Source organism: Phyllostomus discolor, chromosome 4 (assembly GCF_004126475.2).
Source record: "Phyllostomus discolor isolate MPI-MPIP mPhyDis1 chromosome 4, mPhyDis1.pri.v3, whole genome shotgun sequence".
Lineage (NCBI taxonomy): Eukaryota > Metazoa > Chordata > Mammalia > Chiroptera > Phyllostomidae > Phyllostomus > Phyllostomus discolor.
Window position 1 is genome coordinate 156,001,233 of NC_040906.2, and position 72,089 is coordinate 156,073,321.

The following is a 72,089-nucleotide window of genomic DNA, read 5'->3' on the forward strand; positions in this document are numbered from 1 at the left end:
TGGACAATTGTGGAAGGAGTCAGAAATGGTGCAAAAATACAGGAATTCTGGCAGCTGTGGACAATTGGGGAAGGAGCTGAAAATTGGCGCTGGGATTTAAACCCAGGCACCGCAGTGGTGCAGGGTCTTTTGGGGACCACGAGGCTTGGGCAGAGAAGAACCATGGATTTCTATTTCTTTTTCTGAGATATGGTACCCCAGACTGGGCAGAGGGGGAAGGAAGAACTGTGTGTGTGTGGGTGTTCTAAAGGACTTCGGGATCTCAATGTCTTAAGACATTAAGTCATTACTCTTAAGTTTGTATAACTCTTTAAATAAATAGTCCCTTTCCTTTTCACCAATCTCTGGCACTGAGAGACATCTTTTCCTGGTGATAGGCAAGGCAAACGTAGTAGGGGGTGGGGGGATCCCCAGAGCACAAGGGTGGGTCCATTCAGTAATAGTATATCGTTCCCCTCCACCAGGGTCTGTTCTGTAACAATTATTCATCCTACTACAAACACTACTATAGTACATCCTACTATGTGCTAGATGTAGGAGACAGGGAATCAGACATTCCCATACCTATACTTACAGAGCCTGACGTTATAGGGAATAAAAAAGATGTACAAGGCATAGACCTGCTTTTAATTTGATTCTCTAACAAATGCTTTAGCAGAGAATAAAACATTGTTTTCTTTCTTTTTTCTTTTAACAAGAAAAATTGCTAGCTACTTCTTAGAATAAGCAGGCACAGAAAATCACCTCATAGCAGATACTGTTGAGAAGAATTAACTTTTGTCTTTCTTGTATAAATACAGAATGTGTGGCTCATCTATCTTAGGAAAAAAACAAGCCTTTCTTTTTTTCTTTTAGTAACTTTGAAAGCTGTTCTTTTGTTTTATGTCAGAAGTGGGTGGTGTTATGACGGAAGGGTTAGGTCAATTTGGTTAAGGAATCTAAGGTATCCTGCAAAGGAAGAAACCCAAACCATAATGCTTTAGGAAATGACCTTGCAACATCTGAACTTTAGGTGGTATAATTGGGGATTGGCTGGTTAGGTTATGAAACTAGTGCTTGATCACAACACACAAAACTTCCTTCCTCCAAAGGAAGGCTCTGTATCACCCTGCGTAGAAGTTTCCCCACTCAGGAAGCATATCTCCCTGCTTGCCGAGCCATGCATCTGTCTCAGCTGCCACCATGCCTGAGTGGGGCGGTTTCCCTTTGGAGAAAATGCCCACACCCAGCTATTGATGCACTCATGTCTAGTAGCACCAGTCCATGAGAGGTGAACATTCTGCCATTTCTCTATGGAAAGGTAATGACACTGGAGCTCTTCCCATTTCCATCATGCAGGAGTGCCTTGAATCAGAGAATGAGTGCCTTGTCAAAAACCAAAAAACTGGCCTGTTTAGCTAGTGTCTCAGTCCATTCATGGCTGCTATAGCAAAGTACCCTAGACCACATGGCTGATAAATTACAAATCTTTATTTCTCACAGTTCTGGAATCTGGAGGTCCACGGTTAAGGGTGCCAACATAGTCAAGTGAGGGCACTCTCTGGATCTTGAATTTCTCATACAGAAGAAAGGAGTGAGGGATCTCTCTAGAGCCTCTTTTATATGGGCACTAATCCCATTTGTGACATTATCACCTCCCAAATCTTTTCACTTCAGGGGTTTGGTTTCAACATACAGACTTTGGAGGGACACAAACAGTGGACCTTAACAGTTGGGAATCATCTACACTGAATTTAATCCTGGGTGTGAGTAAATCCTGGAAGAGCCTCTGCCCATGGGTAAAGAAGGCACCCCAGGCCCTGTGGCCACTACAAAACCAGGGAATTTACACAGTTCTGAGTTTGAGACATTACCTGCCATAGCCAGCTTCTTCTTTGAATTGACTCACACTTCATGACTTTATTTAGGGTGAAATTAGATTGGATTCTTCCCTGTCAAGATGCTAATAGATACTCAGGAACTCTGGGTACATATAGTAGAATGATTAGAGTATAAGGGGGATGGGTAAGAGTTTAGATCTCTGAATTTTTTGCTGCTCTCAGCTAGTAGAAACTTTGGTGTCCTAATTAAGGGACTTCTTGGAATTATAGTCTTTGTATCCCAAACTGTGTCAAAAGATCCTAGATACACCTTCATAAAGTAATATATGATATAAGAATGGAATGACAATTTTTAAAAATATTTTATTTTTAGAGAGAGGAAGGGAGGGAGAAAGAGAGAGAGACATTAATGTGTGGTTGCCTCTCAAGCATCTCCTACCAGGGACCTGACCCACAACCCAGGCATGTGCCCTGACTGGGAATGGAACCAGAAACCATTTGGTTTGCAGTCTAGCCCTCAATCCACTGAGCCACACCAGCCAGAGTTGGAATGACACTTAAAGAAGAAATCCTGGCTGCATTTTAGATTGTTGCCTATGACTGTAATTGGGCTTAAAGGAATGGAACAATCAGTATGTAATGCAATAGCCATGGAGAAGGTAGACTTGACATGGGCATGGAAGCACGCACTGGATAAATGAACTTTGTGGGGAGGTTATTCATTTGTTCTTTAATTATTTACCATCCCAAAATTCTTCTTTTAAAGGTGTATCTGGTCCCCACTTTCCAATAAGGAAGCAAAAGAGGCTGACTTCCGCCTCAAGAAAGCTAAGGAGATACAGACATATATAATCGAGACTTAGCTAATCAGATTATTCTACACAAAAATTTGAATCCTGAGGAAATGAAGTAAATAATGCAGGCAGAATTGAAAAAAGATTATTCGCAATGGTGTCAGAAACACTGAGAGTATAATGCAGCACTGAAAGTGGGCCCCAGTCTGTACTGTTGCGTGATGCTGTGCTCCCAATTGCCCAGCCCTTCTAATTTCCTGTCCACTGCCATTGTCTAAAGAACCAGCCTTCAATGCCATGCTGTACTCTACTCTGTAACCTTTCACATAAAGTCTATTTGTGTTTTAGTTTCCAGATGCAGTTTCTGTTGCTTGCAAAAATGAGCTCTGACTACTGTAAGTAGGAAGGAGATGGACAGGAACTGAGAAGACATCTCAAGTGAGTGGAGTGATAAATAGTTATAAAATGACTTGATATGTCTAGGAGATGCTAGGATTAGAGAGGGGAAAGACATAAAATGTTCAGAGGACATATAGGATAGTTCTAAGGCTAGAGCAAACAACACATATCAGGAAGTGGGGTTAAATAATAATGACTAAGTCACCTCATAGTCTTTTATTCTTTTATCCCCCCAAATAAATTATCTGTTGAATTCTTCTTATATGTCCATAACTTCTGTCAGCTCTGGAAATATAAAAAGAGCAAAGCCCTTGCTGTCGATAAGATGCTAGTCTTTTGCATTGCGGTAATGCATTTCAGGGTACAAATTCCCTTCATCTTTCAGTCTGAACATTTAGATCACTCTCTGTCTCTCCCTCCTTCTCCCTCCTCTTCCTCCCCCCTCTCCTCTCTCAAGCTAATCATTGTCACCAATTTATTATTTTAAAAACTAACAGACATAGAAATTCCAAGTAATATTTCCAATATCATATAATCCTAGAAGAATGAAAGTAAGAGAGTGTGTATGTCTTGAGGGCAGTATTCCCCATTTTAAGACCACATAACTATTTGTTAGTTATGGTTAATTATGATTTATGAGTTTATCATAAAATAATATAGCATAGAAGAGAGGGAATGGAAAATCTACATATGAAAGCAGAAAGGCTGGTTCCACGAAAGTCCACCCTGGTAGTTATCACTTGACCTAGTTGTCCCTATGCAATTATCAACTTGGACTCTTACAAAGTCCTTCTTCCTGGACCACACAGGCCTGCATTAAAAGTCTGTTGCTACAATTTTGATAAATCTCTTGAGACCATAATCAAATAGAAGAGGGTGCTGAAAGCACAGAGTGGTGTAAACTTTACTAATCACAAAAGGAACATGACAAAATTTATCTCTCACATCCAAACAGACACTCATATCTTACTTTCCCCAAATTCCCCATTATTGTGAGAGAATAAAAGAATCATAAAAGTATGCAGTAGGCTATAAGATACAATTACAAAATACAGAGCTGGGTAATAACACTACTTACATAGCACTGATAAGGAGATTGTCCAAACCTAGCCTTCACTCATAGTTGGATGACAGAGCTTCCTAAGCCACCTACAAACCACAACAGCATATATCTATCATTCTACCAGCAGTATTGCTGTAGCCCTAGTTTCCTAAAGGGTCTTTATATGGTGGTGTGCTGTGCTAAAGTGAAATTAATTAGCTAGGAAGAGCTTCTCCTGTGGGGTGCCACTGTGTTACACGTATGCCAAGTTCCTGATCTCCTTAACCCTAGGATTTATTATATAGGGTCTGCAATAGTCAGAGCTAGCTATGAGATCCATCATGGCCATTGCAAGCAGACCTCAATGTTTGACAACATTATTTTCTCTGTTTGAGACAATGTGAACAAGGATGGGAAGCACTATATAGAATCAACACTCACTAGCCTCTCTAAACTAAGAACTCTGAGAGAGACTTGTGGCACAATCCAGTCAGTTGCTACATAGATGTAAGTAGAACTCTGCCAGGAAGAGCTAACTGGGTCATGGGCTCCCTGATGGCAGCTATAAAACATGGGTGTTCTTGGGCAGACAATCAATACATGTACTATGACCAGGATAGCAAATGACAGCACTTGGAGTACTGCCACTGCAGCCAGAGAAATGTCTCAAACATTGGTCTAAGTTTCAGGCTCCAGACATAGTGGAGGGGCAGATGTTCAATGGCACCTGGTGTCAGACTAGGGGAGTCAGTTGTATGCTACATTTGGAGGAAGCAATTTAAAGCCCTTCATTCTGTCTCCATATTAATCTTAAAGATGAGCAGGCACATGGACTATATTAATGGGGCATTATAGGAGTACCTTGAATGATATGCTTTTTATTGAAATTACACTGGTCTTTGTACCTATCAATGTCAAATACAATTTAACCAAAAGAATACTTAATATCTCTAGGGCTAGGACCAGGAGTATACTTTGATGTCCGCTCCCCCACAAATGATGTTGGGAACTTCCCTGCCTGGTTTCAGAAGCTGTAATACCCATGGCTAAGGCCAACTAAGTAAAAAGACCTTGGGACCATAAGCCACTAAGGAGACAAAGCTTATCTCCTTGGCAGGGTCACAGCCTCCGCCCCCTTTACTTCACCCTGCTTGGCCCCAGGTGGATGATTGGTTAGCCAATGACAGATAAGATTCCTCAAGGGAGGGATGAACTAAGACAGGCATGGTCATGAAGGGACCCCCAGGGAAGCACTTGGGGGGGCTATAGAAAAAGGGAGTGATGGATACTCACCCCTTGGCTTTGACATAGCCTGAGTCTTCATTCTGTGCAAGAAGTCTCCTAATCTCTTGACTGCCTTACTTCCCCTGCCTGACTTAAGCTTGAAACAATGTCAGAGGGCAGTGCAGCCCTGGGCAGGAACAGGCAGTTCCACAGGGCAATCAGGCCTAAGAAAAAATGCATAACATCCTATAAAACCTGCTTTGCTAAGAATGTCCTCAATTTTCTGATAAGGGTCCAAGCGTGAAATGAGTTTGTTTCTCAAAGTTTTATGGCCCTTTAGCTAACTGACCCTGACTCAGAATAAGCCCTCATAGTTCTTTGGATGTTATCTATTTTTTGATCATTACTGCCTGACAATGATGAATGAAGACCTTCCTTGAGGTAATGCTCCCAGAAAAGCAATAAAAGCCTGTCCAGGCAAGGGTCAGGGTGCTTTCTCTCTCAGAGAGTGGCCATACCATCCCTTTTCTCCACAAGACTTCTACAGTCCATTGGATTTTGCTCATCTCATTCACAACATATGGACCCCACTGGATAGAGTCCGCATCAAATGGTATTAAGGAACTTGATAGTATATAACTGGCACTGGGAGAAGACATCCACTGAGCATTTGTTTTACCCTTCTGAACACCTGAAGTCCTATGTTAGACATATGTTAACCACCATTTATATTAGAAACTGGAAGACTGATGTGTGGCAATATTCTTAAGATGCTCTCATTTCCATGGCAAAGCCTTTATGCTCTTTTGTTACCTTTCTAAAAACAGGGACACTCCATAGGAAAGCTAAACTGCAATGAGATAAGCTACACTATTTCAAGACCTTGGATTAGACTCAAGTATCTTGGTAAGGTCTATGTATCTCCTTCTCTTTCTCTACCCTATTCACTGCTGAGGTAAGTCCTGTTTGTTGCCTATCCAATATCCATTCTTCCCTTCATTCTTAGTAACAGAGCTCTGATTTAATTGGGGTCACGGGAATCATGAGCTAAGGTGAAAGGCCACATTTCTAAGAGTCCCTTGCAGCTGGATATGGTTAAATGACTCAATTGCATTCAATTACATGAAATAATAAATTGTTGAATGGCACTTCCCAGAAAATTCCCCAACAAGTAGCTGGATGAGCCATCCTGGCCTTTTCCAACATTTCCTGTCATCACCTTCCTTTTACTTGCCAACTGGGATTCAGACAAGATGTCTAGATCATAGCAGACATCCTTAACTACAAGGCAGATGTGAGGATGAAAGCCAGCATATTTTGTCAGGATGGAAGCCAGAGACAAGGATGGTAGAGCAAAAAATTTAAAAAAAATACAAACATACATACATAATACATAAATAAATAAAATGAAAAATAAAGTAAAATGAGGGATGTTGATCTATTATAACTGTGGAGTTACCATATGATCCCCAGAATCCTTTTACATAAGAGAGGAGCTGAGCTTTGTCTTATTTGCACAACTATTGAGTATTCTGTTTTATATAATTAAAGCTAATCCTAATTGGCATATTTCCTTGCACACTATATATTTTGTGTGTGTCTGAGGCTCATTAAAATGGATACAGGGAAAAGAATGGCTATAGGTATAAAAGTCTGCATAAGCCTGGGAAATAAGGAGAAGGATCTTTATCGCTAATGCCAAAAGAGAAATGGATTCTGTTGTTCCAATAGTAAGACAAGATAATCTGCAAGGATTTTATGGAGTGTAGACTGTTATAAAAATAAGTGGTAATTAGGAGAAACCAAAGGCTACTACTAGGTTAATGCATTAGAATTTGATAAGAGAGAAGAATTTAAACTTTTAAAATACATAATTATATATAAATTAATTTTCAAAAGCAAACAAGCCAACTAAAAATGAGACAAAATTGAGAACAGGCATTTCACAGAAACACAAATGGCCACCAAGCATATGTAAAGATGTACAACCCCATTAGCAAGAAGAGAAATGAAAATTCAAAGAGGTTATTTACAGTCAAAAGTTTTGAATCTAACCATTGCAGGTATTATAATATGGGCCAGCTTAATGATATGTAATGGATTTTTGTATAGGTAAATCTCAAAAACCTCAATGTGTAGTGAAAAATGAAGATTATGATGCATTATATAAAATACAACACCAGAATGTAACTATATTTTAATGAAATCGTACATATATAACTATTTTGCAAGAAAAAAATAAGGAAATGACTCAAAATTCAGATAATGTTATTTCTGAGTGGGAGAGATATACTTTAGGAAAGGCCTTCTTATAAAGCTTCAAAAATATTGGTGTTTTTCTGCATCTTCAGCTCTGTAGTGTACCTGGATATTCTTTTTATTACTGTTATTTAAGTATGCAAATATGGGATGTGTTTATATATACATATTTCACAATTAAAATTTTTTAAAAATTCAGTCAGGTTTTAAAAAGAGCAAATTGAGTAATCATAAAGTTCTAGACTGTGAATCAAGATTTCCTTGTTACTATGTAACCAAACAAAATAGAGAATTCTCTTGGCTTCTGAGGCTGATGTAAGATGGAACCTTCAGCTGTAACCTCTATTTTAAACGTTCTTGTTCTTCACACCTGCCTCCCTGTTTTCAATTATTTCTGTAAGTATTTCAGTACGAAGGTGATTTTATATAATACTTTGCAAATTAAATGTCATCTTCATCCGTCTACTTTGGTTTTGCAAGTCAAGTTTCCATTTAAAAAAAAGGCAATGCTGTTCTTTAAAAAGTTTGAAAACAACCAGTGTGCTCGAATTAAATCCAAATTTTGAACACCTGTTAAATCATCTGTCTGTTACTTAGTAAGAGCTTCCCAGTGCAACCTTAGTGGACCCGTTTCTAAGAGAGCGGAGAGTCATCACCTATCAAGGAAAAAGAAGATGGGACGCCAGCCCAACTGTACTCCGCCCCTTTTCCCCACTAGTTCAGGAAGCTTGGAAAAGCTCTACAGTCTTTCAACCACTCCCCAGGTCCCCACAGTCTCCGAAGTCCTCGGCTTCTGGCCAGGGAACCAGAGCCCCGCCCACTAGTAAGCCCCGCCCCCAGGCCTGAGAGCTCTGCGAGCGTCTTTTAGGAGGAGGGATTAGCTGTGCTCGCAGCTGGCAGCAGTGGGTCCTCTGTCTTTATCCCCACTCTGTACCTGAGTCTTAGCAGAAGACTCTTTGCTGGTGGCCTGATTCCCACACACCGGTGAGTAACCCCCTGGGAGGGGGGGAGTCGGGCCTCCAGACACGGCTGCGGCGGGCGAAGGGCCCAGTGCCGGCGCCTGCGCGCTGGTCCGCCAGCCAATCTGCTCTCCGCTCCTGCCCACGGCCTTTGACCCTGCTCCCTCTGTGCCAGCCCACAGAGGTGGCGAGCTGCGGTCCTCCGCGCAGTGGGCCATCCGGTTCCCACATTGTTAGCCCGTATTTTTTGTCTGGGCTAGTTTTATTGCCTTCTACCTAACTTTATTCCAACCGCCACTTTGGAATGGAACCTCCTCCCCGCACCTCGGTTTTCCTCTCCTCGCCCCAGCAAATTCTGGCAGTGACTGAAGCCTTTCCACACCTTGTTCCTTTATCCTCACACCTGCAGCCTGGTCTTGAGCCTGTGGGGAGAGTGGAAGGACCTAGGCCTACTGGCTCGGGTGCAGCGGGAAGGTGGCGGTTGCCTTTATCCCGGTGCCTTTAGGCGTCAGCAGAGGAGAGCAAGGATGGCGAGGCCCCATCGAGATGGTTTTTCCATTCCCCGGCTAAAATGTTCGGTATTGTCATCATAGACTTATCTTTTGCTAAGTCTCAAAATGCAACTATGCTGGACTAGTTTTTTTTTCCATTTTCCAAAGGAGCAAATTGAAGTTCAGGCAGTTACGATTGTTTTGGTTTCATTATTGCAAAACCCTAGAGATAGCTGTTAAGGGAAAATGTAGAAGTGCTTTAAAAAAAGGGAGGACAATGTTATATGAACTTAAAAAAAGGAAAATGGGCCTGGAATGGGTTGTGTTAACGTATTTAGACAATAGTCTGAAAGAAAAATAATAAAATTTAAAGATTGGTAATAGTAAGTCGCATTGCCAATCATTTTCATGATTATATATTACTCCATTCATATTAAGCTATATGTAAACCCTGAAAAAATGGTGGAGTGCAGTGAATCTTGAGACTTTTAGGCTCCCGCATAAAACATTAGTCACGTGATGAATATTAAGTGTATGATCAGAAAATAAGCTGTTTTGAGATTAAATTTGGGCTACGGTTTATGAGTAGGTAACATATAATCACTGTTTACTAGTCCATAATGTTTAAATGAAAATAGGACCACGTGTTACCAGTTTTCATCTGTGTCACAAAAATTACAGTGTTATATTCTATTTAACTTGATTTGTGTGATGTATTGTGGAAAGGTGGAATGGAATAAGAGCAAAAGCTTTTAGTTCTAGAGCCAGAATTGCCCTGCCTCTTGCTAGTAGGTTAACCTCAGACAGATTACTTAACGATTGCCAGCTAATATATTTGGATAAAGTTATCAGTTGCTCTGTACCTTAGTTCCATCATCTGTAAAATGGCATTAAAAATAATTTCTGCTTCATAGGTTGTTGTGAAGATTAAAATGGAAGGATGAGAACTTTTGTTAACCAAAAAGTACAAGTGTTTACTTAAAACTGACCTGGGCAGGAAGCCTTGCTACAGAAACTGATCTTGAAAGTTCCAGATGTGTCTTCTAGTATTAGTTCTCCAATGGCTTCTTAGAAAATAAAATTAGAAAACAATACTAAAAAAAAGCACTAGATATCTGTATGATTTAATAATGGGTAATTAAAAAGTGAAGTCTTTTTGGCTTTTCTCAGTAACAGAATAACAGCAAATACTTTTTAAATTTATTTACTAATTTCTGTATTGTATTTTTTAAATTACCATTTAGTCCCTTTATACCGCCCCCCTTGCAATCACTACACTGTTGTCCATGAGCCCTTTTTTCTTTTTGCTCATTTGCAGATACTTTTTGAAATAATTGTTGATATCATATTGTTTTTGGATCTCTTGGAACTCATTGCATCTCCATGTCAAAAACAGTATTTCAAAGATTAAAAGCACAGAACACAACTAGAAACCACAGAACTTCAAAAGAACCTATTATACGATGTAAACTGCCTTTTGAAAATAACAATTTTCAATAGCTGATACCAGAGCAAGTTCCTGCTATGAGATATACATCTACAATTAACTTGCTTTTTTTTCCTCTCAAGTCATTTCTGAAACTTATTTCTTTTGTTGAGGCACATAGGTACTGGATTGGCCAAAAAGTTTGTGTAGTTTTTTTCTGTAAGATGGCTGTAGTAGTGCTTAGTTGTCTTTAACATCATTTGAAACAATTTTATTAGGTTGTATCATGACAGTTTTCATAAAAGCATGCATTTAAAAAAATCAAAATGGCTAAATTTTTGTGCAGCCATTTTAATATTGAAGAGGGAAGGAAATATATATTTTTGGTATATTATGCTTTATTATTTCAAGAAAGGTAAAATGCAATGCAACTGAAACACAAAAAAAGATTTGTGCAGTGCATGGAGAAGGTGCTGTGACTGATAGGACATGTCAGAAGTGGTTTGTGAAGTTTCTTGGTACTATTGACATTTTGGTCAAATAATTCTTTGCTGTGGGGCTGTCTTACCCATTGGAAGATGTTTAGCAGCTCCCCCTGGCCTCTACCCTCTAGAAGCCAATAGTGGGATATAGCCAACAGAGTCAAAATATCCAAATCAATAAAGTTATTGGTGAAAATAAAAAATATGTCTTTTATTTTATGGAAAAAACTAAACAGACTTCTTGGCTAACCCAGTAGTTCCTCTACTCCTTTCATGTGAAATCATTATACCTATTAGACATTTAGGGTCATTGTGGTTTTGCTATGGTGGACATGATAATTTTTATTAAAATAGAGTTTTTTAAATTGGATCTATATGTCTATAATTCTTCTTATATAATAAGTTCATTATACACTATAAACATGTTAAGTATATGTATAGTCGTAGAATCTGTCTGTACAGATACTGCCCAAATATGGGGTCTGGCAGAAGTAACACCTATTTGAGCATGGTTGCTAGGGTAATAATATGGGTATAATAATTTATAGTTTTAATTTGAACATTTTACCTAAAATGTCATATGGTATGCTTGAGTGGGATATTGTTATGTTACAGAAATTACATGTTTATGATTTTGTAATAAAAGATATTTGTGCCTGACACTGTATCTACCAATGTCAAAACCAAAGGGCCAAAAATTAAATTGTTTAAGCTGAACACTTAATGGTCACTGACTATGTATAAGAAATATTGGGCTCTTTTAGACTGTAAAAATAAGAGCTCCATTTCTGGACCTTAAGGGACAATGTAGTGGGAGATATAATACATGTAAATAGCATGATGCCATACAAAAGAAAGGGATGCCAATTGAAAAAGCAGATACTGCTATATAGAGTATATGGGAAAGTGAGTGATTTTCACTCTGGAACCATTAGAGGTACTAAGGAGAAGAGGCAACTTTTCAGCTTTGTCTTGAAGGATCAGTAGTAGTATTCTAAAAGTCATATAGAGAATAGGCATTTAGAGAGAATAAACCATGTTTTGGATGTCAGTTGTTTGCCAGACACCCACCTTTGATAGTACTCATTATCATTATAAATGTTTGCTCATATTTATTCAGTGTTTATACTAAGCCAGAATGACTCTTAAGAGTTTTATAATATTAACTTATTTTATCCTCACAAAAATCCTGTGAGTGAGGTAATAACTCATTGGCAGATGAGTATAAAAAGCAGGGGAAGATCAGGACGCTTGTACAGGTGAAACAGCTAAAAAAGGACACAGCTGGAATTTGAACTCAGGCATTTGAGCTGCAGAGCCTGTACTTTTAATCACAATGATCTGCTTGCTACCTTATGATTGAGAGGACTTACTGTTATTTGAGACATGAAGGTTGGGATAGAACCAGTGGATCAGCTATAACAATGTGATTTTTTTTTTTAGGTAAGTGAATTCAGTAATGTTAAAAAAAAAAAAAGGGCTGGGGGGCCAGTTTTAGAAATTACATTGACAGGTAAGAAGGAAAAAGGAGTCAACTTCCATAAATGGATTTTTTTTGCATGTGTTTTATGTTTTTTATATTCACCTGTAGATCTGAGAAGTGTATATAACAAGTATAAAAAATTTCAGAAGGTTTCCTATATTTCTTTACTTTTTATTTTTAAATCCAGTCAGTACTTACCAGTTGATTATAGCCAATACCTTTTACATCTTCATTCACATACACTGCAAGTCCTCACTTATGTTAAGCAAAACAACTTAGAACAAAACACATTTTACACACATAGACTAATTTATATAAACAAGACTTAAATTCCTACATCTCATCAACATAACAAAACAACATTTAGCAAAAACAAAGTTATTGGAGGATCTGCTATCTTGGGCAACAAAAAACCGTCACAGTCAAATCCCATGCAAAGTAATTATAGGAAAAACAGTTAACATATATGTAAACACTGAAAGCATGGCAGAGATGCGATCACAGAATATTTGACAACTAAAACCTAATATTTAAGTTGAAGTAAAAAAATAATGAGGTATGAATAAATAAGCAAATTACAAATATGAAAACTCAGAATGAGGTAATAGTAATCAGAAAATAATTGTAATTGACAAAAATTGCTTCATAATTTTTTAATACATGAAAACAAGAAAAACTCAAGAGTTAATTTCTTATGAAAAATAAAGGGTAAAGAGAAACTTCAAAATTCAAATAAAATGCAGAGGTGAAAAAGAAAGTATAGTTATTAAAGTTCAGCAAAAATTTAATAAAAGTAGTAGGACTTTCTGTAGAAGAAAGGCAAAGCAGTGAAACAACAAATTTAAATTGCAAATTTGCTGACAATAACGAAGTAGATGTCAACATGTTAGCTAGTTAATGGGAACACAAGGGAGTTCCTTTATGATTGTTTCTATTTTGGCTGTGAATTGTAAGACATGGCTATTTGAAGACAATAAAAAGTTGGTGTAGTAGCAAGTTTGATGAAAAGAATGAGAAGAATGAAATCTTTTTAGAAAAGTGAGGATACTGGCGTATAGTAATAGGATTGTTAAGTAGTCTGGTATGCTGATTTAAAACTTAGTTATGAATTAAAAATAAAAAGTCAACATGGTTGTGTGTTTTTCTCCAGTATCTTTCGGTGATTCTAGATCAATGAAGATAGACATTTTCTTGAGGTGTTCCCATGTAAGTATTAGGAAAGGAGAAAAGTATAGGGAGTCAAGGGTATTTGCAAGTGAGTAATTACAGTGCTGGGCCATGGAATATAAATTGTGTCACCAGAGATAAAACATGAAGAAAAGGAGCAATAGCAAAATTGTGGTAGTCAGTGCGTTGGACATCTCAGTTAGGTTGAGGAATTGCCAGAATGAGAATACTAGTTAGAGGGGATCAAAGCACAGAAGGTTATGTGTAGATAAGAAAAAAATGAAACTAGAGATTTTGTCAATGACTGTAAATGAAAATGACTGTGACACTTGAGTGTGTGAAATGGGGTGGAAGAACGGATCATTAGGAGTGAGGCAACCCGGACTGGGAGGCTGAACTATTGGGTGGGTCGTCCATGTTGGGAGTCACTAAAGAGAGTAATAGACATTGGGTAGGAAAGCAGACAGATGGTTGTTACAACCATCATTAAATGGGAAATTGTTAGATTCAGAAAATGATAAAGTTTGGTGACTTGAATGTCTTTTTTTTAATAGGGGCTTCATCCTTCTAATGTAAAGCAATTGTGCCAATATTTTGTTTACCCGAATAAGCACTGTCCTCTCACTTAGGTCCAGTGTGGTTCTAACATGCCGCTACAGCTTTGCTCTTGCCTCACCATCTTGTTCTCTGTGCTGCAGCCAAAGTATGCTTTATCATTTCATGTCCAGTATTTTTGGAACATTCTCTGACTCCATTCTCTTCTTCCTAGGTTTTCCACTAGCCTACGCATATTATATTCATTTTTTCATGATTTCACTGTTTTTCTTGAAGAGTTTTCTTCAACTCCTTAGTTTATGTGACATTTCATTTCTTTGTGTGCCTTCCACTTCTCTCTTGGCACTTTTCTTTTGAGTTATAGTCATCTGCATGTCTTGCCTTTCTTCATGGACTCCAAGTACCTTAAACATAAAAACTGTGTTTTATTAATCAGCCTCGTGTACTACTTTTTTACATAATGTATTTGCTCAATTGAAAATGAGTTATACATCTTTTTGTTTTCTGGAGGATTTTTTTTTTTGATATTTCAACCAAATAAAATAAATTTTTATTTGTTCCCGGAAGAACAATAAGGATTCAAATCTTAAAGTCAACTATCTCTACTTTTATAATGCTTGTTTTAGCTTAAATCTTATATTTTTTATTTATTTCATGACATACTTGAATGAGTTTAGCTTGGTGTGGTCACAGTGTATTCATGTAATAACAGTATTAAAATATAATAAAAACTTGATGGGGGGGTCCCTAAATTAGACTACTAGGAATAATAGAAAGTATTACTTTGATACCTTATTTTCAAAGTTTAGGTAGGAGATTATTTGACACAAAAGCGTTTTTATCCAACTAGTGAATTAATATAATTATGAAACAAAATCTCAGACTCGCCTACCTATTCCTTTGGTAAAAGTCCTTTTTCATGCCTTTTTACAAGAGAGAAGGAACTGATGTGATGGAGGGCATGGAAGGGGGAGAAGTGGGACACCCGGTATGGTGTCAGAGAAGATGTAGTAATCAGTGTTGTTTTCTATGTGTCATATACTTTGAGTTATATATAACTATACGTATTTATAATATATGCAAATAAATGTAAGGTATACATACATGTATAAGATTAACATGCATATTATATTCATATGTATGTATACATATATGGCATATATATGGTATGTGGATATACCGTATTAAGTAAAATTTTGAAACTGGGCAAAACAATATTACTGGTTAGGATGCTTATGTTTTGGAAGAACTATTTAAAAAGGTGAGGGAATGGTTAATAGAAAAGTCAGGTGGTTTCCCTTAAGTAAGGAGAAGGAGTAGGGCTAGTGACAATTAGCCACTTTTATTTGCCAGATAAAAGCTGGCAATTTTATTTTTGAATGTTTCTGTTGAATTTTAGCCTGTAAAGAAATAATTCTTTCTCATCTTAGTATTTCTTGCATATACACATAATAGAGGCATCGGTCTGTAGAAAGTTGTGTGTGACAGAAAATTTGCTCTACAGATTAAATTTTACTTGTCTGTCTTTTCTATCATGGTTAATTCATTTTAACTTAATACTTTAGAATAACAACAGCATGATGTATAGTAGAAAATCATATTTTATAAATACAATCAGTGTGAACTTTTTACCAAGACCTTTTTAATAAAAATTTGTACATGAAAACTTAAATATTTTATCTATGTGTACACCTACCTACATGCCAATGTATGTACGAGGGGTGACCCAAAAAAACCCATTGGGGTACACCTATTAAGACGTTTTTTTCCATTGCTCAAAACACTTTTTGAACTTGTGGATTTGATTTTTGATGCCTTTTAGTGCTTCTGCTGTTTTTTGTTTCACCTCTTCCCCATCAGCAAAACATCCTCTTTGAGGACTCCTTTTTGTACGGGAAACACAAAAAAGTCATTTGGGGTGAGATCATGTGGGTAAGGAGGCGGGGAATGAGGTTGTGCTGTTTTTGGTCAGAAACTGGTGACCACAGTGCAGTGCGGCCAGTGTGCTCTTAAATCACCCAGCATGAAATGGTTAAACACAGAGTCTCCAAAAAAAACTCACTGAAGCTGAACGAAGCCTCTCACAACAACACCAACAATGATACAGATGGGTTCCTAGAACACTCGTCTAGTGGGGGAATCCTGTTACTACAGGGGGCCCGCCCTCCAGAAGATAATTTGGGTTTTTTGGGGGTCTCCCTTGCACACACCTACCTATATATACATATATATACACATACTTAATAAAACAAAAATACATGTGAAATCCTTAGAAGTTGTAAGTTAATTTTATAGCCTCCATTCAATATAATTTTCAAACTTCCAAAAGGAAATTTTTAAAATTAGGAATCTCTACATTGTGATCATTCAAAATTTTTTGTCTCATTTTATTCCATCTAAAATGTCATTTAAAATGTGTGATTAATTTCTTTCTGTGAAATAATTACTTTAGTTAAAAAATGAGTTTTTGAAAATGTCATAAGTATTTTCTTTTTAAAACTCTGAACCTTTATATTTATATTTAAAAAATTTTAGTACCTATACATAGAATGTTTTCTTTATATTCAGGGTATACAAAATCTTTCCAAGTAATGAAAAATATATTTGTTTTGTTAAATAAAGTTTTCAAAATGTTTATCTGGCAAAAAGTAATTGTGATATTTCCAAATAAATATTTCTATTTTGTCTAGCCATATATAGATGTCAATATTAGATACAATCAATATACTAGTACACTGTAAAATTTTTTTCAGTGTAATGAATTTTATGAACTTGAGTTTTCATTTTTGAATACATTGGAAAATATCATTAATACCACTTACTAATTACTGTTTTTCAATAAATTGCAGCTAAACATTTATCATTTTGGCGTTTAAAGTATGTCATCATGGCAAAGTTTCGAAGAAGGACTTGCATCATTTTGTCACTTTTTATTCTATTTATTTTTTCTGTGATGATGGGTTTAAAAATGCTGAGACCAAATAAAGCTGCTTTTGGAGTTCCCTTTGGACTTGACCTTCTTCCAGAAGTTCATCAGCGACCTCCTCACTTGGGGAAAATTTTTGATTCCCAAATGAGTGACAAAATCAACAGTGAAACAAATATCAAGAATTTAAAAAGAGTTGAAATCACTGTGAAACCTTCCAAAGCCTCTGAACCTTACGTGGAAGATCTGCCACCTCTGAATTATTATTTACATGTATTTTATTACAGTTGGTATGGAAATCCACAATTTGATGGTAAATACATACACTGGAACCATTCAGTTCTGAAGCATTGGGACCCTAGAATAAACAAGAATAATCCACAAGGGAAACACAATCCCCCAGATGACATTGGCTCCAGCTTTTACCCTGAGTTAGGGACTTACAGCTCTCGGGATCCTGCTGTCATCGAGACTCACATGAAGCAAATATACTCAGCTTCAATTGGTAATTATTTTATTTTGTATGTATGTGTTTGGGGGAGGACTGTGCATGTAAGATATATAATTTTAATATCCACGTTATTAATTATTAATGTAAATTTATAAACTCCAAATTAAACTGTATATATGTTCTTAAACATACAGGAAATCACCTTTTAACACTACCTTAAAGCATGTTTAATTTTAAAATTTTGTAGGACTTCTGAATATATTGTTTTTATTGATTTCTAATTTATTACTTTTTCGAATCTTACTAGATTTTGATTTACATAAGAGACAATGAATCGTCTCACTCTCAGTGTACAGCTCAGTGATGTTTTTCAAGAATATATACCTGATTAAATACCACCCAGTTGTGAAGTAAAATACTCTATAGCCCACCAGGTTTTGTCATGCTTCGCTTATTCAGCCCCACTCTTCACTCCAGGAGACTGAATCTGATTTCTGTCACTGTAGAGAAGTTGTAAATATTCTGTTACTACATAAAAATTGAATTATTCATCATTTCTATGTATGTGTGTATGTGGTCTTTTGCCAAACCTGCTATTTTGAAATTTACACAGGTTGATTATATCATTAATTCATTCTTTATTACTGCTGAATAGTATTCTATTGTAATAATTATAATAATTTTTTTCTACATTCATCTTGGTGGACATTTGAGCTGTTTAAAATTTTAGGCATATAGTAATAATTTGCTCCTGTTTTTCTGATTTTTTTAAACAATGCTCATTTATATTTAGGTCTGGTTAATTTCAAATGTGTTTTCATTTTGCTCTTTGTTTTCTGTTTATCCCATCTGTTCTGTTCCCTTCCCCCCTCTCTCGGCCTTCTCTTATATTGAATATATTTATTCCATTTTATATTCTCTTCTGGCTTATTACATATATTTCTTCATTTTATTTATTTTATGATTGCTCTAAAGTTCACAATATGCACATTTAATTTAATGGATGAGAAATTACTGGTATTTTTTTTTATTCATATCCCCCCTTTTCTTCAACTTTTCTTCCCCTCAACTTCTGGCTCTAAAGTTATACCTACTCAGATAGTCATATTACCCCACTAGTAAATACATGAAAAAAATTGTATTGGGTGCCTGAAAATTCTTCAGGTCATTAAAATATCTTTTATAAAAACCTCCCTGTTTTGGTTCCATTTGCCTTTTAAGTGTCCCTACCATGAGGGCCATTCAGAAGCAATTGGGTGTTGTCACATTTTTCTAGTTCCACAAAAGGCACAAACTATCAAGCTGGTAAGTTTATAGAGATATGTAAGACTTTTCCATGAACAAAACAATACAGAATTTTGTGAATCTACATTATAACTGTGCAAGATGGCTTGTTTTTCTTGAGGAATATTTTTTTTCCCAGCTATTTAAAACAAATCTAAGTTTCTAGTGTATACTTACAGCTCTAGTTTCTATTTTCTATGACATAAAATATGACAAAATCGGATTGGTAAACTCAGGTAACAGCTGCTTCATGCATATGTTATCTGTATCTATTTACAATTTGCTTTTGGGAGTAAGACCTTTCAAATGATTTTTTTCTATTTTCTACAAAGAGTTTGCATTACATTCAATTCTTTATTTCAAGGTTGACTTGTTTGTGGCTATGAAAGCTATTCTTGATTGACAGAAAAAAATGGATATTCATGCTAGTTTTAGTTTTCTTAATGCTAACTGAACTGTGTACAATGAGGGGTTTTTCCCCTTAGATCAGAGGTATAACTGTGTGTGTATATACATGTGTGTGCGCACTCACACACACATATACAGTATTATATATACATATAACTATATATAATATGCAAGCAATATATAAATGGCATACCGCATGTTATGATTCAGAAGAAAGTTTCAATTCATATTTAGTTTTATGCCTATATAATATTTATAAAAATCTTTCCCTTTATAAATTATTTACTACTACATACTATGTGTGGAGATGAATTATTTCAAAACATTGTCACCCAATACAATTATTTTAATATTAAATGCTGACCACTTTGTTATTGATGGAAATATTTCTTTGGTAGATTTTCTGCTATAGAAATATTTTAAAAACTTGATAATAAAGAAAAGTAACATTACAATACATCAGTAAATAAATAATTTCCTTATTAAATATTAAATTATACTCATTGTTTTATTGAGATATAATTGTATTTAACATTATATAAGTTAAAGTGTGTAGCAGATTGACTTGATATATTTATATTTCAATATGACTGGCCTTGTTTGCATTAGTTAAACCCTCTATCACATTACATAATTATTGTTTATTCTACTGGTGGGAACAATTAAGATCTAGTCTGTTGGCAAGTTTAATGTTTACAATAGTTTATTGGCACTATGTGTTAGATCTCTAGGTTGTGTTACATACTAGTTGCAAGTATGTATCTTAAACAACATATCTCCCATTTCCCTACCTACCAACTGCTAGTAACCACCATTCCACTCTCTTTGGAGTTGTTTTTTTTCCCCCTCTCCTGGCTCAATAATATCCCATTGTGTATGTTTATATACCAACATCTTTATCCATTCACTCACTGATGGGCACTTAGATTGTTTTCATGTCTTGGCTGTTGTAAGTAATGCTAAAGTAAACATGGGAGTCATATATCTTTTTGATAACCTGTTTTCATTTACTTTGTATATATACCCAGAATTAAGAATGCTGTGTCATATGATAGTTCTATTTTTATTTACATTTTTAAAGATATTTATTTATTTATAGAGAGAGGGGAAGGGAAGAAGAAAGCGAGGGAGAGAAACATCAGTGTGTGGTTGCCTCTTGCACATCCCCAACTGGGGATGTGGCCTGCAACCCTGGCATGTGCCCTGACAGGGAATTGAACTGGTACCCCTTTGGTTCACAGGCTGGGCCACACCAAAAAAGGCTAATAGTTCTGTTTTTAATTTTTTGAGAAATCTCTATACTGTTCTCATAGTGGTTAAACCAGTTTACATTCCCCCAAAGAGTGCACAAAGGTTCCTTTTTCTCCATATTTTTGCCAATAATTGTTGTCACCTGTGATCTTGACTATAGCTATTGTTAATGGGTATGAAATGGTATTAATTGTGGTTTGGATTTTTGTATTTTCAGTGATGATTAGTTACTTTGAGCACCTTTTCAAGTACTTGTTGGCTGTTTGCATGTCTTTGGAAAGATGTCTCCTTAGTTCCTCTACCCTCTCCCCTTTAAAGAAAATTTTCATATTAACCCCTTATTCATTACATGGTTTGCAAATGATTTCTCCTAGTCTATAGGTACTTTGTTATTTTGTTAATTTTTGCTTTTTTAGTGTAGAAGCTTTTAACTTTGATATAGTCCCAGTTGTTGAATTTTTCTTTCATTATTTGTGGTTTGGGTGTTATATCAAAAAAATCATCACCGAGACCAATGTCAGGGATTTTTATGTCTATGTTTTCTTTAGGAGTTTTATGGTTTCAGGTTTTATATTTAAGTCTTTGATTCATTTTGAGGTGATTTTTGTGAGTGATCTAAGATAGGGGTACTTTTTTTTTTGGCATGTGTTTATCCAGCTGAAGAGACTATTCTTTCCCCATTGGATGTTTATCCGCATTGGATGTTAGTCTAGTGTGTATGTGGGGGTTTAATTCTGGGTGCTCTATTCTGTTGCATTGGTCTGTGCTTATTTTATGCCAGTACCATACTGTTTTAATTACTACAGCTTTAAAGTATTATTTGAATGTGGGAAGTATGATGCTTCCAGTTTTATTTTTATTTTTTCGTCACTGTACCTTTAAATATTGGGGGTCTCTTGTGGTTTCATACAATTTTGAAGATCATTTTTTTTAATGCTGTTGGATTTTCATAAGGATTGTACTAACTTCATAGATGAATTTGATGTGGACATTTTAACAATATTAACGCTTTCAATCCAATGATGGAAAATATTCATCAGATATCATTCCACTTGTTCGTGTCGTCTTTTCTTTCAGCATCCTTACAGTTTTTATTTTACAGATCTTTTGCTTTCTCGATTAAATTTATTCCTAGGTATTTTATTGTTTTTGATCCTGTTGTGAGTGGGATAGTCTTTCATGTTTTATTTTCTATTTAAAAATGCAACTGCTTTCCATGTATTGGCATTATATCCCACAGCTTGACTGTATTCATTGATTAGATCCAACTGGTTTTTGAGTCTTTGGGATTTTCAATACATAGGATCATATCACCTGCCAATAGTGATAGTTTACTTCTTCTTCTCGTGTTTGGATGTTTTTTCTTTGATTTGCTTCATTGTCCTAGGTGGGACTCCCATACCAGGCACACTCGTGTTATTCCTAATTTTAGAGGAAAAGCTTCCAGTTATTCTTCATTGAGTGCACTGTTAGCTGTGGGTTTGTCATATATTGCCTTTTGAATGTTCAGGTTATATTCTTTCTGTACCCAGCCTATTGAGGGTTTATTTTTTTAAAAGATTTTATTTATTTATTTTTAGAGAGGGAAGGGAGGGAGAAAGAGAGAGAGAGAGAGAGAGAGAGAGAAACATCAATGTGTGGTTGCTGGGGGTCATGGCCTGCAACCCAGGCATGTACCCTGACTGGGAATCAAACCTGCGATGCTTCGGTTCTCAACCCGCGCTCAATCCACTGAGCTATGCCAGCCAGGGCTGAGGGTTTTTTTTTTTATTCTGAAAGAATGTTGTATTTTTTCAAATGTTTTTTCTGCATCTTTTGAAGATGGTGTGATTTTTATCTTTCACTTTATTAATGTGGTTTATTACATTTATTGAATTGCATGTGTTGAACTATCCTTGCATACCAGGGATAAATCCCTCTTGGTTATGATGCATAATCCTTTTAGTAAGTTCTGAAATCAATTTGCTAATATTTTGTTGAGAATTTTCACAATTATGTTCATCAGAGATATTGGTCTATAGTTTTCTATGGTTCTTATTCCGCCCTGATCAAGGTAATGCCAGCTTCATGCAATGAATTTAAAAGTGCTTCCGCCTGTGGAATCACCTGGTCATGAGGATTTCTGTTATCAGAGGATTTGGTTATGATTCAGTCTTCTTACATGTTAAATTGGTGTGTTCAGACTTTCTGTGTCCTTTCCTGGTTCAGTATTGGGAGGTTATATTATCCTAGGAAATTGTCTATTTTTTTCTAGGTTATGATCCTATTTATTTCTGTAGTGTTAGTTTTAATTTCTTCTCTTTCATTTCTGATTTTATTTGAGTCTTCTCTCATTAGTAGTCTGGCTAAAGGTTCATGAGTTTTGTTTGTCTTTCTGAAAATCCAGCTCTTAGTTTCATCAGTACTTTCTGTTGTTTTCCTGGGCTTTATTTCATTTACATTTTTCCTGATCTTTATTATTCCTTCTTTGGGTAACTTTGGGCTGTTTGTTATTCTTCTCTAATTCCTGCTGGTGTAAAAGTAGGTTGTTGTTGTGTCATCTTTCTTATTTTTTAATATATGCATTTTATCACTATACACTTGTCTCTCAGAAATGATTTTGTCCATCCTGTGGGTTTTGGTGTATTCTGTTTCCATTTTTATTCATTTTGATATATTTTTTGATTCTTGTTTTGATTTCCCCATTGTTCAATGGGTTGCTCAGGGATTTGTTTAGTTCCCATATATTTATATATTCTTCATCTACTTTGATTGATACAAGTGTAGCTACCCTGCATGGGTTATCTTTATATCCTGTCATTTTGAATGTTTGTGTGTCCTTAAACCTGAGGTGGATCTATTGTTGACAGAATATAGTTCGGTCTTGTTTTATACATCTAGCCACTTTGTGCTTTTTGATTGGTGAATCCAGTCCTTTTACATTTAGAGTAATAATGATATGTAAAGACTTGGTCCTATTATCTTATTAATTACGTTCTGGTTTTATTGTTTCCCCTCTCTTTCTGCCTGTCTTGTAAATTGTTTTTTTCCATGGTGGTATGTCCTATTCCCTCTTCGACTTTTTTGGATATGCTATAGACTTTTGCTTTGTGGTTAGCACGGAACTTACATAAAATAAAATGTCTTACATAATATGGATAAAGCAGTCCATTTTTGGCTTATAGCAACCTGCCTTTGATCTCATATAAAGGCTCTGCCTTTTTTGCTCCTCTCTTTTATATTATCCATATCCAGTCTACCTCTTTTTTGTTGTATGTTTATTAACAACTTATAGTAGTCACAGCTAATTTTCTTACTGTTTTCTCTTGACTGTTATGTTCTAAGCTGAGCAGTTAATGCAACATCCTAATGCAGAGTTACAGTTTTCTAAGTCTGACTGTATATTTTTCATCTTTACCAATGTGTTATATACACATTGTAGTGTTTTCATGTGCCTGATTAGCCTGTTTTCATTTTAGCTCAATGAACACCTTTTAGCATTTTGTGCAAGGCAGGTCTAGTGGTGAACTCCTTCAGATTTTGTTTGTCTGGAAAACCTCTACTTCCTCTTCATACCTGAAGGATAAGTTTGCTGGGTAAAGTGTTATTGGCTGGCCCTTTCCATTTTTTAGCTCTTTTAATGTGTTATTCGCTCTCTCCTGGCCTGTAGTGTTTCTGCTGAGAAATTTGTTAATAGCCTAATGGGGGTTCCTGTGTAGGTTATATTCTTTTTTCTCCTGTGGCAGTTTTAAAATTCATTATCATCAATTTGTGACAGTTTAATATGTCTTGGAGAAAATCTTTTTGCCTAGGATGATCAGTTAGTTTTGTAGACTCATATGTTCAAGTCTTTTCTTAGCTTTTGGAAGTTTTCAGCTATTGTTTTTAAAATAAACTCTCTGCCCCCTTTACTTCTCCTTTTGGAATTCTGATTTTTCTGATTGTATCTTTTTGATAGATATACATAGCTCACATAGGGCTTTGTTCACTCTTTTTAAATCTAAATTTCTTTTTTTGCTATTTAAAAATTTTTATGTTCTGTTCTCTATTGCATACTTTATTAAATTTATTGAATTTTCAGCTCCAGAATTTTTGTTTGATTCTTTTTATAATTTTCTTCTCTTTGGTCAAGACCTCATTTTGTTTATATATTTTATTCCTGATTTCATTGAATTGTCTTTCTGCGTTTTCTTGTTAGTTTTGAGTTTCTTTGTAACAACTATTTGAATTCTCAATCAGATTGCAGTATTCCATGCCTTTGATCTCAGTTGTTGGAGAATACAGTGTTCTTTTTGTGATGCAATATTTGCTTGATTTTTTTCATACTCCTTGTAGTTATGTGTTGGTACCTTCACATTTTAAGTAGTATACATATCCTTAACTTTTTGCTTACTGCCTTCAGCAGATGATGTATTATTGTCTTAAGTTTTTTTGAGAAAGCTCGACTTCCACAGATTTGTTTTCATGTGTGAGTACCTGCCTTAATCAGCACTTACTCGATTTTTTGCCAGACAGCCGTGTGAGGGGTCTAGGCAGTTTTGCTGGTGTTGCTGGTTCTGCAGGGAGTTTTGTGTTTCTTACCTATTGGGTCCCTTGGAGTAGGGTGCTAGGTCCCATAATACCCCAAAGAGTGATTTGTTAGTATATAGATGGATCAATTAATTCATTGATTAAACAGGGGGATATAAAGAAGGGATGTCTTATGCCTCCATGTTACTAATATCACTTCCTATTATACTTACTAGGTAAAGAATACTTTGATGGGAAAATACTGAATATAAAACACTACTTTTGTTCATGGAGTTGGTTGAATGCACATTGACTTGTTTAGCATTCATGTTTTTTCTTTGATATGAATGGTCTTTTAATTCTTAAGTTGAATCACTGCATGAAATAATTATGCTTTTACATTACAGAGTACAAGTTGGTTAGTATTTTGCTTTTAAAATTAGAGGTATTATGTGTATAAATCCTAATGATCCAACCTTTTTCCTAGAAAGGAATGATGAAATTAAAATGGAGTATTAACTCCAACTATTATAATAATGTATCAGATAGGAAATAAAAACCACTGATAGAATTGTGTCCATTTTAAGTATTTTGAGGATCACATGTATGTCCTATCCCTAATATTGATATCTTACAGTTTTAAAGATAACAAATCTTTAAAAAGTAAAGATAGGTACCTTTACTTTTTAAATAAAACTTTCTAAAAGCATAGTAGAATATTTAGAATAACAGTCCCCCAAACATACACATTCTAATCCCCAGAATCTCTGAACATGTTTTCTTACATTGTCAAAGAAATTCAGGGTGCAGATGCAATTAAGATTGCTAACTGGACCTTGAGATGGGATTATCCTGGGTTATTTGGGTGGGACAAACCTAAGCAAATGAGTTTTTAAAAGCAGAAGAAGGAAAAGAAGAGTCAGTGATATGGTATCTGAAAAGGTCTGGGCTTGTTGTTCCTGCATTTGAAAATGGGGTTAGAGGGTCATAAACCACAGATTGTGGGGTCCTCAACCTGCTCTGATCAGAATCTTCCTCAGAACCTCAAGAAAGAAATGTAGAGAAGTTCAACACCTTGATTTTTAGCCTAGTGAGACCCCTCTTACAGCAACCCTACCAAACTATTGATGTAAGATAACAAATTCACATTATTTTAAGCCACAAAATTTATGATAATTTCTTATGACAGCAATAGAAAACTAATACACATAGCAAAACAATTCTCTCTGTTTTTAAAATTATCTTACTTTATCTTGAGTTTAGCCATGAGTTTAACCATCTTGAGTAAGATAAAGTTATCTTACTTCGTCTTGAGTTTAGACATGAGTTAAATAATGAGTTTTACCATGTTCCAACCTTGTGCTAGATTCTGTGAACATAAAGATAAATAAGTCACATCTCCTAGTCTTTGTTTTTATTTTTGTTGTTTCAAAAGCACTAGATGGAAATCAGTGTACAGTATTTTCTGAAGGCAGAAAATATGTTTTCATAAGGCCACAATTCTTATTTCTGTAACTTTTGCCTTTAAAATTTGTACATACAAATATGGGAGATAGAACTTACGACGAATTAGATTTTTGATGTTAAAATGCACCTATTAAATCTCATAAAATTTCATAAATTTTTCTTTTGCTATGTTTGTATTAAATTAAGTTTATATCTATAATTATAGATTGGTGACCGTTTCATATTGCTGGTGATACCTGAGTCTAGTTCTAGTGATTGTTTTGTCTCTTGGGAGTGTGTTGGGATTTTTCACGTTTGTTTGTATGCTTCAGATTTTTTTTTTCATGAAAGCATCTCTTCTTTTGTAGGACTGTAGATACTGAGCTAAGTAGTTTCTATCCCTGGAAAATGGGCATGCCTCTCTTTGCTAAGCCTGTAGTGTGGGCATATACAGTTTTTCTAGCTTCATTTATTGACAAGACAGTCCACTCTCCATTGAGTTGTTTTCCACTTTTCAAAAATTGGATGGCTGTATTTTTACTTGGGTTTATTTCAGAAACCTGTTCTAACCTGTTGATTTATGTCACCAGTAGCACTCTGCCTTGATTATTATAGCTTTGTAACAGGTCTTGAAGTCAGGGAGTATGATTTCTTTTTGTTCTCTTTCAAAGTTGTTTAGCTATAATAATTCCTTTGCTTGTACATCAATTAATCCAAATCTTCAAAATATCCTGGTGGGATTTTGAATAGGATTGTCTTAAATATATAGATCAGTATGGAAGAAGCTGAAATTTTATTTATTTATTTATTTATTTATTTATTTTAAAGATTTTATTTATTTTTAGAGAGGGAGAGGGAGAGTCTAGTTCTAGTGATTGTTTTGTCTCTTGGGAGAGGGAGAGGGGAGAGGGAGAGAAACATCAATGTGCAGTTGCTGGGAGCCATGTCCTGCAACCCAGGCATGTGTACTGACTGGGAATCGAACCTGCGATGCTTTGGTTCGCAGCCCACGCTCAATCCACTGAGCTACACCAGCCAGGGCTAGAAGTTGAAATTTTAAAAATAATGAGTTGAATTAGCAGTGTTGAACAATAACAAATTAGCATTTCATTTATGAATATGATGTATCATCATTTATATAGGGTTTTGATTTTTTTAACTTTTTAAAAGAGTTTTGTAATTTTAGTATACAAATCCTGCACATATTTTGTTATATTTATTTCTGAATATTTCTTTTTTGGTGGGGTGCTATTATAAATGATACTGTTTCTTAAATTTTGATTTGTTTTTCACAGTAGTACATAGAAATACAAATTTTGTATCTTGTGATTTTGATAAGCTCCCTTATTAACTCTTGGGCCATTTTTGTGGGTTATTTGTTTATATAGAGATCGAATGCAAATAGAGACATTGCTTTCTTTTCAATCTCTATACCTTGAATGTTCAGTGTTTTTTGGATAAGATTATAAGAAGAAATCCTCAATTTATTTCTGAATTCATGGAAAAGAAGTCTTTTATAATACAAGTATTACCTTAGCTGTAGAGTTTTTGTAAATGTCACTTTTCAAGTCAAAAAGTTTACCTCTGCTACTATTGCTGAGAGTTCTGTGATGTTGAATCTTATCCAATGCTTTTTCCTGTATCTGTTGACATGATCTTTTCTTCTTTTTTTTCCTTAAAAATTTTTTTTGCATTTGGCTAAAATACACATAAAATTTACCATTTTGACCATATTTAAGTGTACATTCAATGATATTAAATATATGCATTCATCACCATCATCCATCCCCATAACTTTTCACCTTACAAAACTGAAACTCTACCTATGAAACAATAATACCTTATTCCTGCCTCCCTTCAACTCCTGGCAACCACCATTCTACTTTCTGTCTATTATTTTGTCTCTTAAGTACCTCATATAAGTAGACTAATACTTTATTTGTCTTTTTACTGACTGCTTTATTTCACTTAGTATAGCGCGGGTTTATCTGTGTGGTAGCATATTACATAATTTCATTCTTTTTAAAGATTGAATAATATTCCATTGTATGTATACACATTTTGCTTATGAGTGCTTGAGTTATTTCTACATTTTAGCTGTTGTAAATAATGCTACTATAAATGTGGGTGTACACATATATCTTTGATACCCTTTCAGTTCTTTTCATCATATGCCCAGAAGTAGAATTTCTGGATCATGTGATAATTCTGGTTTTAATTTTCTGAGGATCTGCCATACTGTTTTTCACAGTGTCTATACCATTTTACATTTCCACCAAAAAAGCACAAGGATTCCAGTCTCTCCATATCCTTGCCACCAATTGGGTTTTTTGTGTGTTTTTTTTGGAAGTAACTATCCTAATGGGTATGAGGTGGTGGTGGTAGCTCCTAGTTTTCATCAGCATTTCCTTAATTATGAGTGATGTTGAACATGTTTTCATGTGCTTATTGGCCATTTGTATATATTTTTATGACATTTTCATCCAAATCCTTTGTTCATGTTTAATCTGGTGGTTTGCATTTTTATTGAGTTGTAGGGGTTCTCTCTGTATTCTGGGTATTAATTCTTGGATATTTGATTTGCAAATATTTTCTCCCAGTCTAAGTGTTGCATTTTTATTTTGTTGATAATGTTTTTTCATGCACAAAATGCTTATGTTTTTGTGAAGTTCTATTTATGTATTCTTTATTGTGTTACCTGAGCTTTTGGTGTCACATCCAAGTAATCATTGCCAAACCCAGTGTCATGAAGCTTTGCCCCTAGTGTTTCTCCTAAGAGTTTTATTGTTTTAGATCTTGCATTTAGATCTATGATCCATTTTGAGTTGATTTTTGTATGTGTTAGAAAGGGGCCGACCTTCATTCTTTTACATGTGGATATCCAGATTTCCCAGCACCATTTGTTGAAAAGACTATGCTTGAATGGAGCTGCTAACTCTGTCAAAATGATTTGAACATACATGCAAGGGTTTATGTCTGCTCTCTAGAGTCTATTCCATTGGTCTGTATGTCCGTCTTTACACCAATGCCACATTGTGCCGATTACTGTTCTTTGTAGTAAGTGTGAGTTTTCTAGTTTTGTTCTTGTTTTTAAGATGGTTTTGTTTATTCAGAGTAACTTGAAATTCCATATGAATTTTAGGATGGATATTTTTATTTATGCAAAAACATCATTGGGATTTTGATAGGAATCGCATTGATCACTTGGAGTACTGTTGACATTATGTAAGTATTGTGTGCTAACCTATTGTACCACTGAAGTTCCTCACATTTTAACAAGATTCTCTCAAACCATGAACATGTATGTGTTTGGATTTATTTGTCCTCTTTAATTGCTTTCAGCCTTGTGTGTAGTTCTCATTGTACAGGTCTTTCACCTCTTTGGTTAATTCAATTACTGAGTGATTTATTTTTTAAAGTTTTACTGTATTGGAATTATATTTTTATTTTATTTTCAATTCATTCATTGTTAGTGTATAGAAATGCAGCTGATTTTTGTTTGTTGACTTTGTATCCTGTACTTTGCCGAATTTACCAGTACTTCATACTTTTAGCATTTTTAAATGGAATCCTTAGTTTTCTACATCTAAAATAATGTCTTTTGCAAATAAATCCCTTTATTTCTTCCTTTCCTATTTGGATTTATTTATTTATTTATTTATTTACTTTTTCCCCTGATTGCTCTGGCTTCCATTCCAATATCATGTTAATGGAAGTGGTAAAATCAAGAGTTCTGTAGCCTCCTTGAGCTTAGGGGAAAGGCTTTCAGTCTTTTTACTGTCGAGTATGCTGTTCTCTGTGGATTTTTTATATATAGCTTATATTATGTTGTATTTTCTTATTATTCGTAGTTTTTTGAGTTTTTTAATCATGAAGGAGTATTAAATTTTCTGAGGCTTTTTCTGCATCAATTTAGATGATTTTTTTCCTTCATTCTGTTAATGTGATGTATGACATTAACAGAGTTCCAGATGTTTCACCATGCTTATTACATTCTGGGAATAAACCCCATTTAGTTGTGGTGTATAATTCTTTAATGTGCTGCTGAACTTGATTTGCTAATATTTTGTTGGGAATTTTAGTATCAGTGTTTATAAAGAGAGTAGTCTGTATTTTGTAGTAGTTTCTCTTTTTTTTGACTTTGGCATTAAGAGAATGGTAACTAATAGAGTGAGTTAGGAAGTGTTCCCTCCTCTTCAAGTATTTTAGAACAAGGTGAGAAATTTTGGTTCAGTTCTTCTTTAAGTATTTGGTAGAATTCACTTGTAAAGCCATTGGGTTCAGGGTTTTTCTTTGTCAGGAAATTTTTGATTACTGACTTAAAGAGTTTGTATTATTTCTTCATTATGCTTTTAAAGTATATGGGGTCTGTATAGATATTATCTCTTTCATTCCTGCTTTTGATAGTGTTTCTTCTCTCTCTCTCTCTCTCTCTCTCTCTCTCTCCCCCCCTGTCTCCCTTTTCTGGCTATATTTCCAGTGCTTCACTAATATTCATCTTTTCGGTGAACCAACATTTGGTTTCATTGATTCTCTGGAAGAAGAATAAACGTGCATTCTGATCCTGTTGGACGGAACCTTATAAATGTCAGTTCAAGTTCTTCATAGCATTGTTCAGTGGTTCTCTATCCTTGCTAGTTTTCTAATTACTGATAAAGCCATGTTGAAGTATTCTAATGTAACTGGGTATCGAGGGATGACTGTAGTTAAGTTTTGGGGAGTTAGAAGTTACACTGGAATTTTTGACTGCACAGGGATAGGTGCCTCCTAACCCTGAAGTTGTTCTAGAGCCAGTCGTACTACATATGTAATACAAGGATCTCACTGCAATATATTCCCAAATTCTCCCTCCCATACTCTTTGCTATTGTTATCTTAATTCTTCTATTAGAGAAGTACTATTGTTGCTCTAGACTGGAGATGGGCAAACATTTTCTGTAAAGGATCAGCTAATAAATACCTCGGTACTTATTAATTCGTTCTGGAACTTGTTGAGGAGTGCTGAAACCAGTGAGTGGAGAACAAAGGATGAATGATGAAGCATTTTCTCTTATTGGGCAGAGTCGTGACTGATACAAGTTCCAGCAAGCATGATGAGTCCCAAGCAAACACTGAGGGCTGAAACATATTTTTCTCATCAAAATGCAGTGAGCTCACTGCCTGGCTTATTTCGTTTAGCATAATACTTGCCAGTTTCATCCATGCTGTTGCAAAGGGTAGGAGCTCCTTCTTTCTTTCTGCTGCATAGAATTCCATTGTGTAAATGTACTGTAATTTTTTGATCCATTCGTTTACTGATGGGCATCTTGGTTGCTTCCAGCATCTAGCTATTGTAAATTGCGCTGCTATGAACATGGGGGTTCATAGGTTCTTTTGGATTGGTGTTTTAGAGTTCTTAGGATACCATATGATCTCACCTTTGACAACCTAAACAACAAAACCAAGAAACAAGCAAAATATAACCAAAGACCCTGAAATAAAGAACAGACTGACAGAATTTAGAGGGGAGAGGAGAGAGAATTTCAGGGGAAGGGTTTACAGGAACTAGTGTAAGGACACACGGATAAAAACTGGGGACGGGTGGAAATGGGAGGGAGGAGGGGAGGGTTGGGTGGGTGGGTTGGGATGGGAGTAAAAGATAGAAAATTGTACTGCAACAACAATTTAAATAAAATTTAAAAAAAAATAAAAACACTTTCATATATAAAAAAAATGCAACGAGCTCAGGGTTTGATGAGGCCTAAAGTCTACAAGTACCTAGGTGTGGCTGTAATTTTATTTTTAGCAGCCACATGTTCTCTTTACCACCACTTAACTCTGGCATGGTAGTGTGAAGGTGCCCATAAGCAGTATGCAAACAAAGGTATAGACGACTTGTCTTGCTGAGGGAAAGATTTGGCTTATGAGCCATAGTTTGCTGACTACAGCTTTAAATATTTATCTAGTAAAGCAATTAAAAGTAAAAAACAAAAACAAATTTTACCTTCATTTATTTTACATTTCCAATGTTCCCCATTTTTTATAGAAGATCTCAGTATGTCTGATATCAACCTTGTTCAGCCTCAGAATTTTCCTGTAATATTCATGTAGTACAGATCCACTTGCAGTGAATTCCTTCAAGTATTGTATTTGATATTTTGAATGTTATATCTGCTGAAGAATTGTCAGTGAGCAGGTTTGGGGGGATTTTGTTTTCTTCGGAATTTTAAAAATGTTACGCCATTTTCTTCTGCCTTTCATGGTTTTGAGGAGAAGTATGCTGTAGTTTTTAAAAATCATTTTATATGTTAATTTTTCTTGTATGTATTTGTCTTTGACTTCAAGGTTTTTTAAATTTTAGTAGTTTAAATTCATTATTTTTTGTATTTATCCTTCTTTGTATTCTCTTAGATTTGTTGCTTGTGTCTGTCTTCAACTTTTCAAAGTTCTTAGCAATTATTTCTTCAACGATACCTTCCACATATGAGTTTCCAATTATAAGTGTGTTACAACTGTGATGCAAGAGATGTTGGATGTGTTGTTTTGTGTGTGTGCGGGGGGGGTGGTTTACTCCAATCTTTTTCTTCATTACATTTCATTTTGGTAACTTCTCATATTACTTGCCAGAAGTTACCTGACTTCTCACCTCTGTTGAGTCAGTTCATGAGTCTGTTGAAGGCATTCTTCATCTCTTAAATGTGTTTTTCATTTCCAGCATTTCTATTTGATTCTTACAGTTTTTATCTCTGCAGTTTTTCACCTGGTTTTATATATTGGCTATCTTTCCCATTAGATCCTCTGTCATTGTAATCATAGTGATTTTATGCTCCCTGTTTAATGACTTGAACATTTGTTTCATGTCTGCATCTAGTTCTATTGATTGCTTTCTTTTGGCAATGAGTGGCTTTTCGTGTTTTTTATGTGCCTTGTAATTTTTCATGTCATTTTGTATCATGATAATAGTATCTATGTCTAGAAATAGGCTTGCCTTTCTCTCTGATAAATTTTTAGTTTGAAAGAATGTTTGAGATATTTTAAAGAAGCATTAAGTTCCCTATATGTAAAAGAAGTTATCACAAGCTCTGTGGAGTTAAAGATATCTAAATTCATTTACTATTTTATTATCTTCTCGTTGATTGTTTTATGTAATTATTCTTGGGGAGATCTTACTCTGTGTAATGCATTCTTTCATTTATACTTCTTCAAAACAGACTTTTACATTATGAACTGAATTTATTCCCATTTTACACATGTAAAAATTTAAGTAAAATGATACATATAAAGGTGAACCCCTGTCAAATGACATAATTGGGACTTGATTCTCCGGGTCCATCTAATTTCATATCTTTTTAAACTATTATCCTGTTTCAATGCATTATTTAACTTAATGGGGGAAAATTGAGTATCAATTATATTGAAGGTCCTGTGATAAGTTTTATGCAGGAATGACACCACCAATATGACATGCTGTGCATTTAATACACTAATATTCTAAGAATGGATTTCAAAGCGTGGAATGGATTTCAAAGAATGGATTTCACTTTTCATTAAGCAAGTGTAATGGTAGAAATACATAGTAATAGGTCTTATTTACAAATGATACTTGGTTGATACCTTTTAGAGGAATCTTTCTGGTTACTGTGCAGGATTCATTACCATTGTAAATGGTCTAACCATTTTCAGGTTAGAACCATCATTGGCTTGGTTCCTAGGATATTGTTTTTGTAGACCTCATGAGTGACACAGTCATTAGCATTATACAGAAGGTCCTCAATAATGTGTTTTGTTTTGTTTTGTTCTGCCTGGTGTCTTCATTATAACAATGATGAGATGCCATAGTGTTGCCAGTGGAAATAGGATTCTTCCATAGAGTCACAAGCAAAGCATTTTGGGATTCACTTATAGGGGGATATGAGCAATAGTGGCAAGATTTATTGGAACAGAAATGAGAGACTGCCTCCAGGTGCCAGTGTCTCATCCCAAACCATGTGGCTCAGCTCCATCTTGCTGTGGAAGTACACGGCCTGGTGAGCACTTACCAGGAGGGTCAGGATCCAGAACTGTAATGCCACCACCCTGGGTTCCAGTGCCCAGCATAGTCTCTGCTCCCAGCTATACTCTGGCTTGGTCTGCCCCACACTTTAGCTCAAGTGGCTGATACAAGAAGAGAGAACAGGCAAAAGAACAAGACTTCAGCCTTTGTTAAGCTTTGATTCTATTACCTTGGGCTTAGGAAGGAGTAAGCTTTCTTTCTTTTTTAAAAAAGATTTATTTATTCATTTTTAGAGGGAAAGGGAGGGACAAGATGAGGGAGAAAAACATCAGTGTGTGATTGCCTCTCACCTGCCCCCCAATGGGGACCTGGCCCACAAACCAGGCATGTGCCCTGTCCGGGAATTGAACGAGCAACCCCTTGCTTCACAGGCCGGCACTCAATCCACTGAGCCACACTAGCCAGGGCAGCTTTTTTTCAAACTAACCAATCTTCTTTCTAATTCTTTGTGGGCTGTGCTGGGCCCTCCCCCTATGTGTAGCAAATGTACCACACTGATGCAAGATGTTAACAATAGAAACTGTATGTGGGATGGAGAAGGATTGGGTAGAAGGAGAGTATATGGGAACTCTGTACTTTCTATGCAGTTTTTCTATAAACCTAAAACTTGTTCTACAAAGTAAGAACCTATTAATTTAAAGTTACTGATGCCTGTTAAAGAGTTGATAAAATTGGCTATACAAAATATCTAATAACCATAGGTAGTATCTAACTAATGTAACAATAATGTTAAGTGAAGATTTTTCTTCTTCATTAAAAGTTTAATTCTTATTCTGTTTCTCCCCCTACCTTGTTTAAAAAATGAATACCTATAGTTGTTCCTGTTTCTGTATTCATTTCTTTGCTTTTGTTTTTTTTTGTTTTGTTTTGTTTTTTTGGTCTTTTGTTAGGTGTACTAGCTCTATCTTGGTATCCACCCGGGTCACATGATGAGAATGGAATACCTACTGACGACTTGGTACCAACTATTTTGGATAAAGCTCATAAATATAATCTAAAGGTATTTTATTTTGTGTATGTTACTTTTTATTGAGATATAATTGGCATGTCACATTATATTAGTTTCAGGTGTTCAATATTATCTATATCTATATCTATATCTATAAACAACCATCATAGTAAATCTAGTTAACATCCATCACCATATAGAATAACAATTTTTTTTGTCTCCTGATAAGAATTTATAAGATCTGTTCTCTTAGCAGCTGTACAATGCAGTAGTATTAATTAATAGTCACCATGTTGTACTTTACATCCTAGGACTTAACTAATTTTATGACTGACGTTTGTACCTTTTACCTTTACACATTTTACTCCACCCCCACCTCAGGTTCTTTACATATTTTGGATATTAACCCCTTACCAGATATACTGTATGATTTGCAAATATGTTCTCCCATTTGGTAGGTTGCCTTTCATGTTGTTGATGGTTTCCTTTGCTGTGCAGAAGTTTCTTAGGTTGTTGTTGTCCCATTTTATTTCATTTTTCTCAAGATATTTTTAAACTTATTTTCAGGTTATTTTTCTAACCAGTGGTTGTACAATAGTGTGTTGTTTAATCTACACATACCAGTATTTGTGAGTTTTCCAGTTTCCTTCTTATAATTGATGGCTACTTTTGTACCATTGTGGTCCAAAAAGATGCTTAACATGATTTCACTCTTCTTAAAATTTTTGGGACTTGTTTTTGGCTTGGAGAATATTCCATGTGCACTTGAGAATGTGTATTTTGATTCTTTTGGATAGAATGTTCTGTATATGTCTGTTAATTGCATCTAGTATAATGTGTCATTTAAGATCAATTTTGTCAATTGATGAAAGTGGGGGATTAAAATCTGCAATTATTTTGGCTCTGCCTATTTTACCTTTTAAGTTTGTTAATGTTTGCTTTTTATATTTAGATGTCCCTGTATTGGTTGGATAAATAATTAGAAGTGTTAATTCTCTTATTGGATTGACACCTTTATGTATTGATCTTCTTTGTCTCTGATTACAGACTTTTCTTAATGTTTATTTTGTCTGATATAAATATAACAACTCATGCTTTCTTTTGGTTTCCATTTGCATGGAATATCATTTTTTATATCTTCTCATTTTCAGACTGTGTGTGTCCTTAATCTAAAGTGAGACTTCCATAGTTAGCATATAGTCTTTTATTTTTTTAAATTCATTCAGACATTCTATTTTTTTTAGAGGGAGCAGAATTTAGCCTATTTATACTTAAAATAGTTATTAATAGGTATGGAGTTTTGCTGATTTAATTGTTTTATAGCTTTTTGTAATTTCTTTGTTTCTTCTTTGTTTTCTTGCTCTCTTCCCTTATGATGTAATGATTTTCTATACTAGTAGGCTTATATTCCTTCCTCTGGGTTTTTTGTGTATCTACTATAGGTTTTTACTTTTTGGTTATCTTGAGGCTTCTGTAAAACAGCTTATATTTGTAAGAGTGTATTTGGTGATAAATTAAATTTGAATGGATTCTAAAGTTGTACATTTTATGCTCCTATTTACATCTTTTTACCTTATTTCCAATGACAAATTATTGTAATTACTTTTACTAGTTGTCTTTTAATGCTAGCTTTATAAGTGATTAAATCATCACCTTTACAACATTAGATTTTTCTGAATTTTAAAATCTGAGTTTTTGGTCTGGCAGAAGTAACACCTGCATGAGTGTGGTTGGTAGGGTAATAATATGGGTGTAATAATTTGTCATTTTAATTTGAACATTTCACCTAAATTGTCATATGGTGCATTTAAGTGTGCTATTGTTATGTTATAGAATTACATGCTTATGATTTTGTAATAAAATATTTTGTAAGAAAAAAGGGTGTTATTTATACTGGACCCTGTATATTTACTGATACCAGTGAGATTTATACTTTTATGTTTTCCTATTACAAATTAATACCCTTTTGTTTAAGCTAAGGTAGTACCTTTAGTATTTCTATTAAGCCTGGTCTATTAATCATGAACTTCTCTAGTTTTTACTTTTATGAAAATATCATTATTTCACATTTAGTTTTGAAGGATAACTTTGCTGCGTAGAGTATTCTAGGTTGAAAGTTTTCTTTTAAAAGTGTTTTATATATATCTTGCCACTTCTGTTGATATAGTAGGGATTCCTTTGTTTATAACATACTGTTTTTTTCTTTTGCTTCTTTTAAGATTCTGTCCTTTAACTTTTGACTATTATAACATCTTCTTGTGGTTCTCTTTCAGTACATTTTATTTGGAACTCTGGGTTTTCTGGATCTGGATGCCTGTTCCCTTCCCATACTAGGGAAGTTTTCAGATAAGTTTTCTGCCCCTTTCACCCAGGGATCCCTATATTGCAAATATTGGGCCTTTTTGATGTTGTCCCACAAGTCCTTAATTGACCTTCTCTCTTCTTCTTTGTTTTTACTTTGTGCTGCTCTGACTGGATGAGTGCCACTGCGCTGTCTTTGAGTTCATTGATTCTTTCTCCGGTTTCTCCTAGCTTGTTACCAAATTCTTTCTTTATTGTATATTTTAGTACAGTTATTTTATTCTTCCATTCCATCATTTGTGTTCAGTACTTTCTTATATTTTCTGTTTGTTGAAATTCTCACTTTGTTCAGGAGTTGTTCTTCTGACCTTGGTGAGCATCCTTATTATAGTTATTTTCAACTATTCATCATGGGGAAAACTTTACTTGTTTGCTATTGCTACATTGCAAAATACCCCCAAACTTGGCAGTTTAAAATAATACACTTTTATCATATACAATTTCTTTTTTTTAAGATTTTATTTGTATATTTTTAGACTGAGGGGAAGGGAGGGAGAAAGAGGAAGAGAAATATCAATGTGTGGTTGCCTCTCACACACCCCCTACTGGGGTCCTGGCCTACAACCCAGGCATGTGCCCTGACTGGGAATCGAAGAGTAAACCCTTTGGTTTGCAGGCCAATGCTCAATCCACTAAGCCACACCAGCCAGGACTATCATATACAGTTTCTAAAGGTGAGGAATCTGGAAGTGGCTTAGACAAATAGGTGTAGTTCAGGATCTTTCACGAGATTACAGTCAAGCTGTTGGCAGGTGCATCAGTCATCCAACTTTCTCATGTGGTGGTTGATAGGCCTCAGTTTCTTTCAGCTGTTGAAATGGGAGTTTTAGTTCTTCACCACATAAGCTTCTCTGTAGGGCTACCTTCTTATGATATGGGAGCTAGATTCTTCAGAGTGAATGATCAAAGAGATCATTCTAATATAGACACAGGAGTCTTTTTTTGAGCTAATCTTAGAATTAATACCACTTCCATTCTATTGCATTGGTTTATCCACTGATAAACAACCCTGGCACAATGCAGGCATCAACTGCACATGTCATGAATATCTGAAAATGGGGATCATTGGTGGTCATTTTGAATACTGGCTACTACAGAACTTGCAAATTTATTCTATAGTGACAGCACAGTTCTAACTCAAAAACTAAACAATAGCACAAGAAAGAGATATACAGGCTGATCTCACTGATGAAAATATATGCAATATTCCAAAAGAAAAATTATATAAGAAGTGTTGTTCTTTAATTGTTGTTCAGTACAGTTGTTCACCAGTGAATCTGTCTTGCCTTAGACTTTTCTTTGTTGAAGTTTTTGGTTGCTGACTCAATCTCCTTACCTAGTAATCAGTCTGTTCAGATTTTCTGTTTTTTTCATGATTCAATCTTGGAAGATTGTATGTGTCTAGGAATATATCCATTCCAGTTGGTGCAATATGCTGAAGTATAAATGTTAATAGTAATTTCTTTTGATCCTTTATATTTCTGTAGTTCAGTTGTAACATTTCTTTCCTTTCTGAGCTTACTTATAGGACCTTTTTTATTTCTAGCTAAAGGTTTGTCAGTATTTTCAAGAAACCTTTTCTTAGTTTTATTGGTCTTTCCTATTACTTTTTGTCTCTATTTCTTTAATTTCTGCTTTGATCTTTGTCTTTTCCTTCCCTCTAGTTACTGTGAGCTTCATTCATTCTTCCTCTAGTTCTTGGAGGTGTAGTTAGGTTGTTTATTTGTAACTTTATTTGTTTCTTGAGGTATACATTTATCACTGTCAACTCTTAGTATCTCTTAAAACTCTTTTTTTGCTGCATCCATAAGTTTTTGTATGTTATATTTTCCTTTTCATTTCTTTTCAGAGTATATTTGATTTCCTTTTTGACAGTCTTTTTGGAGTGATTATTCAGTAGCATATTTTCAATTTTCACATATTTGTGGATTTTTCCATTTTTATCTTGTGATTTCTACTTTATACCATGTGATCTAAAATATACTTGCTTTGATTTCAGCCTTCTTAAGTTAATTAAGAGTTTTATTGTGACCACCTAACATGATCTATCCTGGAGAATGTTCCATGCTCACTTGAGAATAATATGTATTCTCTTATGATTGGATGGAACCTTCTCCAATATATCTGTTATGCCAGTATGACCTAATGTTGGTTCTGGCTGTTGTTTCCTTATTGATTTTCTGTCTGGATAATTTATCCATCGAAGCAAATAGGGTATTAATATTTGACACTATTATTGTACTTCTGTCTGTTTGATTCCTGTGGTCTGTTAACATTTACTTTATAGTAGGTGCTGTTATGTTGTAAATATTTACAAATGTTATGTTCTCCTATTGAATTGACCACTATTTCATTATGCAGCTCTCTTTTTTGCCTTTTACCACAATCTTTGTTTTAAAAGTTTACTTTTGTATGATATAATTGTAGCTGCCCCAGTTCCTTCTGGTTTCATATATGTAAAATATATTTTGTCATTTCTCAGATTGTTACTGTTTTTACACCTAGATGTAAATTGGCCTTGTTTTTAACCAATTTAACCTCTGTCTTTTGATGACAGAAGTTTTTCCATTTACATTACAAGTAGTTGTTTCTAGGTATCTACTTATTGCCATTGTGTTTGCCTCCGACTGTTTTGTAATAACTTCATTCCTTTCTTCTTCTCTTTCTCTCTTCCTTTATGATTTGATGACTTTTTTTAGGGGTATGATTAGATTCTTTTCCCACTACCCATTGTGTATCCACTATAGGTTTTTCTTTGTGTTTACTCTGTGGCTTACAAAAACAACTTGTATTTATTATAACAGTCTATTTTAGGGTTGTAAATGAGTTTGAACTAATTCTAAAACTGTATGTTTTTACTCTCCCCAGTCACAGTGTATATTTTGGTTGTCATATTTTACATCTCTTTATCTTGTGTACTCGTAGCTAGTTATTTTAGTTATTTTTTATACCTTTTGTCTTTAATCTTACCAGCATTATAAATGATTTATCAATTACCTTTACTATGTATATATTTAGCTTTCCCAGTATATTTATACTTTCACATGTATTCTTGTTACAATTTATAGCCCTTTCTTTTTAGCTTAAGAAAGCCTCTCTACATTTCTCCTAAGGCTGGTTTTTGTGGTAATGAACTCCTTTAGCTTTTGCTTGTCTTTATTTCTCCTTCAATTCTGAATATCTTTGCAAGCAGAGTATTCTTGGTTGGAGTTTTTTTTTTCTTTTTCTTTTTTTCTTTCAGCACTTTGAATATGTTGTGTCACTGTCTTCTGCCCTGCAAAGTTTTTGCTGAAAAAAATCTCCTGTTTGTCCTGTGTGTAACAAGTTTTTTTATTTTTTATTTTTGCTGCTTTTAAGATTCACTTCTTTCACTCTTGAAATTTTAATTGTAATGTATCCTTCTTTGCGTCTTTTGGGTTCATTTCATTTGGAATTCTCTAGTCTTTTTTTAAATCTGAAAATGTTTCCTTCCTCAGGTTAGGGAAGTTTTTAGTTATTTCTTCAAATAAGTTTTCTGTTTCACTTTCTATTTATTCTTATTTCTTGTTGCTACTTTTATTGAATGAGCTTTTTCTATCCTGTCTTCAAGTTCACTGATTCTGTCATCTATTTCATCTAGTCTTCTGTTGAACCCTCTAGTACATTTCTCAGTTTACTTACTGTATTCTTTAGCTCTCTGAATTCTGTTTGGTACTTTATTTTTCATAACTTTATTGAAGTTCTCACCTGTTCACCCACTATTCTTTCAAGCCTTGTAAGCAACTTTTTGATCATTAATATGAACTCTTTATCACATAAGTTACCTATCTCTGTTTTATTACCTGACGTTGTATCTTGTTCTTTCATTGGGAATGTATTTCATTATTTTGTTTGATGCTGTGTTTGTATCTATGTGTAAGATGAAACAGCTACCTGTATTGGTCTTGAATGTTTGACTTTGTGTATGAGATGAACCTTATCACTTACCGTGCCCTTGTTCTTCGTTGTCTCTAAAACCTTTTTGTTAATTATCCAAGCAACTTGTTTTTAATAACCCCCAGTAGTTCAGGGTATGCCAAGACCAGTTATTTCCCATAGGGGAGAGACTCAGTCAGCACTAGATTCAGGCTGTTTTTAAGGCAGGCCCTTGGGCAGCATCTTTTGAAGAATGTAAATATATGCAGTCTCATGGAACCAAAAGTGTACTCCCCCACCAACCACCAGATTCCTGGCTACTTAGAGGTGTCCCCTGAGTGGAAGTCATGAAAATAGGTGTTTTAATCAAGTGTAAGCCCATTTCTGGGAGATACCAGTGAGCTGTAGTGAGGCAGAAGGAGGGCACAATGATGGCATTCTCTGCCCTACATTCCTGGAGAGCATTTCTGAGGCCCCCTAGATGTGTGCCAGGCTTGCCCAGGTCAGGCAAGGTTGCCTTTCTCACAGAAAGGCTGGGGGTGTGTCACAGTCTTCTGTCTCTCTAGTGCCTGGTAATGGTAGCCAGACAAGACCTGTCTCTCTAACTGTTATATTCCCTTTGTACCCAGCAACACAAGCCAAACCAGAACCTGCCCTTCAGGCCAAAGCTTCTGGACAAGCAAATAGGCCTCTTTTTCAGAAACACTGGGGATGTACCTTATTCATCTACCCGTTACAGTGCCCTGGGACTGGCAGTCTAACAAGAACTGCCTCTCTGATAGCTGCAGGCCCATGGGACGCAAGAACACAACCTCTCTGGCCTCCAGAGCAAGGTGATCAAGAGGTGTCTATCCCCCAGAGGGTAGCCACAGAAAACAAGTCACCAAACGTGTGTAGAAGATCCTGTCCAGGAGATACTGTCACTTTGGAGCACTACTGTGTGAAAGCTCAAAGATGGCACCTACTGGCTGGATTGCATATAAAGATAGTACCCACCTAAAAAGGAAGAAAGAAAGAAGAATAAAAAAGATAGCATCCACCAGCTTTAGCAAGAGGGCATGCAGGAAGATGGTGCCCACCAGCCTCCTTTCCCCAAGAGTGTCCCAGAATAACTCTGTTTCACAGAGCAATGCTTTAAAATTAGCAAATGAATCCCTTTCATATAAAGTCCAGGTACTTTTACAAGGATTGCTTCTATTGGGCACCAGGGCAGGTGAGTCTGAGCATAAGCCCTTTGAAGAGCTGTTTCTCAGTTCACCACAGTTCCTTTGGTTTCCTGGGCACAGGCCCCTTTGGTCATTAAAGACAGATATTTTGGGGGCTCATCTCTCAGATGCTGGTTTTAAAAATTAGGATGCCCAGTGTGGGATAAGAACCCTTTGCTCCTCAGGGAGAAGTTCCAGGTTTCGAGTTTCCTTCCAATTGTGGGTCACAATGTGCCATGTGGGAGGAGTTTAAGGTGAGATTATGTTTCAGCCATTCCTACCTCCTTCAGTGTGGGTTTCTCTTGTTTGCCAGATATGAAAGAATTGCATCAGCAGTTTTTATGTTTTTTTCCCCTCTAGAGGAAATTGCTCCATATGTAGCTATAGGTTTGGTATGGTCATTGGAAGAGGCAAGTTCAGGATCTTCCTCTGTCTTCAGCCATCTTTTTTTTTTTTTTTTCAGTAGAATATGTGTGTGTGTGTGTGTGTAGGTATATGTATAGGAATAGGTATATATTCAAGAGATATATTTATTCCAACAAAATTATAAAGTAAATATACAAATAATAATATTTGATTCTCACTGAGAAATCATTTTTTAAAAAATTAAATGTAATCAGCATAAATATAGTCAATAATAAAGATCTGTTGATACTTGAGAAAAAGTAACTAGGGGAAACACAAAAATACTTTTAAAATACGCCATTATTGTCACAGCACATGAAAACTTTTTCTTAAAAGGTTAACAGTTTCTACTTGGAAATTTCATTGTATTGCCCTTTTTTAACTTGTAGTTTGAAATCTGATATTGTACTGCAGTTTTCAGTTTTACGAAATTTTTTTTCCATCCCTTCACACTGAATTTATGTCTGTCCTTAAATCTGAAGTGTGTCTCTTGTTTTCAGTAAGGTGTCACTGTCACTCAACTCTGTATTTCCTGAGTGTGCTCTCTATCTACCAAAGTTCGCTCTTACAGTGGCACTTGGCAGCCCATACAAGGAGCTGACTTAGGTGTGGGTTTAGCACTGAGTGCACTGGGGCTGCCTGCAGATGCAGTAGGGTGCCCCCAGGCTGGTATTCCCTCCAGCTCCAGTTTGGACTTCCTCTGAACACAATCCTTTTAACACCTTTGAAATTCTTACCTGCCTGTTTCCCAGTATCCCCTCCCTCCAGTTATAGAACTTTCACCGTAGTATTCCAAGTGCTAGTAGAGAGAATGGATTTATCCAGTGGGGTCCCATCTAGCTGCAGTAACTGAGCATTCACTGCTTTCCTTTGTCCCCATGGGAGAGATCACCTCTATCACATAAATCAGCCCATTTCAGTGTTTTCTCAGGCAGAGGTGTGGTGCTCGGAGAGTTTCCCTGCAGCACCTAAACTCGTGGTTTTCTTTCTTTTTTTCCCCCCTCCAGTGATGTGCTGGAGTCCCACTTTGGGAAGGCTCGACTTCTGCAAGTTTTCTCTCTAATGCGTGAATTCCTGTCCAGGTCTGTACTCACCCAGTTTTTGCCCAGCGGTGACAAGATGTGAGCAGGCAGTTTGGCTGTTCCTCTGTTTTCCCAGCCCATGTAGATAGAGGTCTGTCTGTCTCTTACAGGCTGCACTGGTGGGCAGGACTCCTCCCTGCTTTCTTGGAGTCAGGTACTAGTTTAGTGCTTTTATTCTTGTGTGAATGTCCCATCCTTTGATTAAAAAGGGGGATAAGTATCAGGAATGTTTTATAGTTCCATGTTGTTGAAGTGCATTAGAAAGTGCACTTTTGCTGCAGAATAGAGACTGGCAAGGCCAAAACTAGAAGCATGAAATAAGGGAATATTTATATGAATCTTATTCCCTGACCTAGAGATAAGGCAGACATCTAATTTTTATATGTACAGTTGACTCTTGAAGAACCTTTCAACTACATGGATCCATTTTCACACTGCTATTTGTGAATAAATACCTGTACCATTTTGTATCTGTGACTGAATTCACAGACACAGAGGGCCAGTTGTATGCATTGATCTCTGTCATTTTATGTAGAGCACTTGAACATCTACAAATTTTGGTGTCTGTGGGATGTCCTGGAACCAATCCCCCATTGGGCCCCAAAGGACAGCTAAATTTGGGAGAAGTCAAAAGATACGTAGATTTTTGAAAGCACCAGGGGGTCAGCACCCTTGACCCTTGTGCTGTTCAACTCTCAACCATAATATTCTGTCATCGTTAAAACTTATTTTAGTATTGGTCTAATATATTTGGGCAAATGGAAGAGAGAAATAGTGACATCATATCATTACTTAAATCTACAAGTAAATTTATTACAATTAAGAATTTTGAAATATATGAGTGAAAATTTTAAATGTTGTGTACTAATCCTGGCTTTTTAAATTACTATACATATTATTGATTTGCATTTTACAAAAGAAGGATGCTATTTATAGTTTGTAACATTAAAAACAAACTCATTTTGACACATTTGCTTAGATATGGTATCATTTTTATATAAAATGGAAACTTGAAAAATAATTTGCATCTAAAAAGAATTATTCAAGATAATATGAGTATAAAAGTTACAATAAAAAAATAAAATACCTAGCAATAAACTAAACACAGGATGTCAAAGACCTGCACACTGAAAACTAGAAACCATTGTTGAAAGAAATTGGAGAAGCTCACAAAAATGGAAAGATACTTTGTTCATGGATTGGAAGAATTAACATTGTTAAAATGTTCATATTACCTAAAGCAATCCACAGATTCAGTGCAAATCCTATCAAAATCCCAGTGGCATTTTTTACAGAAATAGAACAAAATATCCTAAACTTTTATGGAACCACAAAGACCCTGAATAGCCAAAACAGTCCTCAGAAAAAAGAACAAAGTCAGAGGTGTCACATGGTCCAGTTTTCAAACCATGCTACAAAGCTATAGTAACTTAAACAGTATGGTATTGGCAGAAAAAACAGACTTACAGACTGATGGGAAAAAGTTGAGAGCCCAGATATGGACCCACACATATAAGGACAGCTAATCTGCTACAAAGGAGCCAACAACATGCAATGGAGAAAGTCTTTTCTAAAAGTGGTGCTGGGAAAACTGGACAACCACGTGCAAAATAGTGAAACTAGACCACTATCTTTCACCATATACAAAATTTACCTCAAAATGGATTAAAGACTTGAATGTAAGATGTGAAACAGTAAGATACATAGAAAAAAAAATCAGTGTATTACTGATTTAGTTAGTGGGCATTAGTTTTAGTGACATTTTTGTGAATTTGACTCCAAAGGCAAAGGAAACTAAAACAAATAGGACTACTTCAAACTAAAAAGATTTTATGCTGCAAAGGAGACCATCAAGAAAATATTAAGGCAACCAACTGAATGGGAGAAGATATATGCATATATTTCCAATAAGGGGTTAATATCTAAAAAAAGTTCATATCACCACCAACAAAATCTGATTAAAAATGGGCAAAGTACCTGAATAGACATGTTTCCAGGGAAGACATACAGAAGGCAACAGGCACATGAAAAGATGTTCAACTTTACTAATTATTACAGAAATGCAAATCAGGACTGCACTGAGATGTCACCTAACACATGGTCGAATGGCTCATTAAAAAGATAAGAAATAAACATTGGAGAGGATGTGGAGAAATGGGAACCCTGTACACTCTTGTGGTAACATAAGTTGGTCAGTCACTATGGCAAACAGTGTGAAGGTTCCTCAAAAAATGGGGAATAGAATTACCAAATGACCCAACAATTTCTCTTTTGGGTATTCATCTGAAGAATATGAAAACACTACTTTGTAAATATATACATGTACCCCTATGTTCATTGCAGCAGCATTATTTAGAGTACCTAAGATATGGAAACGAGTGCCCATTGACAGTTGAATGGATAAAGAAGATGCACATACACACAGTGGAATACTCCTTAGCCATAAAAAGACGAAATACTGCCGTTTGTGACAAGGATGGATCTCCAGAGTATGATGCTAAGTGAAAAGTCAGATAGAGTGAAAGATGTAGAATATGATTTCAGTCATGTGGAATATAAAACAATATAAAAACAAAACAAAAACTCATTGATACAAACAACAGATGGATGGTTACCAGAGGGGAAGGGGGATGGGTAGGGCAAAATGGGAAAGGGGAATCAAATGAATGGTGAAATTGGAAACTAGACTTTTTGTGGGGAACACAAAATGGATGTTGAATTATAATGTTGAACACCTGAAATTTTGATAGTGTTATTAAACACTGTATTTTACCTCAATGTAAACAAATGTAGTCTTCTGTGCACAGTATTTAAAAAATATTTTTGGTTACCGTTTTCTGCTATTACAATAGAGAAATATAAACCATGTCAATAATAATAAGCATTCTGACAAGTATTGCCCTTTAAAATACTAGTGGATATTAGTAGTGCGAATTAAGTATATGTTATATTGTAAAATGCTATTTTAGTTATATGGAAGAATTTGTTATTTAAAAGGCATTTGACATTGACTCCATGTAAATGTACACTTAATCACATCTGAAAAAAGAATCCAGATTTTTGTAGACCATGTTTTTATTTTTATGACAAAAAAAGAGATGTGTTTGAATATAGAAATATCCTTATTCTGTATAGGGAATGCAAGAAGAAGTAGCTCACAGTGGTTGAATGTTCAAGCCATGAGCTCGGATGACCCACACTGCCTCCTGCTGGCTGTGTGTAACAAGTTGCAGCACCTGCCCCAACTGAGATTGTCTCCCTTAGAAAGTGAGGGCAGTACTAGTAACCACCTTACAGCATCATCAGAATTAACAGACATAAAATGTTTAAAACATTTAGCATAATATTTAATAGAGAAAGCTCTTAGTGTTGTTACTATTAAAATTCTCTGATAACTTCTATGTTCAATAAGTATTCATTTTAAATTAAGATTATTAAATTAAGGGATTAATTTAAAATATGGGATATACTTTTATATCATAGATAATTCTTTCTCTAATCAATGTTTTTGTTTTAGGTCACTTTTCACATCGAACCATATAGCAATCGAGATGATCAAAACATGTATGAAAATGTCAAATATATTATAGACAAGTAAGTTTCTTCTGTGTCTATAAACTAATTTTGTAATGAATATTGCAATCATTTTGAGAAACATTTCTGAAGTTCCTTACAGTTTCCTTTCCATTTGACTAAAGATTGTCTTTATTATTTTACTTTGTGTATTAGGCTATTTATGTTTTCTTTATACCAACATTTTAAAATGTATTATTTTTTAAATTTTATGATTATACAGTTCTGTCTTTTTAAAGGAAAGCTCAGATAATAAAATGTGAACTGCTTTTATAGTCATGGGCCCACATCCAGTATTTTATTTATATTTAGTCTGATTACAAGTAAATGATGCAGCTTCCTTTTGTTCAAGAGTGTGACTGATAACAGTCTGTGGGAGCCACCATACTTCTCAACAAAGAAACTTGTCAGCAGCAGTGGGCCCTTTGTCCCTGATATGAAAAAAGCAGTTTATGCCGTCATGTGCAAAATGGGCTTTTCATAGTGTTAACATTCGTACCTCAATAGAAGATCATTGATTTCTTGTTTGGTAATGTCTTAATATATCCAGTATCTCATTTCCTAATGTATAAAATTGAAATGCATTTTTAATAATTACACTTATACAACTGACTCCCCAGGGAAGGTGAACAGTGTGTATAAACAATGATTACCTTCATTTTCAGTACATAATTATTGTCTGTGGTAAATGAATTGTTCGGATTCATTCGCTTTTACCTATGTTTATATTCTAGGTATGGCAATCATCCGGCCTTTTACAGGTACAAGACTAAGAGTGGCAACTCTCTTCCTATGTTTTACATCTATGATTCCTATATTACAAAGCCTGAACAGTGGGCCAATCTGTTAACCATCTCAGGGCCTTGGAGCATTCGCAATTCTCCTTATGATGCATTGTTTATTGCACTTCTGGTAGAAGACAAACATAAATATGATATCCTTCAAAGTGGTTTTAATGGAATTTACACATATTTTGCTACAAATGGCTTTACTTATGGCTCATCATATGAGAACTGGGGTAGGTTAAAATTATTTTGTGATCACTTCCAGCTAATATTTATCCCAAGTGTGGGCCCAGGATACATAGATACCAGCATCCGTCCATGGAACACCCAGAACACTCGGAACCGAGTCAATGGGAAGTATTATGAAACGGCCCTGAGTGCTGCACTCCAAGCCCACCCCAGTGTAATTTCCATCACTTCTTTTAATGAGTGGCATGAAGGAACTCAGATTGAAAAAGCTGTTCCCAAAAGAACCAGTAACACAGTGTACCTGGATTACTGGCCTCATAAACCAAGTCATTATCTAGAACTAACTCGCAAGTGGTCTGAAAAATACAGTAAGGAAAGAACAACTTATGCGTTAGAAAACCAGTCGCCTGTTTCCTAATGCATTAACATTTAATAATTATAGACATCTCCTCATTTCAATAAATGCCTTTGGTTTGTGGTACGGAAAGAAAACTGTCGAAATCAGTTTGCATTGTTACTATTATCTTTTATGAAAATGACTTGTACTTTTTCACAGATAATAATGGTATCATTGCTACCCTTCACAATGTTGCACAGAAAATACCTGAGAGAAACTGCAAAAACATTCCCTGTGCCATCATCTGCTAATTTTCTGACCAACAGTGAAATCCTGCTTTCATAGCAATTTAATTTTTATTCACAATGGATAAGTGCTTGTTACCTAGAGTAGTTAGCACACAGTTAAACCCTACTTGTATTCTGGCCCAAACACACAGAATTGTGTGTTTTCCATACATATGGAAGAAAAAAAGACCTGAAAGATAATGTATGTGTTTCATCTGTCAGTTTTTTCAGTGATTCAATCAACTTTATTGTATTAGGGTTTGGATTCTGGATAACTCTTTAATAATAATTCTTAAGAAAAATAAAGTCATATACCTTCAACCTTACTGTGAACCATACTGTGTTAGGAAAGCCTGCGTTCTGCAGTCCAAGATGCCCTCATTTGCAGACTTCTGGTTACCCATAGCATGCTGGATGCATTGGATTTCTAATGTGTCTGCTGTACAGTGAGTGCTGAATCCTAGATTTTAGACCCATAGAAAGTTATTTTATAGAAGTTAATGATGGTACCTTATTTAAGAAACATATAGTTGTTTCACTATAAAATTAAAAAAAAAGAAACATATAGTTGTTTCAAAATTATTGTGAAGATATAATGCCCAAAATGTTACCATTTCTAGAGTATGTTGTCAGTCTTTAACTTGTCCTGTTAACCATGTCTTTCAGTTTAATCAGAGACCAACTATTAGATCAGAAAAAAGGTGATACTATTTTTGGATTGCCTTCATTTAATATTTTAAGCTATTTATACTAAAAGTACATTTATGTAGCTTTTTTATAGGATTTTAGGGACATAGAAATGAAAATTCCTTTGTCTTAAATTCATTCCTGAAGTTTTGGCATTTGATTAACACTTAATGATAGAAATAATATTCTATTTAAAAGACAATACTTTTAATTATTATATGTAATCCAGTTTTAATTATTATACTTGTATGGTTCCAATTAGGTTAAATATTTGTGGGTAGTTATTTGTCGTATTGTGACAGGTTAATTACCTGTATGCTAGCTAAGAATGAATCTCTTTACTTTAAAAACTAGAGCATAGAATACAGTATATTATTCAGTGAATATTTTTATCTAGAACTATAGTAAAAATCTAATATATATGTTATCACATGAATATCATTTCTTATTTATTAAAGAAAAGCAATAGGGTAATAGTAAACCATAATACATATAAATCTTCAGAGTATTAACACATTCTGAAACAAATTGGCCATGGAATTTATTATAAAATAGCCTATCAGAGGATAAAATTTATTTGTAAGCTGTGGATTTGAAGTAAAATAACATGTTTACAACTTAAGAATTTGCCGTTTCTCAGAGAATGATCAGGCCTCAGGAAATTAGTACAATAGTAATGATCTATTTTCTATAGGAAATATCAAGGAAAAAAATCACTGTACTGATTGATATAACCAAGCATCTTCATCGGAACACTCAAACCTGTGGATTTTTTTTCTAATATCTACTAGCCACTATATAGCACTGGAGGGATAACTCTAAATATGTCATACTAATAATATTTTATAATATACCATGTTTTATTAAAGTTTAGTCAGAGAAATATCTACTGTGGAGGAATTTTTATCACTCTTATGTTGTATATTTGAGCCCAGTATGATAAGAAATTAGTTTTATGAAATAGTTCTAAGATTAAGGGAGAGTGTATAAGAACAAGGTCAGCAAATCCTCAGCACACACACCACCCTCCCTGTGCTGCCCCTGCTGCAGAAATGGAAACTCCACTGCAGCACGGTTAGCCTCTGACCTCTGCTGTGGTTCCCAGCACAGCACCCCAGCAGCCAGGAAGTCAGTCAGATTCCAGAGTATAACAGATTTTGTCTTCATTGCAGAAAGTTGTCATCAAGGGAAGGATGTTTGGAATCTGATCTTGTAATGGCTTACTAATTTATAATTATATGAATATTATATTCCTTTTATCCTTTAAAAAAGTTATTAGGAAGAATTATCAATAGTTTTGCTATTCTTAGGGAGGGATGCTTTCAAACTCTCCCTCAGGTATTTATTACAGTTGCTTTTACCATTTGACTAGAAACAATTTGATCACAAGTAAATAAGACCAAATAATGACATCCTAATTTTAAAACTATAGGTTGTAATTCAATAAATTAACTGTTAAAAGGAAGGCAGTATAATATATGCAATTCATGAATCATAATTATTTTATGGTTTAATGAGTCCAGTTGTATTGACTATAGAGACCAAATCTTTCCTTCTTTGCTCCCCTTAAGGACTAGGACTGTCAAAACTGGTTGTTAGTAATGTTCATGTCAGTTATATGTTAACTTTTTTTTGTTTTAAGAATGTATACTAAAAAATTACTGTTTTGTTATATGGAGTAGTGAACTTTCATCTAATAAAAGCATACACGAAATATATTGTATCTTAGATACAAAAATCTATTCCTTTCTATTTATTGAAATGTTTTATTTCACTTCTTGTCAACAGGTGAAAAGTAGTATTCAGTCACACTCTATGTAATTTCTCTATTTGAGATATGCAGCACTTACAAAGTAGGCATCTTCAGTCGCACATACTGTTGAAACATGTGAATCTGAGTCACACACACACCCAAGTGTTTCCTTTTGTAACTCGGGAGGCGGTGTGCTCTTTTATCCTTTGGGCATGATCCTGTGTGAGCTCTGGCATCCTCTGGGAGATTGATCTTTCTCCAAAACAGCGAAAATAACTGGCCACCTAAAAAACTTCCCAAGTTCATAACCTTGTGCTTTTTCAAAGTACTCAGGTGCTCAATTTAAGTCCTGTGACTGCTCTTAAACTCTATAGTGCTGGCGGAAACAGTGCTTGAAAATCTGCATCTCAATTTTGAATTAAGGTCAACACTCCCATGTCCTACAGTACAGAACTATATACTCTATTTATGACTAGCAAATTTCAGTTATTTTTATAAATATTTATAATTTCAAAATAAAAAATTGATGTAGCCACAAGCAAAAGAGTTTTTTGGCTCATTCCTGTTTTTAAAAATGTACTTCAAATTAAATTTTATACTGACTTTGTTATATACCCACATAAAAGCTAAATATTATTTTGTATGCTTAATGTAAGGTTATTAAATTTGAAAATTCAGGGACTACTTTGGCTTAATTACTGAGACTAATTTATTCTTAGTCAAATAAAAAAAAGTTGTGCCATTCTATTGCAGCTATCAGTGACGGGAGGAAAGATTTTCAATATGATTAGCTTCTGTATTATACAATTACTATTTAAATTATGGCATCAAAAGATAAAATAATTGAGGCTTAATAAGCAATTAGTCATAGATCTAAAAACTTACTGAACTCAAAACATAGTGGCACTTTTTTCTCCTGAATGTTCTAGACTTCATTTAAAAGCCTCAGATATATTGAATTTAAAGTTTCTCAATTTATATACAAAATTAACAATAAATGTAAACATAAAGATAAAAAGCATTTTAGAAGCTACTACACTGAAGTAACTATTTCATGGCACAAAGCATGTAGGATAATTCTACATATAATTCAACTTGTGGTATATGATTATATCACCATGCTTTTATGTTTTTGTTTTTAACTTTTTGAAAGACTAGGATAGAAACCTGAACAAAGATCATTTTAAATACCACAAAGGGATAAACTTCAGCTACTCATAACATTTAAAATAAATACATTAATTATAATTGTCTATGCATAAATGTAGTTTTGAGTCAGTTTTACAAAAGCCATTATCAAACCACTATATCATGTTAACTTGATAATTGTACCTAATATGATGTGGTCTTGACCATGATCTTGAAAATATCAAATGCATAATAGAGAAATAGAAGATATTCAATTGCAAAGCATGTAGTAAACTTTAGAATTTATATGTTTGAACACAGCCACCTAGGAGTAGCTTGCCACCCCTGACTTGTTTTCACATGCTAAATAGATACTCATTGAAAACTGTTGTTCTATGCGTTGTTTTTTAATTGCACAGACTTACATTAGCCACGTTGCAGACAGTTAAAATGGAACAATGTAATCTCTGACTCCATGTAAAAAGTCAACTGCAAATCTGATTACTATCTTCTTGACAACTTACTGTGTTGCTATATTTATTTAATTAAAGTGAGTTCTTGAAAATTATGCTCTTTTTAGTCATTTTATAAGAAAAATATTTGATGACAATGATATGAACAGGAGTTGAGTACCAGTTCTATTTTATTTTTCTTCATATGAGGATTGTGTATTTGTAGTTAGACTTCATTTAATCCCCCAATAAAATGTTTTGATAATATGTTATTTCCTCATTTCATTTCTTAATTTGAGTTATTCTTAAATAGATTCAAGTAATGTTTACTCTTATTTGGATATGTATACTCTGACTAATTTCAAAAAGGACTTGAAATACTTTTCCACAAAAATAATTACAAAATTAATACATAAATAATGAATGATAGAATTAAAAATTGCACATACAGTAGTAGTACATATGATTGACTACACACTTGGTATTGAGCTTCCAAGCAGTTAATATTACAGTGGTACCTCAGTGCTTGTTATTAATCCATTCTGGAACTCCTGACAAGTGCCAAAACCGACAAGTACGGAACGATGATGCATTTTCTCTGGTGGGGCGGCATGGTGACTCATACAAGTCTAGCAAAGGCCGTGAGTCCCAGGAAAGCACCAAGTCCTGGAACTTTTTTTTTTCTTGTCAAAATGCAACAAGTACAGAGCTTGACGCTTTTTGAAGCTGACAAGTACCAAGGTATGACTGCATATTGTTGTTATTGCCAGAAAAGAAGTACCTTCTTTCCTATACGAGGCATACTTTATTTTGTTGATACATTTTAAAATTTCTCAAATAGACATATCTAGCATCAAAATGCAAAAACCTACAGGAAACTGTCAGGTAATGGAAATAACTGCATCAAGTTTAAGACTCTAGATAAACTCCTCGAGACAGTGGACAACTCTCACCCAAAAGGAGTAGGTGCTTCTCGGCTCGTCTGTGTTGCCCTTTGCAGCTAAAACGAGGATGTATTTATGCCTGTGCATGTATGTAAGTTTTTCTAATCATAACATGTTGACAATGATGTAAAGTTTTAAAAAACATTTGCTGATGGAATTTAAGTCAGGGTCACTAATCTGTGACCTCTCATACAAAGAATGTAAAAGTATTTTAATAAAAATATTCTCAACATTTTATAATACTTGTATGACTAGGGTCTATGTGACTAGTCATTGTGATGATTATTGGATGAATTCCAAGTACATTACAATAAAAGACAAGTCAGTGCAAGTGGATTGATGAGGATTCTGATTATGTGATGGCTTTCCTTAGGTCTTATCTGATGCAAGTTCAGAAATTAAAGTGCCCCGATAAGTGAGCTGGGTTCATATCTGTTGAGCAGCCTTCTCTACTATTCCTCCCACTTTGGTTTTTAAACACTGATCTGCATTAATTTATATTCACTGAGAGGAACCTGGGATGCTCTTTCTCGGTTGCTTATAAGATGTGAATCCATTTTTGAAGCCTGGCAAGTAGGCAGGAAAACAAACAAAAACAAAACAAACAAACAAAACAACTGTAAGTAACTGGGTTTAACTATAGCTCTCTTTACTGCAAGCTATTGATCTTTCAGTCCTTTTGCTGCCTGCCTGCCATTGAACCTTCCTATCTTTTTGCTCAACTTGCCTTTTTTTATCTACTTTGCTTCAAAAAAGATAATAGTGATTTGTTAGAATATAGAAGGTGATAATATAGTCTCAGTGAAAAGTAGAGCATGGACAGAAGGAGTATAGTTACTGAGCACAGCATTAAATACAAACTGAGTATTAGGGTAAATAAACTGCCCTACTGGCAGTCACAAGTTTAACTTTTGAGTAAACAATATATAAATGACATCTAATCACCTATATATTGTGTAATGTCCATAGTACAAGATACAAATAAATTTCTCAAGAAAAAATATAGTTGCCTTGGTATTAGGAGAATTCCTTTTGAGGATTCTCATAAAGAGGACACAATAATATTATGAATATCTTTATCAGCACCTTGCCTCTAATGCATCAAGAACAAATTTCTTAAGGTTCTAAAAAAGATCTTTCTGGTATATGATTCCAGTATCATGCCAAAGCACAATTCACTCATACAAATGGCTAAAATTAAAAAGACTAACAATGTTAAAACTCATACTTTTCTGGCAGTAGTGTAAAGTATTTCACCTTTCAAAAACCATTTGGCAATTTCTTACACATTTAAGCCTATCTTTACAATATGGCCAACAATTCCACATCCACTAGTAGGACAGCTCATCTTCCTTAGCCTCTTCCTCCCTGTCTCAATTCATGACATTATCATTTCAACCACACCACCGGAAACCTAGGGTGCTTTCTTCCTTATCACACTTTCAGGCCCTAATTCCCATCAAACATCAAGTACTGGCTTCTTTTTCCCCTAGATAGTTTCTAAATCTACCCTGTCTACACTGTCTATATCCAAGACATCATTTTTCACTTGGCCTACTTTCTCAACTAGTTTATATATCTAGGGTATTAACTATTTTAAATCAATCTCTACAATTCTCCCCATTCATTCATTCTCCCAACTTCATTCTCCCAATTACCTACAAAATGAAGCACAAATTTCTTCATTAGGTATATAAGACGTTCCATTATTGTCCTATGCCTACAGTGATAGTCTCATGTTTTTTTTTTTAGTTAAAATTTCTTCTACAGTATTTCAGAGGGATCATCAAACACAACTTGTTATTTCATATCCATGTGAAGATTGTATGTGTGTGTGATATCTTGCATTATTCCTCACTTTGTTTACTCCTACTGGAAGAAAGAAGAGAGTAGGACCAAAAAGTAAAGGAAGAAAAGATTTCTAATGGTATTTCTAATAAGTAATGTGTATCAAACACCTTAGTAAGTATCATGTTTTTTATGCAAAATTCATCAATATTGTGACATAGCCTTTATTTCTTCTGCAGTTAGAGAAACTATGCGTAAGGAAGTTAGCAATGCCCCACAGCTGAGTAGAGTTAGACCTGAACAAACTGTCATTTTACTATAGGGTCAACTTATCTAGAAGTATTTCCCTACAGCCAGCCCTTTCCCTACACTCACACTGATTAGGCATGCTGAGAACACTTCTGGCACTTGCTACTCTTTGTTGAGATAAGCTTTTATGCATGAGTGTCTTTTTCTCTGCTATAAGCACCTTGAGGGTAGGATATATCTTTGGTTACATGTTTTAAAGAACATTAAATATACACAGGAAAAAAATAGATATGAAGGTTTTTAAAAAGACTGTCATGGACCCAACACTAAATTTAATGAAATATAGAATTTCTTGTATCTTGGAAGCCAATTAGTGACTGTCTTATCCACCTTTATGTCCCCAATGCCTAGCACAGAGTAGGTGTGAATTAAATGCTTGTTAAGTGTTGTGTATGAATACTGCATACACAAAAGAATGTGTTATACAGAGGTTGCTATTCATAAATATTTCTTAATGTCATTGTGTTTTTCCTGGGCTACTTATAAGATTGTAGATGTGTTCCATGATTTTATGGTTGTAGCCAAATAATACAGGATATATATATATATATATATATATATATATATATATATAATTTTCCTTTTATATTTATTAGCTAAAACATTAAAAGTCAATTTGAGCAAACTCTGTAAAGCAAAGAGAAAACAAACTTTATTGTTACCTAAAAGTAAAGCTGTTGGTGTTGATTTAACATATTAGTGGCAGAAATTTTAGAATTATCCCAGTTAAACAGACTTTTAATCAGTCATTTACTTTAACAAGTATAATGTTAGAGATAGTCATAGCTTCAGAGCTATTTGCATAATCTCTTTGCTCTTCCCAATAAATATTTTGCTAAATTTAATACTGCTATTAGAACATGCATGAGAAATTTTTAAAAGCTCAATATTGACATGCTTTTCAAACAATATTAAGATTTAGAAAACCATGTATTGAATATTAATCTCATTTCTCCATTATTCATAATTTCTCATAGATCAATAAATCTTAAAGGCAGTGGAATCAATTCTTTCTTACTATTTATGACCAACTCCCACAAACAACTTTCAGATTATTTAGCAGTTGATTAAAGTATGAGGATTGGGCTGGATATGCAATTATCCTAGGAAATCACACGCTAGAGGAGCCCTACATTTTTTTAAATTTTTATTTATTTTTGTCTTCTATTGGGGACATACTTATTGATTTTAAAGAGAGGGGAAAGGAAGGAGAGAAAGGGAGAAACACTGATATGACAGACATCAATCAGTTGCCTTCTGCATGTTCTCCAACGGGATCAAACTTTCAACCTAGGCATCATGTGCTTTGACCAGGAATTGAACCCACAATCTTTCCATTTATGGGATGACACTCCAACCAACTGAGCCACACTGGCCAGGGCTGAAGCCCTACAAATCTTGAAGAGATTGTTTAAGCATCAAAGGGTACACTCCTTCTTAGATATATTTCATTCATTTTCCATTTTCTCAAACCTCCATTTCTTTCTCCTCTGTCTAGACAACTTGTGATGTTCCTACTTAACTAAGAAAGTACAAGTGACTAAAGATGATGCACAGTGAGCCCTCCCCTTACATAATCTCTGTCCCTAAAATGTGGGCAAGATCTGTAACTTTTAACAGATTATGACACAGGTGAAGGGACTTTGAGATTGTAATTGAGATCCCTAATCAGTTGACTAAGTTAACCAAAAGGTAGGTAATCCTCATCCTCAGTGAGCTGACTTAATCAGGTGAGCCCTTTAAACGAAGTCCAGATATTACAGACAAAAGACGTTGGAGACACACTTGCAGACCTGGAGAAGCAAACCACCATGAATCCGTAGCTTGAAAGAAATTCACCCCCCTAACAAATGAGCTGAGAGGAGGATTCTGAATTTCCTGTGTCCTCAGCACTAGCTGACACCTTAAATTACAGCCCTGTGAGAACCTGCACAGAGAATCTACATAAGTCATGGCAGGTATCCTGACTCATGGAAACTGAAATAATGAAATATGTTGTTTTAAGCTGCTACGTTTGTGATAATTTGTTACACAGCAATAGAAAACTAATATGCAATCAAAAGAAAATGTGCCTAAGCTTCCACGACCACACACACTGTTGAATGCATCATCTGTGCTTGTAACTCTGTCCACCCTTCTTTCAAGTATGAATAAAGGGACCTTGTCTTCATCTAAAGCCAGTCTCTCCCCCTGGGTTCTGAATCCAATTTCCTTTTGTCTGCTCAAAGGCATTACTCTGACCATGCTTCTCTCTTACTCCCGCATCATTAAGTCTCCCCTTTTCTAATGGATCATTCCCATCAACAAACAAAATGTTCTCTCTGACTTCAAAAACCATGCTCTTTCTGCAGTTTTCTTTCTCTAAAAAACAAAAACAAAATGAAATGCAACAACAAAGAAAAACAATAACCCCAGTCTGTATGTGAGATGAAAACATCAGATACTCTCAAATTGAGAGGCATTCTACAAAAGACCTACCCAGTACTCCATAAAACTGTCAAGGTCATGGAACAAGGACAGACTGAGAAACCATCATGGCCCAGAGGAGACTACAGAGACACGACAGTCTCCTGCAACAGTTTGCATGTCAGAGACATGCAAGCGGTGTCTGGACTGGATCCTGGAACAGTTGAAGAACACTGAGGGAGCGGCCGCTGAAACTGGAGTCAAGTCTGACGTAACTGATGTTAGTTTCATAGTTTTGACAAATACAGCACGCTGTCCCTCACCTTCTTCAGGTCTCTGCTTAAATGTCATCCTCCCAGGGAGGCCTCCACTGACCACTCTATGTTGTTTTTGATCGCACCTCCTACTTCCCTTTAACACACAGGGTGGTAACTTTTAGATGATGAACTAGAACAAATGCACTATTTCCATACCCAGAGGATTCACAATTTAAAAGCAAAAAAAAAACTCATTTCTTTACACAATACCTGTTTTTTTCCTGCCTGCCCAATGTCCCTTAACTCTTTCTGATACAACTTTTGTCCTTTCTGTTTGAGGACCCACCACCTTCCCTACTCCATGTGGTCCTGGTGGAATTATTCATCCCGGTTTCGGGGTTGGATATAGGATGCAGACTCATACTGCTCCAGGGCTAGGGTGTAAACCAAGCTCAGCTGAGCTCTAAAAACGATAAGCTTGTGTTACAGAACAGACAGGGGCAGGGGGCAATTATTGGCCCACCCAGGGACACCAAAAACTGTTACAGAACAGGGCCAAAGGGGAGCACAATATACTATTACCAAAAGTACCCCACTAGGTTTGCATTGTCCGCCACCAGAGGAAAGATGTCTCTCAGTACCAGAGATTTGTGAAAAGGAAAGGAAATGTTTATTTAAAGCTATATAGACTTAAAGTAGTGACTAATGTCTTCATTAAAATATCAAAGTCCTATAGGATACCCACAGAGGCACACAGTGCTTCCTTCTCCCTCTGCCCTAATTTGGGGTACCATATCTTAGGAAAAGAAGTAGATTCAGGCTCCCCCATCAGCTGTGTTGTCAGGCAGGATCAAGCCAAGTGGTTCTCCTCTGCAAAGCTGCAAGGGGGTTTCCACTCTGCCAAAACCACGTGGTTCCCCCTTAAGAGCTGCATCTGGGTTTAAATCCCCACACCAATCCTCCTCTGCAGCCCCATTTCTGACTCCTCCCACAATTGGCTACACTTGCCAGCACTCCCACATCCTTCCAGCTTTACTGGGCTACCATAGTGAGTCTGGGCAGACGTGGCCCCATGGCATGGAGCCAATCATCTCCAAGCTCCCACACAGGTGCTGTAACCATGGGGAGTTGCCTCCCAGTTACCTCTTGGGTGGAAGTCACTTCCATCCCCCAACTCAAAACATGGACACAGCTACTTAACATATTTATGCGACCAGTTAAAAGTTTCAGATATGTTAAATGACCATGACAGAGGTTAGCTGCAAAGCTGTTGCTATGCAGAACAGCTCGCCATGTTCCTGCTCCATGTGTCCCTTCCCCCAACTCACACCTGTGGGGGGAAGGTGTGAGGACATCCTAATATTTCCTAGACACCTTAAGTTCTGGACCCCATTCCAAATCCCTATTTGGGGCCCCCTGCTGGCTGCACCCTGTTACATTTGGAGCACTTGGTAGATTTATTTTGCGCCACGTGGAAGGCTTTTCTCTGAGAAGAAAGCCAACACAGAGAGGGAAGCAAGAGAGATGGAGATGCCGGGTCAGGATGGCATTTTGAACTCTCCAGTGCTCCCCTGAACTATGCCATTTGGTTCCATTCCATTAGTCAGGAAACCTTCCTTTTTCACTAAGCTGTTACTTTGGTTTATGTCATGGAATTGAAAGGGCTGTAAGTCTCAAAAGAGATGTTGGTATGGAGAAGGCATGAGGAGGAGAGAGTCAGTCCCCTGAAGGGCTCAGGAAACATCCACCAAGGAGTCATTTTTAAGTTTTAAAGTCTAAGTACCCGACATATGGCCAAACAAGGAAAATACTTCACTGAATTTCTAAGTTCTCGCTATGTGCCAAGTGCTATCTTAAATACATTATGTGGATTTTGAAATAGATTCAATTAGTTTCCTAATTGAAGGAAACAGCAATTAATAACCCACCCACATTTATATCTAATCACTGAATCTTCATCAGCCAAATTCCACAGTATGCTCCTTTGTAAAACAGATTTTATGATATGTAATTTCTGAAAGGTTTGACATGTTCTGGGAACTCATTAAATGCACAAGAACTTTGCTGTGATTAGAGTTTCTATAAAGGGTTATAATTTGAGGCCTGAAACAGTTTCAACTGTGGGTGAGCAATACCCTAAAGACCGATGGATAAAACAGAAATGCGCCTTGAGTCAAGAGGGGAAAATAACTAAGTTTGTCAACCATTGGTCTACCACCTGTGGGCTGCCGACACTGAGCAGAGCAGTTGTCATGTGCATGCACATTATGAGCACCTTCTTACAGGAATCCAGCACTCGTGGTGTGGCTGCGTGTGGCTGAAACCCCGAGTCAGGAAGAGCTGGTGACAGCTGCTCGGATGGGTCTGGCTGAGGAGTTCTTTCTAAGAGTGCCATTGTCACACACAGAAACAAATGTTCGAGGCACGTTAGTGGGATGCTTGTCAAATGCTTTATTTCTGAGTAGTAACAGTATATTTCTGGAAAATAGTGCTAATTTATCTGAGAAAAAAGTGACAAGTATATCTGAGGATGTGTGAATAGTCCTATAAGCTGACAGTTTTGAGAGAACTTCAGATTTATATGCTTATAAAATTCAGTAACATCTAACACCAATTAATATCGATTTTTCCTGTATGCTGCACCTTCTCAACTTTTTCTCTCATAAATGTTTCTCTTATAAAATCAGCCATTCATTTCATCCAAATAATATCTGATTGTTTTTGCAGATGTGATTATAACATCGTGTAGATTGATCTCAATCCCCTCTTTATCACATATGAAACACCCAAAACTCTTCTTTAATTTAGTGGCTTACACTAGTTGACAAGTTCTTTTTGTTGGTCAATATTATGGCATCACATTAAGATAGCTGAAAACATACAGATTTCCTTTAATGATGCTGTGAAAAAAATGTCAGTCTTCTTGAATTTTTATCTTTTGTAGACATTAATCCAAGAATTCATAAGCTGAAATATTTCTTCTTTATTGTGCAATTTCCCAAAACTCTAGAAAAAGATGTTTTTATTCACCATTTAGAATCATCATGCCTTCTTAATGGTAATTATTATGCTCTGAGAAATAAAATATTCTTTTATTTGACAAACCTATTTAACCTAGCTATAAATTTGATAAATCTATTTTACCTAACTATCTTCAAGTGAGCTAACAATTTATTAATGCCACTTTCACTAAAATATTAATAAGCACCTTGAAAATAAGCTTAAATGTGCTTCATTTTCAAATTTTTAAGAATTTCTCTAGGGCCTCTTTTTCTTTTTTCATTTTGTTTTTTGTTTTCTTTCTCTTCATTCCTCCCTTGCTTTCTGTCTTTTCCACTTCATTTCCCTCTTTTCCCTCCCTCCCTCCCTCCCTCTCTCCCTCCTTCCCTTCCTTCCTTCCTTTTTTTCCTTCCTTTCTTTCTAATAAAAAGCTTAATGGTTCAGAGGATGTTTCTCCAGATCATAATTTTTTGTAGTCCAATTACTGTGACACAAAGTAGGATGTCATATTTTATTAAATTCTCTCTTTAATCCATTAATCTAAAAAATTACCAAAGTAATTCTATATGTTATAATCTACCTTGAATTTTGTGGTCATTGAAACTAAATTTTAGTTGAGATGATCTAGCACATATTTTTATAAATTACAAATTCTAAGATGAACTTGAAGTTGCATGATTCCTTACATATGTTTTGATTAGATCACATTGATTCATCATAGATGAGGATGACATCTGTGGCTAATATTTTGTGAATATCTTCTGACTGTGCTTTATTTAGCTTTGTTGTCTTATTAATCTTCGAAACATCCCTGCAGGGCAAAGAAACTATCTTCAGCTTCATTTTTAGTTTCCCCCTGTGTAAAATGCAAATAATAGTAGCACTGACCTCCTGGAGTTACCTGCCACTAGCTGTGAATGATACATAGTAGCCTGCACGGGGCAGCAGAGCGAGCTAGTGATAGGAGCAGGATTTAAACCCATTTGACTCTATGTGTGCTTAACTGTGCTACAATGACATGCTGACTGGCAGCTAACAGCTACTGGAAAGAACCCCTTCTAGCTCCTGCCCAGCTTTCCACTGAACTGTGGGGGAAGGTGACAAAGCCTGGCTGACTTTCACTATGACCATGATTTCTTATCTGTCAATCATCCCAACCTTACCTTGAACAAATGTCAAGAAGGATCTACAATAATATGTGATCATCTATCTCTCCACAAGATACCATCAGTACGAATAACACTGTGTCCTATATTCCTCTTTATCTTAGTCCCCCTGACAAGAAGTCCAAATCTCTTATTCTCTCTCAAGTTAGTTCCACATGGCTCTGAATATTTCTTAGTTTGACTCGAGCTTCCATTCTTTCTTACAGCTGACAAACTCTAAGATAACCTCAGTTATCCCAGTGTCCTGGTACTCAAGTTTTGTATAATCTCTTCCCCTTAGACATGGGCAGGGCCTGTGAATTGCTTCTAACCTTTGCAGGACTGCAAAAGTGACTAAATGTCACATCTCTGACTATGATATGTAAGATTATAATGTCTATTTGGCTGGAAAACTCTCTTGCTGGTTTTGATGATACACACACCTTATTTAAAAGATCTACATGGCAGAGAACTGAGGGTGACCAGACAACAGCCAGCAAGAAACTAAAGCCCCCAGTCCTTCATTCTGCGAGTACCTGGATCCTGCCAACAACCATGTGTTTCAAAGTGAATCCTTCCCTAGTTAAGTCTTGAGAATATAGTTCTGGCTGACACCCTATTGCAGCCTTTCAGAGAACTGGATAAACCATGCTTAAAGTTCTGACCCAAAATGTTAGGACAAGATAAATCTGCATTGTTCTAAGCTGCTAAATTTATGACACTATTGTTACACAGCAATATGCAACTAATACACCCCTAAACTCCCAGAACTCTTTGTCTCTGCTCTCTGGGATCCACTGAGGAAAGAGAGGCTATTGGAAGACAATTTCTACATTCACCAGCAAGTATTCCAGTCTGCCTACATGTTTTTTCCCAGTTATTCAACTGCCTCCTGTTGTACTGTCTGAACTTTCCATGCTCCTAAAACCAGCAGAGAAATGTGGCACATTTGTATCCAATTTCCTCTCTCCATCTCAGAGACTTTACTCCTAGAATTACTTTTTTTTCTCACCATCATCACATTTTTCCTATGTATTGGGTAGTTCTCATGTGCACGGAAGCATGCATAATATCCCCACCATAAAACAGCACCAAAACCCTTCCTTGACTTCAACTCCCACCAGTCACAGCCCTCCGGTCCCCTTATGTAATGAGTGTCTCAGAAGAGTTGTTTTTGCTGCCCTATCTGCTTCTCTTGCAAGTCTCTTTGGTGTGCAGTTAGCTGTTTTCTGCTGATACTGCACTAAATGTATTGGGTTGGACAAAAAGTGCGTATAGTTTTTTCTGTAAAATAAGACACACTTTTCATTTTCACCAATAACATTACTGATTTGGATATTTTGAGTATGCTGGCTCTTTCCCAAATGGTAGAATGTTGATTGTTCTCAATGTCTTGATTTGATCACTTTCAACTTCAACGGGCCTAGACGACCATGGAGCACCATCCAGCAAGAAATCTCCAGCAGGAAACTTCACAAACCACTTCTGATGCATTTGATCAGTCACAGCACCTTCTCCATATGCTGCAGAAATCTTTTTTGCATGTGTGTTTCAGTTGTATTTTACCTTTCTTGAAATAATAAAGCATAATATGCCAAAAATGTCGCTCATTTTCTTACATCTTCAATATTAAAATGGCTACACAAAAATGCACCTATTTTTGTTTTTTTAAATGCATGCTGATATGACAGCTGTCACAACAGAATCTAACAAAATTGTTTCAAATGAAGTTAAAGACAACTAAGCTCTACTAGAGCCATTTTACGGAAAAAAACAAACAAACTTTTGGCCAACCCAACACTTCTGTTAGGGTCCCTAATGACCTCCAAATTGACAATTTTAAATGGTAATTCTCAGTCTCCATCTTATCCAAACTCTCAGCAGTGACTCTCAGCTTCCTCCTCTTAGAAGCACCCTCTTCCCTTAGTTTTGGGGACATCACCCACCTCGTTTCCTTCGTTGGAACACTGACTGCTCCTTTCCAGTCTCCTTGGCTGCAGTCTCCTGCCTGTCGCAACCACTGAACGTCACACTGCTCCGGGCTCTGTCTCGTACCTCCTCTCTTCCCTACCCACAGGCCCTTCCTCGGCAATCCTGTAGACATGGCGTTGAATCTGTAGACATGACATGACTTCTAAACCAACATTGTAGCGTGTAACTTCCAAACTATATCTATAGCCCTGACTTTTCATCTGAGCTCTAGGCTCATATCTAATTGGCACTTGGATTTCTAATAAAAGCTTAACTTTTTTAAACTCAAACACAATTTTTTGCATTCCACAAACGTTTGCTTTCTGAGAAAGTGGCATCACCATACCCTCTGTTCCTCATGCCCAAATCCTTGGAATCAATCCTTATTTCAGATCCCACATCCATTAATTTGTTGAGAAACTGCCAGTTTTACCTTCAGAATGTGTTCTCAGCATCAACCTTTCTCACGCCCTTCACGAGGACCACTTTGGTTCTAACCACCATCTTTTCTTCCCTGGCTATAGCTTCTCACCTTGTTTCTATTTTTGGAAACTTACAATCAATCCCCTGGTTAGTAGCTGAGTGAGTGATTCTTTTTTAACTATGTCAAGTTACATCATGGTGTTTCATTTTCTAAAACAATCCAGTGACTCCCCTGGACACGAAGAAGACAATGCAAAGCACTCACGGTAGGCATGTAAGCCCACAGGGTCTAGAGCTGGCTCCTGCCCTATGTTCCCTTCACTGCTCCCTCACGCACTCCACCCCAGCCACCCAGGCCTCCCTGCTGTCTCCACAGCACCCCGCGCAGATGCCTTCCTCAGGTTTCTCCTTCCTTTTCCTTTGCAGTTTCCTCTTCCCAGGATGACCTTGCCCAAGCTATCTGCAAAACCCACTGCTACGCTCATTTCATTTACATCTCTGGCCAAAAGTCTTAACTCCTCTGCCAGTATATTACTTAAACCATAGCCCTATCACTCTCTCTCTCTCTCTTTTTTTTTTTTTTTTGCACCACTACTTTTTTCTTCAAGGCTCTTTTACCAGAAGATATATTGTATCTGCTTTTGCACCCTTCTGGAACGCAAGCTCCTTGTCCCGGTGGGTCCCTGGTGCACCCACTGCTCTGTCAGAATGCAGACAAGTTCAAGGGGGCAGTGAAGCAGGGGCCGAGCAGCCAATCATGAAACTGCAAATACTAAAATATCACCATTTGTTGAGTTATAGAAAAGACAAAATTTTATTACATTTTTTTATTTTGATGAAGAATTTGCTGTTATGCAATAAATACATCACCTCTGTACAAGAATTTATTTGTAGCTGTTTGTATACTTTTGATGATCTTATCGGATTTATGATAGGCTAATTTTTTCTTCTGGGAAACAGGAGATCTTGTGTCCCTTATCCTTGGCCCTGACCACCATGATTCACAAAGAATAACCTGAGTTTTAACTCAGTACACTACCATAGTGGTATTTATGTGGGCTTTTAAGAAGTTTTCACCAATAAATCCTTTTTTCCTCCAATATTTTCACTGAGGAAAAAATCATGGGTTAGGACATTTTGTAAGATTCATTACCTAATCAGTAATCCTCTAGTTAGCTCTGATCTTTTCTGATGGTGAAAACATTAAAAAGATCTTTCAAAACGTTTTAAAGACCTTTTCTTTGTCCTACCTAGCAATACCTGTTAATTAATTTCACCTTCCTCTTTAAATACATCAATGTACCCATGCATGTCTTTGAGACTACCGCAAAGCTTTTCTCCCTTTTTTCATTATAAATAAAAGTACAAAAGAATCCTGCTAACTTATTTTGAGACTTTATTTGTCTGACATACCCTCTCACACACCTGCTCATCGCCTAAGTTGTTAACACACAGCAGGGTCCTCACTCAGTGCGGAACAGGGATGCTGGGCTTCTGCAGGGACAAGTCCCTGCCAAACTCGCATGACCCTTTGTGCAGAGTCACAACATCAGCTCCTTTGAGTGCTTTTCCTTTTAAATGGCTTTCTTAAATCCTTGCTAAAAAAATGAAGTCTCCTGCTAAAAATGCTTCATTTTCAATGCTCTTGGACCTCTGACAAAGTCAAACTCAGCCATACTGTTGGTAAACTATGTGCATAGAAGAAGTATAACTTTAGGATGGGGTTTTATATTTGCAGAAAACAACCACTCTGTGCCTTCAAATTAGCATTTCTCCCATTACTTCACCCCCTTCTCCATTTAGAGTGTATAGTTTTGTGCTTCTTGCATTTGAGATTAAAATCTGGCTCTAAGAGTTTTTTTCTTAAAACTGCAAATAGTTTCCATGGAAACACAGCACGGCTTCTCGAATGTCAGCTTTCTCAAACTAGCACTTGCAGTTGGGGAGGATCCTTTATTGGGGTATCACAGTCTCTTCCACCTCTGTGAAGTAAGTAGGGAGTATCAGAACAAGCAGAGGTAATCACGGACAAACTGTACATTTAGATAGTGTTTCCACACCTAAAAACATGAGGTAAAGACCCATCCATTAAAAATCAGTGTTTTAAGAATGATTCCCCTCCTGCATACTAATCAAAAAGCAGTGGCAGAGAAACAAACACAGGAAGCGTATCGATTTTCTTTTCCATAAAATGCATTAGAATACCTGTGTCTTGCCTCTTCCACTGCTCTGGAACCTACTTTGCAAAGCAGAGGGGCTACTTCACACAGAGAAGCCCCTCCTCCCCCAGCTGGGGGCTCCTGGGCCTGGACAGGCCCTGGATGAAATTCCACATGGAATTTTATGGGGTACTGACAAAGTAGGAAGAAAAATGGGTAATCAGGCCTGCGGGTTGCAGACCCGGAATGGCCCCTGCGTAGCAGGAAAGATGGTCAGTGATGGATTGGGCCTGGGCTCTTGTATTCCTCGATGCCATGGGAAAGATCAAACACCTGGATCCGTGTACACGTGGACTTCCTTTCAGGAGCACAGCCGGATGCTCCCCACCGCGGCCACACCATGGAGTGCGTCTCTCTTCTCCATCTGGTGACTTGACTGTTGTCGCGGGCAAATCCACCATGGCCCTTGCTACTTCACACTTGCAACCGCATCCTCTCGACAATGTTCCAGGAACAAGGTGTACATTAGTGGTTTCCCCACAATGTACATGGCTCTGGTCTCCCAGTGCCCCCTCAGGCCCCCAAAAGGACCTCTAAAGATATAAAAGGGTGCTTTGGGGCTTTCCTTGAGATAACTTCCACAACAGGCAAACAAGAAAGAATTTGGCATGTCTGTGTCACTCTGCTAGCAAAACTGAGGAGAGATCTGAGACCACAAATCCAAATAACCATGGATTTTTAAAAAGCCTCCAAAAGAGGCTTTTAAAAATAAAAGTTTGTTATAAATTTTTATCTTAGGAGTTTCTTCTGAATATTCTTAAAGTCTGAAATGTACCTACATGGTTATTTTATTTCTTGTTTTTTTCATATTAAAAAGAAATGAACTTGTCAGTAACTTACAAAGTTTTCTTTCTGGGCACAAGTTGATTGGAATCTGGCTCAGTTTACTGCATCGGTCACCCAGACAGCGGCTCTGCCTCCTCCTTGCTCCCCGTGTGCATCCTGCCATCCCCCCACTCCCCTTCATCTTTCCAAATCTGTTGGTAATTCTTTGTAGCCTTGATTTTTTTACTTGGTTTTATTATTTTTTAAGATTTTAGTTATTTATTTTTAGGGAGGTAATGGAGGGAGAAAGAGAGAGAGAGGGAGATAGAGAGAGAAACATCAATGTGCGGTTGCTGGGGGTCATGGCCTGCAACCCAGGCATGTACCCTGGCTGGGAATTGAACCTGAGACACTTTGGTTTGCAGCCCATGCTCAATCCACTGAGCTACACCAGCCAGGGCCGGTTTTATTTTTTTAATGTTTATAAAATTTCAGCATGAAAATTTAAAAGTAGTTATTTTGAATTTTTGTTGTCATTGTTGAGGCCCTGTTTCTGTCAGGCTATCATTTTGTTCTGTTTTTGTGCTCACTTTTGTCTTTGTCTTTTACATTCAGTGCATTCCCAGGGTTACCCTGGGATGTCCAATGATGTTTCAGAGTGGACAATAAAAAGGCTAATGGAAACCCATGGGTAGGACTTAAATGCATTTTTATTTTTTTAAAGATTTTATTTTTGTTTTTTAGAGAGAAGGGAAAGGAGGAGAAAGAGAGGGAGAGAAAAATCAACATGTGGTTGCCCCTCACGTGCCCCCAGTTGGGGACCTGGCCCACAACCCAGGCATGTGCCCTGACTAGGTATCCAATCGGTGACTTTCTGGTTTGCAGGCCCCGTGCTCAGTCCACTGAGCCACACCAGCCAGGGCTTAAGTGCATTTTTAATATGGGATGTTCATCTAAACCAATCGGTGAGAAACGTCCTGCCAGCACCACTAGGTCTTTCCTCCTGACTGCTCCAGGCTGCTGGGGCAAGACTGTTTCGGTGTCCTGCCTGGATGCTAGCCTTCTGGGGGTGGATGAAGAAGGATGTGTGGGACTCTGCAATCTGGATGTGTACTTCTATTTACTCCCTCTTTTCTTCATGGACCCCAACTTTTGACTTGATCTTCTGTCCCCCAGTCCAAACCCTCAGCTTGACCCAATCCAGAAACTTCAATCACACTCTGAGTGGAAGGACAGCCATTGCTCAGTGGCAAGTGTGGGGAGGACAGGTGAAGGTCTAACAAAGCCAGAAAGAGCTTTCAGTCAGCCTTTGTAGCCCTACTTTCTAACAGTTTCCGGTGGCATCTATTAAAGTGAATTCAGGAGACTTTGAAGGGCTCCACTGTATAAACAGAGTAGTTGTTTCTCTGTCTTCTACACTGTTGGGAGAGAAACATCAATGTGAGAGAGACACATCAATTGGTTGTCCCTTGTACATGCCCAGACCAGGGACAGATCATGCAACCCAGGCATGTGACCTGACCAGGTATTAAACAGGCAACCTTTTGTTCTGAGGGATGACATCCAACCAACTGAGCCACACCAGTCAGGGCAGCAAAGATATATTTAGAAGAGAGGGTAGACATGGTCTGTGTTTTGGAAAGTGAATGAAAAGTAAATGATATCTGTGTTTTGGAGTTCTCCTTGAGTCTCTACACGTAGTAAGACTGGCTGAGTCAATACTAGTGTTAGCCCTTAGCAAAGTTCTGGTTAGGTTTAGTTCCGTTGCAAGAAGACCACTCAAAAATAGTTGTATTATTCAGAACCCACACAAATCACAAGACGTTAGAGGAGATTTAACACAAAAGGTTTTCATATACAAAATGTTGATTCAGATATATAATATGTAACCTGAACTACTTGTAGCAATGATAAAATAACTGTTGATGAAAATCTTCAATCATTATAATATTAAGTACTCTAACTCAAGGCAAAGAAATAAAAACAAAACAAAAATACAAAATTTTATGAACTTTTACCATCCCACCTTGGGGAAATCACACACATACTCGCACACATCTCTTGATTTATAAAAAGGAACTACAAATAATTGGATAGGTTAATGTTAGATTCAGGGAATATTTACTATCTTCCTAAAAGCTTAGAAGACAGGATTTTATAATAAACTGCTGACTTTAACTATAGCAAAGAGTAAAGCAGCATAATAATTAACGTGTAAAGTATATGCAAATAGACTATTATTATGTGAAAAATCAAGCTGAGGTCCAGTGCTAAAAATCTGCATGTTTAGTAAAAATAGATAAAAATGATGATTAATTCACCACCATAGCCTCAGAGAACATCCTGGAGGTTCATGACAAGGGAGGAAAAGGATTGGGCTTGATGACTTGTATTAGTGTAAGGAATTGCTCTAGTTTCTGAACACAGCATGCAAAACTGACTTGGGCATGACTTCAGAAACAGAAAATAACTGCTCACATTGATTAAATCCTTATCAATCTTTTAACTACACTATTTTTCTGGTTGACAAACATTATCTAATAGTGTGAGAGCATTTCCCACCTATTTATTAAATTTGCTTTACCTCATGTGACTTGTGAATCATTCCCCCCCGGGGTGGGGGTGAAAGAAAAGAAACACAGGTCCCCAGCCTGGTTCCTGCACTACACTCTCAGCGGGCGCCATCAGGAGCACTGGCGCTGACACCCACAGGCGAGACTGGCATGAGGGAGATGTGTCTGTTAAAACCCTTTCTGTTGGCCCTTGCCACAATATGTATGAGTTCTTGAGCAGGACAATTAAAGGCACAATAGGTCTGTGACCTGGAAGAGGGCCCTCACCTAACCCTGCTGGCCTTGTGATCTCAAACTTCCAGTCTCCAGAACTCTGGGAATGGATTTCTGTTACCAGCTACCCAATACATGCTCTTTTGTTAGGGCCGTCTGAACTAAATCATCAGACTAGTGGAGAGTATAATTAGAGAGTAACATAAGTTGGTTACTAGTCTCTTACTAGTGCCAGGCACTGGGCTTTGCGTATTATATGTGTGGTGCAATTGTATTCTGAACTACTAATCTAATTATTTTCTCTAATTCCCTCACATTTGTAACCCAAGGGGCTGTTTCCCTCCATCTATCTTACACTTAAGGGAAAAGAACGATTGAAAAAAAAATCCTGTCAAATTAAGGAGGGGAATTTTTTTTCAGAGACAGACTCTTCCTTAGATAAAACAAGAATGAGGAAATGAGAGAAAAAAGGGTACATGGAATTTTTGGAGAGACCTGACATGAAGCCGAAGTGTGTCATGAAATCTCCCATCCCATCAACCTATCAGTGGGGAGCAACCCGATCTTCCATAGTTCGAATGTTTGTAAGCTCCCCCTTGAAGA

At 36.1% G+C, this 72,089-nt stretch overlaps 1 protein-coding gene and 1 long non-coding RNA gene across 3 annotated transcripts; both read left to right on the forward strand.

Annotated features, from left to right (window-relative positions):
• Positions 1-2,963: 2,963 nt before the first annotated feature.
• Positions 2,964-6,624, forward strand: LOC118499913. Its single transcript, XR_004902451.1, has 2 exons — positions 2,964-3,052; positions 6,107-6,624. It is a non-coding gene; the product is annotated as an uncharacterized LOC118499913 (long non-coding RNA).
• Positions 6,625-8,371: 1,747 nt separating this feature from the next.
• Positions 8,372-49,625, forward strand: MANEA (mannosidase endo-alpha). 2 transcript variants are annotated; one of them, XM_028510356.2, is made up of 5 exons: positions 8,372-8,522; positions 16,951-17,532; positions 35,277-35,386; positions 47,800-47,876; positions 48,590-49,625. In XM_028510356.2, the coding sequence occupies exons 2-5, from the start codon at positions 16,989-16,991 to the stop codon at positions 49,245-49,247; spliced, it is 1,389 nt and encodes a 462-aa protein (XP_028366157.1). In that variant the 5' UTR covers positions 8,372-8,522; positions 16,951-16,988; the 3' UTR covers positions 49,248-49,625. The 2 variants fall into 2 exon arrangements, with proteins under 2 accessions (XP_028366157.1, XP_035880379.1); XM_036024486.1 differs by lacking the exon at positions 8,372-8,522 and adding an exon at positions 8,700-9,075.
• The last annotated feature ends 22,464 nt before the right edge of the window (positions 49,626-72,089 follow it).

Coding starts and splice junctions, on each gene's coding strand:
- MANEA (XM_036024486.1), top strand. Junction 17,533..35,276: donor AATATACTCAGCTTCAATTG/GTAATTATTTTA, acceptor GTCTTTTGTTAG/GTGTACTAGCTCTATCTTGG. Junction 35,387..47,799: donor CTCATAAATATAATCTAAAG/GTATTTTATTTT, acceptor TTTTTGTTTTAG/GTCACTTTTCACATCGAACC.